The sequence below is a fragment of the Cryptomeria japonica genome, chromosome 2 (assembly GCF_030272615.1).
Source record: "Cryptomeria japonica chromosome 2, Sugi_1.0, whole genome shotgun sequence".
NCBI classification, from domain to species: Eukaryota; Viridiplantae; Streptophyta; class Pinopsida; order Cupressales; family Cupressaceae; genus Cryptomeria; species Cryptomeria japonica.
Window position 1 is genome coordinate 588,282,868 of NC_081406.1, and position 72,089 is coordinate 588,354,956.

Genomic DNA, 72,089 nt, shown 5'->3' on the forward strand with positions numbered 1-72,089 from the left:
ACATTGCCTCCCTATTATTAGTCCAGAAGGTAGTGATTTCCTCCCAGACCAGAGCCCGACTATATCTAGTATTAGGTGCATAAATGTTGAAGAAGTACCATGATAATTTGTTCATAGTGAACCTGGTAGTAAGAAAGTTTTGAGAAAGGTCAACAACGTGCCCATCCAACTTGCTCATATTCCAAAGAGTAGAAATTACCCCTAAAGCGCCTTTCACCTCACTATAATACAAGGCAACACCTGGCCATATACTATCCACAAGAGTAGCAAAATTTTGATAGGTCATTTTCACCTCCTGGATTAGAATAATATCAACCTTATTGGTCACTATGAATTGCTTAAGAGCATACTACTTCTGGGGGTTGTTTAAACCCCTTAAGTTCCATGAAAGGAACTTCATTTCTTGCCTTTCTGAGATGTCTCCAGAGTTAATTGTCATCCACTGGCAATTTATCTGGCCATTACCTTAGTTATGAGGGTCCTCTCAGAGGGTCTACCTTTTTAGAGTCATTTTCAACATCCGCCTTCTTATTTCCTCTAGTTTTTCTTTTAGGTTATTGCCATTCCTCTTTCTCTCTATCCACAGGCGATGATAGGCCAGAATGACTTCCATGAGAGAGAACAATGATCTCCTCAGTAGATCTAGTAGAAGGAGAAGAGGAGGTTGGATCCAGGATATTCCCTTTGGAAGGCACGGGCCCAACCCCCATGCACCATATGCTTCTCTCATTGTCTCCCATAGTGTTGGGATTCAGTTCCTTGAGCACAGACGGAGTGGTCTCATTTTTCCCTTTCTTCTCTCTGAAGCACTCTTATGCTTTTAGTCCTTCTTGTTCTACCTTCGTCTGGGATATCTCTCCCTCTTCTAAGTCTAGGCCCAAGCATCTCCTTGAAGAGGGAGGTATCGCCTTGGGGTCAGGGGTTTTCATCATATTAAGTATGCCTTCCAAGAAGGGGTAGCCCTCAATAGGATCTTGAGGACCCTCCCTTTCCTTCAAGTCCTTGATCTGATCCTCAATATTGTCAGTAACTAGGGGATTGGGGGGTGGGTAACATTTTGAGTTGCCTCCACATTGACAATGCCTGATGACGATAACTTCTCCTTCAATTTTTCCTCTGGAGGCGGAGGGACTGGGCAGTCAGCTATTACATGGCCATGTTTTCCACACCTTTGACAATAAAGGGAGGTGTTCTCCTAGACAATAGCATGTGTGCATTTACCCCATTTGGATTTAAGATCTATGAAGTTAGGGAGGGGGTTGTTAACATCCACATTCACACATAGGCGAGCATAAACTAGTCTAGACTTCTGCATCATCACATTGTTAGAAGCAACGAACTAACCAAAAGAGTTACCAATCCATCTGAAAATGGTGTCATCCCAAAACTCTAAAGGGAGGCTAGGGAGTCTGATCCAAACTGGTTCCAGTTTGAGGTCTGCACTAGGGTCAAACCCCGACTTCCATTTAGAGAGAGTTAAGCAGTGTTTGTTGTAAGTCCATGAACCAGACATGATGTAAATGAAGTATTCTTCAGTAGTGAATCAGAATAAAAAGAGCCCCTCAAGCATAGCAGAGATAAAGACACTACCTTTAAGTTTCCATCTGGAACTAGCCCATCTTCTGACCATATCTATTGTGGGTCTAAAGGCTAAGAATCTCCCCACCAAGTAGAGGTGTAGGGAGGAAGCGATATTATCCATAATACTGTTAGTGAGACAAATCTCGGGAACATCCTCACCAGCAGTAACCTTTGGTAGCAGAGTCTACGATCCTAACTTTGTATTTCCAACAAGGAAACGTTTCCAAGTACTTGCTTGACCTTCCCCTAGCAAAGGCCCCACAACATCAGTCCTGGGAACCTTATTAGGAGAATCCAAGCTGGAGGTCTAATGCAGAATCTTCACCTACGAGGGAGGCTTGTGCAACTCCGTATTACAACTGTCAACGACACCAACCAAGGGAGCCCTCCTCGCACTCTGGGAGCGCAACATAAGACCCAGATCTGGACACAGCTGCAGGTTAGCAAGGGGGGTCAGGTTCCATGGAGGATGGGCCCTCCTCTGCAAAAATGACAATCATTGTAGAAATTCAAAAATCAGGAGAGTAGGAAAGTTGCAGAGCCCAATTGTGTTTCAATTCATTGTTAATTAAATATTTATTATTTAATTAATTATGGTTATTAATCCTTCAATTTAAATAATCTTTATTATTTAAATAAATTCATTTTTCAAGTTATATATATCAATTAATCATTAGCCCTCTTCTAAATATTAATTATTTAATTAATTGTGATTTAATTCCTTTAATTTAAATAATCCTTATTATTTAATTGAATTCAATTTCTAAATAATTAAATAATTTCTTTAAATTATTTAATTAACTAATTTATTCTTCTAATTCAAATTCCAAATCCCCAAATTCTAATTTTATTTAATTTCATTTATTCTTCTAATTTCATTTAACTCTCCAAATTCTTCTATTTTTTTCTAGTTCAAATACATGTGCAGGATTTTTAAAAATCAAAATGAAATTCAAAGTCAAGTTCTAAATATATTGAAATAACAAATTGAATTTAAAATAAATTCAATATTTGAAGTAAATCTCATGCAAAGATTAAATTGAAAATCAAAGTCAAAGTGCAAGCACATACTAAATTAATTCATTCAATCAATTAATTAATTAAATTCATTATCGTTTCAATCTCTATTTCTATCTTCCAATTTGCTTTTTCCATAAAGCATTCAATCAGTCATCTCAGTTAACTATTCAATCTATTTTAATTGATTAATTACATCATTCTTTAATTCTCCTGCAATCATTTTTTTTCTATTTTCCAATCAACTTTTTTCTCAATTAGTTAACTCAATTAACTATTCAATCTATTTTGTTCCACCTCCAAATCAGTAATTCAACTATCGATCAACATGTGAGCTCACCTAAGTTCCACCTCTTGATCATTATGTTCCACCTCTCATTCAATCCTCTCCAATAATCTATAAATTGAGCATTCAATCTCCATTTTCAATAATCACGAACTTCGAATCTTTGTGTCACTTGTAGGTTACTAGCGTGATATTTGAGAGCCATCATACCACAGAGAATAGAAGAACAATGGAAGTCATATGCGATCATGGAATAGGGAGTTTTAATTGAATATTTATATTCCTATTACTTTGTTTTGCATTATTTTATTGGTTTATTTAGGATTCCTTGGGTAGATAGGGATTCATTATTTCCCTTTATTTATAATTGAATAATGATGAATTTTACATACAGCAGTTTTCCTATTCGTTACCAAGTGCGAATTGGGTTTTCTTTAAGGAATTTCATATGATAGAGATGGAGTAAGATAAATTCAAGGCATTCCATATGCACTAGAAAGGTTATGAAAGAGCGGTATGGTATTTCAAGCACAATTAACTAGGGCATTTGATCCCTTTTTTGGCCACTGCAAGCATTAAATGATGTGCTACACATGGATTTATTTATGAAATAGGCTTAACAAAGTGATAAAATTCATAGATCATACAATGATATCAGCTCAATAATTATTTTATTTTGCTAGGTTTTGCTCATTTTTGGTAGAGTCACGTTTTTCATATTTTTCTTTTGAGAGATTTTAAATAAAATTTTATATTAAGTGGATAGTTACCAAGTCCAAAGCTATGATGACTCATTTTTATCTCAACATGTTGGTACTTAGTTACAAATCCGCATAATTGCACTTGTAATATCTTTAAACCTTAGATCCATGTCCCACATGCACTTTCACTATTATTTCTATGAGGGTAATATCTTGGACCTCTATCGATACATGATCACTCTAGAGGGTCAACCATTTTTTTTATGTTTCTCAACTTCAAGATTCTTAGCATCACCACTACAAATAGAACACTAGTTCTCACACAACTAGGGGATCATGAATCAAAACCTGACTTCACTAGCACATAATAGGAAATAGGTTGTACATTTCTACAGTTACTCTCAAGTAATTAAGTAAATCGAGGAGGGGAAAAATGTTATAAAAATCACATTGACATTATCAAGGCTCTTACAAACATTATGAGAAATTTTTGGTTATTGAGGAGAATACTCAAGCCTAGTTTATTTCTCTACACTAATACCCTATATTAGTTCGTTGTTAGGTCTTGAATTCCTAGATTGCTGTTTATAAATAACTTCGCACCAAAGATGGTTTTTGGGAGGTTATTTTCTCTATGTTTGGTATGTAATTCTTTTGGTACTAAATATTCCTTTGTCAAATTTATAAATGTTTTTGGGACACTATAGATGGTGGCTCTCATAAGTTTTATCTTCACCCTTCCAAGTCTCTAGGATATTTAACTAAGAAGAGAAGCATTAAATTCAGATAGAAAAAGTTGGAGATTAATAAGATATCTACAATTGGAGGCATATTACCCATTGTCTCTTATAAAATTACAGGAAAAATACCAACTTTTAAACACCAACCTATGCTTCCATAGTTAACTTGTCTTGGAATAAATAGCTTCATCAAATCAAAATATTTTTTCAATAATATTGTTGTTCCTTGGTAATTATGGGATAGGCCCAACTTTCACAACTTTACATATTGAATAAGATTGATCTTGCCAAATCCTACAAGTTTGTGTTGGGTTGAACATTCCTCAAACTAAGTTGGCTCATTTTATATTGTGTATTCTCTATTAAGGTGTCCCTAACAGTTCCCTTTTGGCCCTATTTGGGGTTCCCAGTGCTTTGGTCCATTTTGTGGGGAGTTCGAGAATCTTAAGCACCTTTTCTAGCTCTTTTATAGAGCTCATGTTGATTAATATTGGATTCATGATTTTTTAGACCTTTTCAGTTTCCTACATTTTTTTGGAATATAGTTTTACTAGGATACTAGCATCGTCTCCTATTTAAGTGTAAAGATATCTGTAATTCTTTTGAGATTAAAATTCTCTTCAATAATTGGAATGATAGAAATGCAACTATTTTATAGTTTGTTGTACAATTTGATATTTTTATATGTACACTAAGGCTATGTAATGGTGAAATATTATGGTTTCTCCATAAAATATAATAAACCACTAATTTTACTCAATGACCATCACATTAGGGAAAGACATGATTTTGATAGATCCTAGCCTAATAGACCAAGATTCTAATCAAATTCTAGGCCCCCTAAATGGGGCTCTTCTTTCCCTTTGAATTGAATTGTAATTATTAAAATATTAGGGTACAAAAGTGAATTATTCAAGTAATTATGCATAAAAAGTGAGATACAGTCGTCGTATGAAGCCACAAACCTAGATCCAAGCAAAATAATGAACAACATTATCGATCATTGAAACTTGATATCTCTAAATGATCTCACCATGTCTAACATCTTGTGCCACGGTATGCATCTCAGGAATTTAGTAATGCGAAATTATCTGTTACTTTTTTGTGTGACAGGGATGTGATGCCTCTGTGATGATCCAATCTACTACAAATAATTCGGTGGAGAAAGACTTTCAGGACAACTTGTCCCTGGTTGGTGACGGATTTGATACTATAGTCAAAGCAAAGCAAGTTGTAGAGAATATGTGTCCCAAAACCATGTCTAGTGTTGATATACTAGCAATCGCTACAAGAGATGTTATACAATTGGTGGGTAATCCTCGAAAATTTATAAAATAGAATCCTAAAGAGTTTTGAGGGCTAGGGCCATAACTTGATTACTAATACAACCATGTTTATTTTGTGTTTATAGAGTTATGGAAATGGAACGTGACAATTGATGCATGGTTATTCACATAAGATGGATTTGAATGAACATCAATATACAAACCATCACTATATTATATAGTGTTTAACTGATCTTCCTAGCCAAAGACTACCTAGAAATGGTTTATGTGTCTGGATGAAAATTGGGATTGTTGTTTTTTTTTGTAGCTAGGTAGGATCCCTTCTGGGGGCCGACCTAGTACACAAATGTCAAAGTGGCCTGTCGGCCTTGATATTTAGAAATCTCAACTCGATATCCGATTAAGGGCAGGCCCTAAATAGAGCGAATTGGTTAATACATAACTTGTAATTATGAATAGGTCAAGACCTATTTATACATAACTTGTACAAATAAAAGATTTGATTTAATTGTAATTTGGCGCCAAAATCTAAGGTGGTCGACCAAGGTTTAGTATAGGATGAATGCTAGATAGTTTAGATAACTGGAAGACAACTGAGAAGGGGGGGGGGGTGTGAACTAGTTGTCACAGATTACAAGAACCATTAGCAATTTAAACTTTAATACCGAAACCCAAAACATTAATACCAGAATAACAGATAAACCAATTAAGCATAAACTGTAATCACAGAATAAAGGCCATCCACATAACACCAAGATTTGTACATGGAAAACCTGGTAAAGGGAAAAGCCATGGTGGGAAGCCTACCCACAGTCAGATAATACTTCTACAGTAAGTATGTGAATTACAATGAAGGGGCTTGCACTTGCAAAAAGGCCAACAACCTAGCACGCACTACTCATCACAAAAGGAGCCTCACTGACTACATACAAATCCATACTACAATCCGGAGAAGTGTTGAACTGCAAAAGATAGCATCTCCTATGCCTGAGTACAGATCTAGTTAAGCTCAATACCGGAGGATTAAATCCTCTTACATAAACCCAATTCGATCTCCAATGATTGACCAACTCCTCTACCTGAATGATTTTACATTATTCGCACATTACATTCCTTGACCATGACCTCTTACATTAACCATGATGATCTACAATGAGATCTTACATCAATTTATACAAACCCTCAACCATAGACAATCAGGTCGGCCACCAGATAATAAACCGATTACATAATTACAAACCATGTTGGCCTTAGACAAAACAAATAATATCAACACATAAAACATCCCAGAAATACATCCATAGGTCCTATCCACATGTTACATTAAAGCCGATCCATAACTTAGATCAACAAGGACCAAGTATAGGTCCATACACTTCAGAAATGATCTCCAACCAGCAAGTCTTGAACATGATCACCAACAACATCCTAAAAATCCATCAGAAGCTGTGCCAATACCACTTATGCAATTCACCAAAAGATCTCCATCAAAAGCTCTGTCGGTGAAACCCTCGTCGGAACCAGAAACCAATCTTCTAAGCAAGCACGGTAGCATCCAATCATGAGCCCAAAACCAACTAACCAAATATGAGTATAAGCATCATGAACAAGTCAATTTCATCACTAGACGATACCGGAGCCTACCGGATCATGTCGGATCCAAGTTAACTAGAAACCACTCAACCTACCGAGACAAGAAGGGTGCCAATAAAGCATCCAAACAATTAGTGTTGACATCAATGCAACACATAATCAATTCCACTAAATGGCCAACAATGAATTCATATATATGTAAGATGACTTGTGAATCACAAGTCATCAAAAATCAATCAATGAGCGAATCCTATCTCTGCTATGTGCGAACTTCTGCAATCATCATCCTCAAGTTGATCTATGACAGCGAATTAGTCAATGAATTATCTTCTAGTTGGGCGAACATATTCCTAGGCGTGTCGAACCTGCTCCTAGGTCTGGTGAGCCTGCTCCAAGGGTGTCGAACCTAATCCAAGGTTGTCGAATCTACTTCAGGCTGAGCGACATCCATTCTAGGGAAAGCGAACTTCAGTATATGATCTGTAATCTATATTCTGGGCAATTGTTCAAGTCTGATTTGAACTGTGAATCAGATAAGTTATTTGTATGCCCTAGAAGGGCAATGTTGTAGTTTATCCGATTTGAGATTTCTTGCTGGGTTTTTTCACCTCCAAGAGGGAGGTTTTCCCAGGGTATCTTTGTGTTTTGTGTTTGTGTTTTCTTTTTATCATTGTCAATTTGATTGCTAAAATTAACACCCTGGTTTTCATGTAACTACATATATCTGCTTAAGGCCTCACACACTTTGCCTTAATTTATCCCTTGCTTCACCCACATTACCTTCTGGATTTAAGCATCCTTTCTTGCCTAGGCACTTGACTTAAAATTGATGCTACCAAAAGCAATTGTTGTGGCATTATGCTTAACATTATGGATCAACGAACTTTTATTGTCTTCAATTGCTGCTACCATAGAAATTTTAAGAAAAACATGACTGAAGTTGTAAATGCATGTATACTTAAAGAATCAAACCTATTTCTCTTAAAACATTTAATTATCTGTTTTGGATTTTCAAGAATGCTTTCAATTGCTGATTACTTAAGGAGTTATATTTTTTTCCTTGTTATATCCAGGTTGGAGGTCCAAGGAATAGTGTGGAGTTAGGGAGAAGAAATGGACTCATATCTCAAGCATCCAGAGTCAATGGAAACCTGCCAAAGGGTTCATTCAATCTCGTTCAGTTGGTCTCTCTCTTCAGAAGCAAGGGATTATCTCCGACAGATATGATTGCTCTATCTACTAACAAATTATTCTACCTAATAATTGTAATCACCTAAATTAGTTAGTATACTTTATATCTTAAAACGTAATAAGTGGGTTTATGTTTTAGATATAGAATTCTATAAATACATTTTTTTAAAAATCTTTTACTATTCCGTGTTTTCTTCTATTTTCAGGGGTGCACACAGTGGGGTTTTCTCACTGCAGCCAATTTTCAAACAGAATTTACGGCAACCCAGTAGACCCCACTCTGAATCCTACATATGTCAGCCAACTACAGAGCATGTGTCCCAGAATTGTGGATCCCACCATTGCTATTAGATACTTATTAGAAGGTTAATGACAATGACCAAGTCTTAAAACATAATTATTACGAGAAGCCACATTTAAAGAAGATTGATTATCAACCAAAGTTGCCAGCGATCACTAAGGGTGTTATTGGTATAATGAACTAATGCGAATGAGGAAGATGTGACTTATCAAAGAGGTGTGACCTTTAAGAGATGATGAATAAATGAAGAATCAAATACCTTCAATGGGGGATAGGAGGTAGGATTGAAAAGAAAAGAAGGAAAAATATATATTATCTGCAGCACCGATCAGAGCAGATCAGAACTGTTATTAAGTACAAGCAGCAACATCCCTGTTGTGGGTGGTATGGTATGCATAAGGGATGTGTTATAATAAAGACAGCTTAATATATGTAGCCCGATAATGTTTGTATGCCAAATTTGATAATAATAATATTAACATAGACTACAGTATGTATAATAATACTAATATAAAGGAATTCCTACCTAATTTCACATACTATGGCAGACCAGAAAAAAAAGATAATATAGCTATTGGTTTTATAGGATCACACTCCCAAGAAAACACTTTTACAAATGGCATAATGACTACATTCCATATGTATAGAAATTTTATAAGATATTTTATATAAATGTTAGAAACTACTCAGAATGAACAGAATCAATCAAGCAGAATGTAGCTATAATACTATAATGGATGAGTTAAAACGTGAAGACCAAGAGACTAAAGCAAATGCCTTAACATATAAAAGTGATGGAGTGTCTATGTTAACTTCATCTTACAAAATATTGGAGGAGATGCAACAACACAAACAAGCATCTTACAGTGAGGGGCAGATTGAATACCAAGTTGGCTAGAGTCATAAGAGAAGTTTTGATCTACCTCATCACAAATCTGAATGTGATTCTGAAAATAACATTAAAGAAAAAGAAGCTAAAGAATATGATCAAGTGATGGAGGACAACTATAAATGCATAAAAAATGAGTGTTTAGGAATCCACACAGGAAAACAAAGTTAAGTCTTCCTGATTTCGGGAGAGATAGTCTGTTTCAATCATTTGCAACAGATTCAAGTATGGCCGATGAGTGAAGAAAGGAAATTATCTAAGCTCTTGAAGATTCTACAGAACATGATTTTTCTCACAGTGAAAGCACTGCTCAGAACCCTCTCTTGTGTGACTCCGAGATCAAACCTAGAGCCAATGCAGAAGTATTAGAAGCTAATAATCAACATACCATGAAAACAAGGAAAGGGGAACATGAAAAACAAAAATAAAAAATAAATGTTCCATCAAGCATAACCTCCACAAATCGGTGACTAGTTATAACTGTCCCACTAACAAATAGATTACTTAATCTCAGCAAATAAAGAAGTTATAACTGCTTCAGTTGTAACTAACCATAAGACTTATTTTAATATGATGCAGATATCTGATTATTCATTTATTTGATACACAGGCTTAGCTCAACTTTAGACATCAATAGGTTGATTACAAACAAGTGTATATATGCATATTCCAGATTTGCTTGTGGGAAGAGAAGTTCGAACCCAACACAGAGAACAAATACATAAAAATTCTTCAATCTCATTAATCTCATACAGATCTTATAAGTTAATAAATCTTTGCATTTATTTCAATTTTCTGCATTCCAATATTTAATTGTCTATCTTGAGGTTGATGAATAATATTTTGTGTCCTATCAGGAATCATTTGTAATTGTCTACTTAGATGATATCCTCTTTTTTAAATGCACCTGTGAGAGCGGTTGCATCATTTAAATTATCCAAGGCTTTGTAAAAAAATGAACACTTGTTAATTTGAAAGTTTTTTTTTCCAACAATTACTCATATATCTAGATTTTGTGGTAGGAGGTGCATCGAGAATTCCAACCAAGATAGAGGCCATATTGAAGTGGACAATGCTGGCCATTGTTATGGAAATAAGGCATTTTATATGTGTTGTTGTATCTATGAAATGGCAACATTTCTTTATGCCTTGCAACCAAGCATTAGGCCGTTTGTTTGGGGTTAAGCGTAAAAATGTTTTAGAAGAACTGATGAGGAAGATATGCAACGCACCACTGTTAGCAACACCTAATTTGCCGTTTACATTTCAGATTGAAACAAAGTTATCATGGTCATAGGAGCCATGTTGATGCAAGGAGGAAGATCCATACCTTACGGCTTTGGTCAAGAACAACACTGAGCTATTACCCCTATGATAAAATGAGGTATTTCCAGATTGTAGTGGAAACTGCATGCAAACATGGAGCAAGTTGCAATAGGTATGGACTATGAGTGGATAGTTTTCCTACTGTAGTTATATGTTGATTAAATACAAATAAAGGACAGACCAATGTTTTTTGTGTTGGAGCAAATCACCATTGATGAAGGGCAACAAACACTGCTGTGAAATTGGAGCCCTATAGGCATAGGAGGATATAAGAAACAAAATGCAAAAGGTCTAGAGATTAAGGAGGTGTATCCTACATTTGAATGGTTGGCAGATTATTTCCTTAAAGAGTGGTTATAGATGATGAAGATGCAATGCATACAATGCCACAAGGACATGGTGGGGGTTTGTCTCCTTATGGAGTCCCACAAAACAAAGAAAACCAAATACCCTACAGTAGTAGAACTCTTGCTAATATGGAGAGAAATATGTACTGGCTGAAGGTGCATTTATTATATCAAGAGGTGGAAATACAATGGCAGCAAAGGCATGGAATATAATAACATGAATGTGTTAACAAAAACTTTCAAAGAGCTGATATATATTTATGAAAAAACACTATAAAGTAAATAAAATAAAAATAACTATAAAGTAAATAAAATAAAATAAAATATAAAGAAAATAATCCCTAAATAATTCTACAATAGCTTAATATAACTATTAAGTAAATAAAATAATTTGAATATAACTTGTAATTTAAATAGAGGAAAATCGTTTCTCAAATTTGAAGTTGAATGCTTAATCAACGTCCTAACCCTGAAGAAGAGAAAGAAAGTCTATATTTTCTATGACCTTGCCTAGGTAATAATTCCTAGAATGAACATCTCGATTGTGGAGTGTGTCTCGCTGTAGTGTGCCTCCCTAATTTTGAAGAGAATGAAAAATTTAGGGTTTTGCCCAACTGTAATCGCAGCATTCATATACAGTGCATAAATATGTGGTTGCAATCCCACAGTAGTTGTCCTATTTGCAGAAAAAGGGTGTCATCGAGTCGATCGCCCACTGTAATGAGTTCAAACAGAGGGAGAGAAGCCACTTCCATGTCAGAGTGTGAATCCAATTGAAGGAAATGGACAAAGTAATAGAGTGGTAACGTTTTGTAAAAGACAACCATAACTGATGAAGAAGGCAGCGGAGCTCTCCTGTTGTGCGATGTGCAGTGGGTGCCTTTCTTTCTTCGCCCATCTGATGAGAAAGAAGAAAGTGAGGCCCATTGGACATCCCACAACACGCTATTCTCGCCTTTTACAAAACGTTACGCCCTTTTATTTTGTCCGCAAGCATTTTCTCTTAAATCTTTTCTACGCCTGATCCAATTTTTTTTTCAGATCACCAAAAAAAGCCCTAACAAGCTCACTAGAACAATCATCGTAATATAATAGTTGAAGTTTTAATAAGTGGTACAATAGTTGTTCAAGTTTTAATAAGTGGTACAATAGTTATTGTTATTGGTGCGCTTTAACAAGATATTCAACAATTTATTATGAAATAGATATTTATTAATCAACAATTTATTATGAAATAGATATTTATTAATCAATAATTTAAGGTTAAGGTTAAGGGTGTAACTTGAATCATGTACTTTTTCACAATACCATTTCTAGTGAGAAGTGTTCTTAGAATGTTAAGCTAAATTTTATATGGACCACTTAGGACCATCCATTTGTTAGTTGGTGGTAGTTGAAGTTTGAATGAGCATGATAGGACAACAAGCTAACTATATAGCGCACTTTAGCAATTGGCTCCATGATGCAATGCTTTCTAAATGAAGTAGATATTTATAATAAATCATGAAAGATTCTTGTTACGAAATATTTTTATTATTATAGAATATGAATTTTGAACATGAAATAATTATAATATTTTTTTATAATTTAATATGTTTAAAACTAGCAATTGCATCTTGGTGTGTAATGGGTACACCAAAGATGTATGGAAGGTCAAACAACAAAAAAATTGTGCAATCATCTTGCACGCCTTTCCATGAACAAGAGTCATCAATTTGGAAGTCATCTAATACATTTCGAATAAAGAAACAACTTTGGCATAAATATTATTTGTATAAAAAATATGTAGAAATAAAATAAGTTTTTATGAAGTTGAATAATTTGAATGACTTCTATAAGGGTTTAAATTTGATGAGTGTGGGGATGACCCCACAATGTAGCAGTTAGTTGCAAGCCTCCTACATGAGAGGTATTGGGTTCGAGTCTACTCAGCTGGTTTTTAGCTCCAAGGAAAAGATAAAAATATCGCTTCAACCGTGACTCATAAACAAAAAAAAAATGATGTGTGAGATTTTTACCCAAAGGCGTTCCCTTATTTGAAGTGGACAACCTATTGCTTATCATCGACAATGTGTACCAATATTTTCAGGATGATCTAATTTGTTTATTCTCCATCATCTAATTTTTGTAGTTTTCCTATTACCCTCTTTTAAGTGTCGACATTTTCTCTGGTAGCCTTTCTTCCCAGAGAGTAACGAGATATTTTTGCCTCGGTTTCTACATGTGGATATACCAACAATCCTCTCCCCATACCAAATTGCATAGATAGTAGTGCGATCCTCCACCTACACCAATTACATGTGAAGATTTATAATGTATGACTTGTTATTAAATAAAAATATATATTATACGACTTGTTTTTTGTCTAAATAAATTAATGTTACACTTTCGTTTCCACTTATTTTTTCATCATTTAGATCTAAATGTATTAGATTGAAGGGATTATCTTTGTTTTGGCATGATTTTCAATATAGGCATTGCTTTAAAAATCAATACAAAATGTCACATTGATAATGTTGTTTATATTAACCCATGCAAAAGGTATGTGTTTTTCAAATGTAATTTTGGATGGAGACAAATCTATTAGAAACAATGGATACTGAGGATCAAATAAATAATAAAAATTATTATAGACATTTTATTATATAAAATAAATATATAATTTTATAATGTTCTGATTAATATAAAATCAGGATAGGCCCATAACAATACAAATTTTTACATAAACACCAAAGGTGTCACCTAGGGTGCATAAGAGAGGCGCACCTAGCCAAAAAATGGACCTAACAAATCAAAACCAACAAAAAACCACTAACTAAACCAGAGATAGAGTCAGCAACATAGACCATAGAAAAAATAGCAAAAAATAGCCAACCACTAAAGGCACAAAGAGATGGCCTGCTATGCAGAGGCATTGCCTTCCTTCCAATCCTTACATAAACTAAGGATTTTGTCATACGAGAAAAATTTCTTATTTGAATCTTTAACAAAGTTAGGGTTACCAGAATTTGGGGTGTCTATTCCATTGTCGTAGAAGGAGATAGCACATGTCACTTGTGCTGGGCTCTCCTTCAATCAATGTCATCTTGTATGTCTTTGAGGGAGGCAGAGTTTTTCACCACCACTTCTTGACTTTTGTAATGCCCCACTAGGAAACCTCGAAGGGATAAAGCTAAAACACACACAATGGAGTGCAATATATATATTTTTATAAATAAGACACAACATGATGATACAATGAGTTATCAAAAGCTTAGATAACACAACGGAAGACTAAACAAAACCTAAGGAGTTTCCCAACGTGATTACGTAACTTAACATCTAACTCAACTCACGTCATTTGATCCAATTAAGCAGGTTAACTTAATTACATGTTATTACTTAAAACATGGATATAATTTGCTCAATAATTAAAATTTATAAATAATAGGATGCATTCATCCATTATGGTTGAAGATGAGTCTATCATGAGGATATTTACCCATTAAAGTTAAAACATAGATAACATATGAATTCATCCATTAAGGTTAAAATATGGATATATTGATGAGTTCATCCAATTTAGTTAAAACATAGCTAATAAAATAAAGTTCATTTATTAAGGTTAAAATGTAAATAACCAAATGAGTTCATCCATTATAGTTAAAATATAGCTAATAAGATGAAGCTCATTTATTAAGGTTATAATGTAAATAACCAAATGAGTTCATCCATTATAGTTAAAATATAGCTAATAAAATGAAGTTCATTTATTAAGGTTAAAATGTAAACAACCAAATGAGTTCATCCATTATAGTTACAATATAGCTAATAAGATGAAGTTCATTTATGAAGGTTAAAATGTAAATAACCAAATGTGTTCATCCATTATAGTTAAAATATAGCTAATAAGATGAAGTTCATTTATTAAGGTTAAAAATGTAAATAACCAAATGAGTTCATCCATTATAGTTAAATTATAGCTAATAAGATGAAGTTCATTTATTGGGGTTAAAAATACAGATAACAAAATGAAGTTCATCCATTAGAATTACAATTTAGGGAATATGACGAGTTCATCCAATAATTTTTAACCATTCATTATGTTCAAATTTTACATTAAACACATGCCATACATCTTGTTCCAAAATGCACTATAATTTCATCATAATTAATGAGGTATTTTCATGCATACTTATTTTCATTATCATTAACAGAATATATTCCTTCATGACCCAATTTTTTGCATTTAAGAGACGACTGCATACATGCATATACGATAAATCTCATCTAATCCACTTATAAATTCTATCAAAATGCCATCCATATATGCTAACACTAAACATGAAACATAAGAACAAAAGCATCACATAACACCGAAATGGTATCGGAGTTCACCCTTAGTGGGGTACATCTCTGGGTTTGCTCAACTGCAAGACCCCTCTGATCATTAAATAAGTTAAGAATACATAAGGTTCACATCATTTACAATCCTACCATTTAGGTGAACATAACCAATATACAAACGACCACTTCGGTCAATAAAAACATAAATGATCCCTACATAGAAACGGATCCAACTGAACATATAAAAAGCAAATACAATAGTCCACTGCCTGACGGTACTCTAACTAGAGACCTGACCCACTATGGTCAACCACAAATCAATACTCGACACCCACATAAAGAACAAGACTAGTTATAACACTATCACAAACAACAGTCAAACACGAGACCGAGGGAAAAAGCAAGTACCCCAATTCAATCAGATGACAGGGTCCAACCAAACATATCATGGCCTTGCCATTACTTTAAACAAAAGTCAATACAAAAATTAAAACTTGCAAATGCAATAACCAGAAAATACAATCTTTTTCCATATTGATTTAAACATTTAAAGGTTGATCAAGTTTTCTAAATGATCTAAGTTGTTTTTGGTTATCTACCTCATCCAAGTACTGGTCATTCTTGGTTTTCTAACTCACTACACTCATATGCATCAAGACATAACATAAATACATCATTACGAGTTTTTCAACCAAGTTCACATGAATGTAAAGCATTAATCGTCTAAATATGTTATTTAATCTTTAGATAAACATCATTGACATACTGGTTTGGAACAATAATCTAGTCCCCTCTCTAGCAACACAAATTTACCCTTTCCAAAAATGGAAATCTACATTAAAAGGAAATATCAAAATGGGTAAACATTTCCCAATGACATAAAATTCCCTTGCATGTATTTAAAACAAATACACCATCCGAAAATATTAAATAGCATATATATATATATATATATATATATATATATATATATATATATATATATATATATATATATATATATATATATATATATACCTAACTTAATAAAATTAACGACTGAACAATAATTGTTATTCATTGAAAATATACGCTATAAAGGGATCAACAATTAATATATAATTAATAATATATATTAATATAGAAATTATCTAAATTAATATATATTTAAAATATACATTAATCAATAATTAATAATTAATATATATTAATTAAAGTTTACTAATAATAAAATATATTAATTTAAAATTTAATATATTTTTTTTAAACTAAAAAAAAAATTAATTTAAAAAAAAACGAAGGGTGACAAACACAAGGGCGGCCGCGAGCCCACCTCCCATCCACGGGAGTGGGGCGGTTGTGCCCTTGTCTTCGAGCCTACGCCCACCACGGTGGATGCAGACCCTTGGCCTCCACACAGTAGAGTTGGGGTCTCTGCGGCCACCATGGTGGTCGCAGACTTTTCGGCCTCCACCTTGTGGAGCAGGGTCTCTGCGGCCACTTACGTGGACGCAGCCCCTCTGCCTCCACACAGCGGACGTAGGGGCTCTGCGGCCACCGCGGTGGGCACAAAGGCTTCCACTGCGGCTCTGCGGGAGGTGGAAAGGGGAGGGGCGAGGGTTGAGCTTCGACTCCCCCCCCCCCCCCCCCCCCCTTCAAAAACCCCAAAATTTTTGTTTTTTAATTAAATTTCGATTTAAATTTTATTTAATAAAATAAAATGAATTTCAAAGACGTAAACCCCCAATTTCTTTCATTCACAGTTTCTAAAATGTTATTTTTATTTTTTTTCCAGAATGACCAAGAATTCCAAAATTGATTTTAAGACTAAATCAACAAACCCATAAAATAAAAATAACTAAAAACCCCCAATCTGTAGTCTCAGACTCATAAATCTCTGAGAAATAAATCTCATTATCAAGCCCTCAGACATATGAATGCATTCCGATAATCTGAAACAAAACCCCCAAAAAATAGACTCAAAAATTTTCTAAGACAAATAGAGAATGGATTCAACCAATCTTAAACAAACATTTTCATTCCCAGGCAACCCATTCTGGCAAAATTTTGCCAGCATAACCCCCTCTCGGGGTAGAATTAGTGAATCTACTTAATCTACAAGCATGAAATCCAACTAATTTAACAATCTTTTCACAATACAAAAGAATGCAAACCAATTTTTTTCCAAAGCTAAAACTCAAATCTGAGAACATTCATGGATTTTTAAACCAGAATTTTATGAAGAACAACCAAACACAATTTTTTTGATTTAACAACGAAATAAAAAGGTAAACAAGATTCCTACCTCTTTTAGCATTCCTGGCAAGATTTTGAAGAAGAACCCAACCTGCAGCTGTAGAAATCCTTCCTTCCCAAAATCCCCAATTTTCTCCATCCAAAAATATTTTCCCCCCCAAAAAAATCAACAACCCTAAAAATATTTTCCAACCTAGGTTAAATGGAATGAAATTTGACCTAATCTCCTATTTTTGAATTTAAACACTTTTTAAATAAAAAAATGAAAAATCATTCTTTTCAACTATTCAAATAATCTAACTTGCTTTTTTAATTAAAATTAAAATGCTTCTCTCTCATTTAATTTTAATTTTCTCAATATTAACAAAGCTAACATTTATATTTCACAATATTAAAGGGTAAAATATTTTAATTAAATTAAATTCTCAAAATCAATCTTTCACACTATATCAAAAATATATATATTAAACTTGCTTTTTTAATAAAAAATGATTTTCTTAAATAATTAAAATTAACCTTTCTATTCCAAAAATCAAAAAGGGATTAAATTATTTCTATTTCGAATAACTTTAAATCTTTACTTTTCAAAATGCATAAACTAAATAAATTCACGATTTTAATTTAACCATTAAATTAAACTTGCTACAAACATAAATAGAGCGATCTTTTTAATTAATGATTAATCACATAAAAGAAACCTATTTATTTTAAATTCCTCAATTACTAATGCGTAAATGAACACATTAAATCAAATTAAACACTTAGGATAAAATACTCAGTTTTTACCACATGCAAGGCACGCAACCTAAGAAAGCCAACCAAATACACAACCCGCAAACCCAAACGAAAAGGGAAATTGAAAGACTAGAGGTGACACTCACTTGAGCATGACTAGGGTAAAATGAGGGTTTTACGACCACCTAACCCAAATTCTAAGGGCGGAAGAGGTATACTCAACCCTACGAATCCAGGTGAAGACGAACCTTGCACCACGACGGTATTGTACCTGCAATCTCCTGCAACCAAGAGTCACACAAGCACACACACACACACACACACACACACACACACACACACACACACACACACACACACACACACACACATATATATATATATTTAATGAAGGTGTTAGCTCAAGATCAATAACAAGAATTAGGGAAAATATTAAACTTACATAAGAATCGATGCGAAAGCACATTAACAGGTACGCACAATAATCATAATATCTGACAACAACATTACATCACCGTAAATCAACCATTCAAGAATGCCACATAAAAAGTCAACCAAGGTCAAACTGGTTTTACAAGCTGACTAGGGTAGGGGCACTACATCCTCCCCCATAGGCTTCGACTTACTCCTAGAAGTCGTAAGGCTAAGTGGAAATCATGCAACATGTATTAGCCCTGAAACTCAATTAACAATTATCAATTTGCACATATGAATCCTTCCATAAATAAATGAAACATTATTGCTAAAACCTTTACGAATGTCATTATCCATTGGCAAGCTACATCTAAAACCATACACTTCTTAAAATATTCTAGGAATTATCCACAATCATAGCAGAAAAACAAGAATTTTCTTCTTTTCATTACACCAAATTAAAGCATTAAAAGAGGTAAACAACAATTACCATACTCATCTACCAAACAAGACAAGAAAACATGCCATCATGATCAAATTATTTTACCAATTCATCTTTTTTTTCACAAAACTTTATTGCATAGAACTAGCTTCAAATATCAATTTCTACAACCAAGTTAACTTTCAATAAATAAGAGCAATGTAAATAACTCAATTGTTTACACTTTCCAGGCATATAACAACTTCTCCAATGAGGGAGGCAGAGTTTTTCACCACCATTTCTTGACTTTGTTTGTCCATTTCCTTAACCTTGCCCAATAGGAGCTCATGTTTCTCTTTCACCTCTTGAACTATCTTATTCTCTTTTTCTTGTGTCACCTTCTTAGACAACTTGTTCAATCTCCCCTCCATTTTCTCCCAATTCTCTAGCTTCCTGATCATATCACTTGCCACTTCCAATAGCTATTCATCTTTGAAGTCCATGACCCACTTGTCCTCCACTGCCTCTACCTTAGCTAGCACTTCCAATCTGTTTATTTTTTTGATTGCCACATCAAACTGAGAGAGGAGTCATCTAATAATCATTTCTTGTCTCTCTACATTCTCCTCCAATTTAATAATTGTAGACTCAACCTTAAATTAGGGTTTTTGAGGATCTGAGGTCTCTTGATTCTATGGAATTGGGGTTACTTCCTCAAAGGTAGTGGGAGACCATTCAGAATCTAAATCAAAAGAGGAATCAAATTCCTCCCCCTCCTCCTCTTCATTAGGCTCCATCAGCTCCACTTTCTTGGGGGGTGAGGTAGAAGGCCTTTGCTTCACCTCTTTGCTAGGGTTAAAATAGGTAGGGATGAATTTGGGCTTATAGGAGGACCAAATAGATGAGGATGTTTTAGCCATAGGGGTCCCATAGATTTCAATAAACAAATTTGGGTCTGGTAGGGGAACAAAGAGTAATAGAAGGGGACTCACTCGAAGGGGTTAAAGCAAGATTAAAATTATAAAGCTTTAGGATTAAACTTTGATGAAGGGGTAGGCATTTTTTGGCCTTAGCCCTAGCTATAAAATGGGATACAGACGAGCAAACCCAATAAGAAAAGTTCATGTAGGTACCATACCTCGGGTGGCTAAGCATGGGGAAGACCTATGTGTGATTTTTTTTGTAATGGTCATCAGGAGGAAAGGATTCCATTAAAAGAAGGGTCATGTCCTTCCATTTACTAGGGAGCTCTTCTCTATTGTAAGCGCTCTGCAATTTGGACACATCTTCACCATCCTTGAAGAGCTCCTTGAGTTATTTCTTGTATGAACCCTTTGGCTTCTTGGGAAAAGTAATGTCCTACAAGAGCCCAGTAATAGCCACAATCAACTCTAGTGATACTTTTAAGGTGACTTTGTCAATCTGCAACTCACCCTTTTGTTAGGCCTCCACGAAGCATTTTGAAAGCCTTGGGTTTGAAAGCATGTGTACACTCCACATAACTATCTAAATTCCCCTTGATCACATTCTGCCAAAGCCTTGGCTTGCATTTGAATTCCTCACAAATATCAAATTCAACTTGGATTAAGTCCCCCCCATGTTCACCACTGTGAGCTTCGTAATAGAAACTAGGTGGGTGAAATCAAAACCAGCAATTTGGGTATCACAACACGTACGAGAAGTGACCCTTCTTTTCAAAAAGGACGTCCATCGATCTAGCAAAAAGTGACTTGCCAAAAGAGTGGCTAGAATAAAAAAGGTGATTTTTAAATTATATCCCATCATTAAACTTTATTTCTGCATAGATCACCAGTCGAACCAAATCTAAGAGATCACAAGGATTCATCTAAATTTTTAAATTCTCAAACAATGGACCTAAGGACACCACCCTATCCATGGACCTTATTACCTTCTCTCCTTGTGTGGTTTAGGTCGACGTGGCTAAACCACGAAACAGGTATTTGTATTTTTCCACCAAACCTTCATATTTCCAATCTAGGGTTGCTTCATTTTTAAGAAAAAGGATTTTATTTTTGGAGTCACCCTCAACAAATATTTTGTAGTACTCTCTCTCTCATTAATGATAGATAGTCCATAGTAAATGGCGACCACCTTGGCAACTCTTAAGGTTTTCTTTGCCTAGTTGGCCATGTAAGCCAGCAAGACATTGCCTCTATGGTCATGAACAACAACACCCACACCCACCCGACTTGGGTTGCCTTTAGATGAGCCATCAAAATTTAGCTTCAACCAACCAAGTTCGTGAGGGGGGGTGGGGGGCATTTGATTGAATTTAATAATCCAATAGGAGGGACTGTGAATCTAGCCAAACATTCAATTAAGCCCTAAAATTTGGCAATTTGTTAATCTAGTTTAGAGGGGGAGGGGCGGGGGGGGGGGGGGGCAATGTGTGCTTTTACCAAAGCTAAACAGGTTTATCTTGACATTGGAGTTAATGGTAACTTGACAAGAACCTCCCAACAACACTTTCTATCCCTAAAAATTTGTTATACCTTTCTTTCCACAAGCACCATCTTGAGTGGAAAAGAGCCTTCCACCAAAGCTCTTTAATAAGGAGGTGATTTGAGTGGGCAAACCATCTTGAACGCAATACACGAGTTCTTCAAGAAAAATCCAATTAGTAAAAAAGAGATTGGAAATCCTTTCTCTAATAGTCCAAGAGAAATCACAGTGGAACATGATGTAATTAATTCTCTCTTCGTCCTTCTCACACAACACACAACTATTAACAAACTGGAAGCCACATTTTCTTAGATTATAAATAGTAAGGATTCTACCATGACATGTAGTCCACCAAAAGAAACACACTTTGGGGATCATACTGGATTTCCATAGGATCATCAGGTTAAATTAGGAAAGGGGGCAAGGAGAAACTATTTCAAAACTGATCGAACCTTGTACTTCCCATCCTTGGAAGGAGTCCAAACTAGTCTATCACCTTACTCCAATCTAGAAAACATAACATTATTGATAGTCTTGAGGAGTTATAAATTTGCATTTCTCAATAGAGGGTCGAAGTCAATCGAATCTAGGCTTCATTGGGGAAGGGAGGAGCTAGGAAACCAATAATCACACACTAGGACACCAAATCTAGTCATCAAAATATCCTCAATAGAATCGTAGATCTTATGAAATTCCAATAGGGAAGAGGAATCCCAAGTGTCTTTCCATGGTCTCACCCTTCTACCATTACCAATTTGCCACAAGACACCTTTCAAATGAATATCTTTAGATTTTAATAAATTGTTCCAAATATGTGATCCCTTTGAAAAATCCAGAGGGGATAGAAAGGAGTATTATCCCTTCTATGAAGGTACTTGGAATTCATGATAGAAGACCAGTCACCATCTTAAAAAATGAGCCTCCAACCAATTTTAGTCGTGAGTGCAGTGTTAAAGGAGGAGGAGTCACAAATATCAAGGCCACCAGATCTCTTATTATGACACACCTTTTCCCAATCAATCAGAGACATTCTATTCTTTTTCTCATCTCCTGACAAGAGGAATCTTCTTTGGATTTGGTCCAATTTCTTAGCCCAAGACACTGAAATGTGGAATAGAGATATAAATAATAGAGCTTTGAAGAGAAGCCTTTAGTAGCTAAAGCTTGCTTGCACTATTGAGAAGAACACCTTTCCATCCTGCCAATTTTCTTTCAATTCTTTCAAGAAGGCTAGTCTAGATGAGTTTTAATTTTGATAGTTATATGAAATCCAAAATTATCAGATATCAGATTGCCACAACAAATTCTAATAACTTATCACCCTCAAGTATGATTTTTTTTGTATTTCTTTGTTTTTTATCATTCATTTGTATTTTTTATTTGTTTTTCCATTTTTTAGTTATAAATTAGGTTTTTTTATTGGAAATACACTTTGTTGTTTAAATTTTGTTAATTATATAAATTTTCAACTTTAATCAGGTAATATGGTTGATAATAATGAAAACCTAGAACTGCCAAAACTACCAAACTCTACACTACCAAATCCCCCCTCAATTCATGATTTAACTGGTCAAAATTTTGATTAGTTGAGGAGCTTTTTTGAGGTGTATAGTATGATCCCTCATTTATCCTTGATGATATCTACATTACATTCAATAACGTCTAATATCATAACCCTTACCACTGAGCACAATGTAGTTCTTTTGTGGTGAGATTCCATGAGGGAACAATATCCATATGGGTTGTCCTATGACGAGGTGAAGAACCTCAAAATATGAAAAGACGAAATAGTCATCCTATTTGTTAATCTATGCACTGGATAGACCATTGATGTTAAGAAACCAAAGCTTTTCATAAAATGGTGTGTGAATGATGATATCCAAAATAACTTCTAGGATCATTGGTGGATGGTTTTTGATAGATCACCCAACAACAATCTTGATGTGCCCTTTTATTTAATTAAAAAATTATATCTTGAGTTTGTTTTAGGTAAGTATGTCAACTACTTCAACGTGAAACATTTCCAAGGCGTGGGTGGAGGTATGCTCCATGATAGACCTATGGCAGTTCGAGTAGTACAACCTCCAAATATTATTACAAAGGCAATGTCACATACTATATCAGCTATTCACTCTTTGAGTGGCCTTTGGTTTCTTAGACCGTGAGACTAGCTAAACCACATGAACTTGATGCTAGTAGAGGATTAGGTGGCACTAACACATCCTCCTCAGTTCCATATTTTTGTGTGCCACATACTTATACTATGTGCAAACACATATGCCTAGGTCCTCTTGGATAGATTGTTGATCATATCATTGACACATGTGATTATGAGGTCCATGATATGACCGATGTCCCACATGAGATGATAGAGACTAGAGCACACCCTAGAAATTCCTTGCATGGTAGAGACGAGGAGGTTCATGGATCATACACTGACAATATATTCGTAAGACTCAACTTGTAAGTTCATAGTGCATTTTATTTTAAATGAATATTTATTAGAGATAGTATTAAGTAGTCATGTTTACATACATGGTCTATTTAACTATTGATTGTTGGCATTTCAATAGAAAGAAAGATTGTTGATATTCAGTAAGGATATTGAGAAGGTTGTTGAAGATTATTGATATAACTGAAGAAGGGTGATAACTATCTTTATAACATTATTTTGTCATTGATTTCAAGAAATTGATTATCTGATTCAGTATGATGTTGCCATATCTTGAGAAGATTGATTTGAAGAGAATTAAGATGTCAGTAAAAGACACAGAAAGAATGTGATGAATAAGAGGAGGAATAAGTTATTCAATGGGAAACTATTACCAAGTTAGACAATGATGAGATCATGATGTTTATATTGTTTTGATATCCTACATATGTTGTTGATTGTAAGGTTAATACTATACTATGTCATCGAGCAAAGAACCTAGTCGGTAAACCCTAAGGTTATTGATATCGGTTAATGAAGGCGGAATATCTACTGAGTAAAGTTTAGTATTTACTGAGTTGAAACCGAGTTATGACAGATCGCATTGGATGGATAAAAGCATTATTTAATGAAGGACAATGATTAATTGGAGATATATAAATGATTGGTATGTCGCGCATGAAGTTTGTTAAGGATCTATGGCAAAGGAAAATCAGCAGGAAGATCTACAGCTCAGATTGAACTGCAATAACCTTGTGCAAGTTCCAAGAAAGGAATGCAAGTCCCTAGGTGAGGTAAAACATTTTCATATCGAAGGATACATTGAACCTAGTCAAGATTGAAGATCTGATGGCTAAGATTGATCATGGGAAATGTGATCAAGGAGATCAAGCGGTTAGCAATTATTTATAAATAAGGAATTGTTGATAAACAATGTATGCGGGCAAGTGTAAGCACAGGGATGCTACATAGTGATTACCGAGCACAGAAGCTTGAAGACCTATTTGAATAACAAAGTAGAGAGCCCAGTAGAGGGATAGGATAAGTCCTATGACTAGATTGTTTTGAGCAAATAAGAATCTGCTTTAGCATTTTAGATGTGAAGTTGCAGATATATTTTTATTACTGTTATTTTGTAAGTGACAGAAAATCTCTTAACCGAATGGACTTAACAGTCTTATTTGTAAACCCTCTAGCAAGGTAACATTCTAAATGAGTGTTTGAAATCCTTTGACAAGGTCACTTCTAACAAAGTGAAGACCCTAATAGATCTGAGGGAAATCCCTTAACTGGGTCACATCTAGCAATGTGTTTGTAATCTTTAATAGGATTTGCTTTTAATCAAGCATACTCTAGAAGAGTATATTTCTTAGTGGGTCCGAAATTTGGTGTTATATGTGTTATGATGATTATGTGTTCATGAGTTAGCATGTTTAGCAGTTTTGGTTATATTGCTGAAGTATAAGTTACTGAGGTTGAATTTGTTGATTTTATGGAATATTAAGTTTGTATGATTCACCCCCCCCTCTCATCTTGTTAGCTATTGGCATATGTAGTTTACTTTTAGTATCAAAACTTACAATTGGTATCAGAGCTTTGGACTCCAAAAGAAATGTTTAAAAGTACTTGAGGTAAAGATCCAAAGATGTATAAAAGGGATGCATCGAAGCAGAACAAGTCAAGTTTCTCCACATGGCAGAAATAGATGAAGTTGCATTTATCAGGAATTAGAGAATATGCAACATATTATCTGGAGAATGATTATATTGCACCGAGCACCAATCCAATGACCTTGGAAGAGATAAAATAAAAGAAAGAACATATTCAAGCTATGATTGAAAAAACATCACCATTGACCGACTCAGAGTTTAATGATCTAGAAGGCTGTAATGATGCAAAAGCAATGTGGACTAAGCTCATATCTGTGTATGGCGGTGATGAACATGTTCAAAGAGAAAAAGTAGATAGTCTAAGAGGACAACTTGAATCCATGAGAATGAATGAAGGTGAGAACATAACCCCATACAATACAAGGCTAAAGGAGATTGTCAATCAAATTAAAGAAGCAGGAGGAACTGTTGAAGAAAAGGATATAACAAGTAAGTTGTTGAGAACCCTTCTACCTGCTTATGCTATTCGAGTCTCTGCAATCAATGAATTGAGGTTTGTACCTAACATGTCAGTTTCTTTGGATGCTACTATTGGTAAGCTACATGCATTTGAGTTAAGTAATTTTGATAACAGTGGGTCTTCGGTAAATAAAGTAAAATCTGCATTCTGTTCTTTTCATATTGGTGAATCTGATGATTACAATGATAGAATGAGTAAGTACTCTGAAGGAAATCACAGTGGAGCAAGTGAAATATTTTGTAAGAACATAGAAGAAGTGGACAAACTTTATGAGGAAATCAAGAAGCAAGAAGAGTTTGAAGCATTATTAGCTAGAAGGTTACCAAGAGGAAAAGGTAAGTATAAAGGAAAGCTACCTTTAAAATGTTAAAATTGTGATAAGATAGGACATATGGCTTCTAACTGCCCTGAAAAAGAATCTAATGAAAAGAGAGAATACCAAGATAACAGGCAGAAAGACAACCAATACAGAGGACACTAAGACTTCAGAAGGAGAGATAGAAAGACATGTCTAGTAGCTGATGAGGAATCCAATGATGACAAATGTGATGAAACTGATACAAAGGAAGTTGTTTATGTGGCTATTAAAGATGGATCTGATGAAGAAAGGTATGAAGAAAAATCCCTAATATCTCACATAAATAATAATGATTCTTGGATCATAGATAGTGGATGCTCACATCATATGACAGGTGATAAACACAAATTTGTTAAATTAGAAGGCTATGATGGAGGCTATGTAAGATTTGGTAATGATGCACCATGTTCGGTGAAAGGTAAAGGATCTATAACACTTCCTGACAATGCTAAATGTGATGATGTATACTAGGTTGAAGGTTTGAAATACAATGTGTTGAGTGTAGCATAGCTAAACAATATAGGATATCGAATAGAATTTCAGAAAGGAATTGTCAAAGTTCATGACAAGCATGGAAAGTTAGTTGCTAACGGGACACAAACAAAAAGTAATACATTTCATCTTGACTCAACTCGGAACAAGTGTCTTTATGCAAAGATGGATGATACCTGGTTATGGCATAAAAGATTTTGTCATGTAAATTTTGATAATCTGACCAAAATAAGTAAGAAGCACCGAGTAAGAGGTCTACCGAGTCTGGAAAAGCCTGAGAATGCTATGTGTCGAGGATATCAAATGGGTAAGATGACAAGATCAAGCTTTACAAGTAAGTCCTACACTTCTAAAGGAATTTTAGATCTAGTACACACTGATCTTTGTGGTCCCATGAAAGTTCAAAGTTATTATGGTGATAAATGTTTCATATTATTTGTGGATGATTACTCAAGAATGATGTCAATTATGTTTTTAAAAGAAAAATTAGAAGCTTTTCAAATGTTTAAATGGTACAAGGCAAGAGTTGAAAATGAAACAGGAAGACAGCTGAAATGTCTTAGTTCTGATAGAGGAGGAGAATTCACTTCTACTGAATTTAACTTATTCTGCAATGATCATGTTATAAAAGGCAAGTGTCTACATCGAGAACACCTCAGTAAAATGTGATAGCTGAGAGAAGAAACAAATCAATTGTAGATTGTGCCCGAACCCTGATGATAGAACAAAGGGTACCTCAAATATTTTGGAGAGAAGCAATCAACATTGCAGTTTACACCCTGAACCGAGTTCAACTGAAGAAAGGAACTATGAAGACACCATATGAGATCTGGTATGACAAGAAACCTAATGTAAGTTATTTTAAAATCTGTGGAAGTAGATGCTATGTTCACAAAGATGACAGAAATGGAAAGTTTGATTAGAAAAGTGAAGAAGGAACATTTCTTGGTTATTCTTCTAGAAGTAAAGCATTTAAATGTCTGATCAAATCATCTAATAAAATAGTGGAAAGTGCAAATGTGAAAATTGATGAATTTGCAGAAAGAAATGATGAAGGAAATTCCAAAGAACCAAAAGATTATGAAGAATTTGTTTATGTTCAACCGAGAAGTCCTACCGAGAAAGTTGCTGAAAAAAATGAAGATAATGTCCAGTTATCGAGTGATGAAGAAGATCATATAGAACCTACTGAGCCTATATTAGCCAAATATGTCAGAAGACATCATGCATCAAGTCAGATTATAGGAGATAAGGATGATCCAGTGATGACAAGGAACAAACTGAGACAAAACACATGTCTAATATCTGAATTTGAACCGAGAATAGTGAAAGAGGCATTTAACAGTGAAGATATGGTAAATGTTATGATAGAAGAGATTGATCAAATCAAGAAGAATGACACATGGACACTGATCCCAAGACCGAAGGACAAAAAAGTAATCGGTACAAAGTGGATTTTCATAAACAAGTTAAATGAAAAAGGTGAGGTCATTCACAACAAAGCAAGACTAGTTTGCAAAGGTTATGCTCAAGAAGAAGGAATAGATTATGGTGAGACCTTTGCACCCATGACTAGACTTGAGGGAGTAAGAACATTGTTGGCATATGCTGCTTTCAAAAATTTCAAGGTATATCAAATGGATGTTAAATCTGCATTTTTGAATGGTATACTAGAAGAAGAAGTTTATATAGAACAACCTGAAGGATTTGTTGAAGACAGGAGTAAAGATCAGGTATGTAAACTAAACAAAGCTTTATATGGTCTGAAACAAGCACCTAGAGCATTGTATGAGAGACAACACTCTTACTTAATCAAGATTGGTTTTATAAGAACAAGTGAAAACAACAATATGTACATGAAGAATGATGAGAACAATGGAATACTGATCTCAGCCATATTTGTTGATGATATTATTTTTTGTGGAAATGACTCTCTATGCAAGAACTTTGGTAATGAAATGTGCAAAGAATTTGAGATGTCACTAATCGGTGAGATAAAGTATTTTATAGGTTTACAGATACTGCAAATGAAAGATGAGATTTTCATTACTCAATTCAAGTACATAAAGGAAATCTTGAAGAAATTTGGAATGGAGGATTCTAAACCAATAAGTACTCCTATGACTACTAACTATAATCTATCAAAGAATGATGAATTTGCATCTGTTGATGAGACACTTTAATGATCTATGATTGGAAAGTTGCAATATGTTGTGCATAGTAGACCGGATATAGCACATGTAGTAGGTATTGTTGCAAGATTCTCTACAGATCCCAAAGAAACACATATGACAACAATCAAGAGAATTTTCAGATACCCGAGAGGCACTGAAGATTATGGCTTAGTATATGAAAAGAGAAATGATTTTTATTTAAAAGTTTATACTGATGCTGATTGGGCAGACAACATTGATGACAGGAAAAGCACAAGTGGTGGAGCTTTCTTTTTAGGAGAAAGACTAGTAAGTTGGCTTAGCAAGAAATAAGGATGTATCTCACAGTCAACAGCACAAGCTAAATATGTTGTTGCAGCATTGAATTGTACCAATATAGCATGGATCAAACAACTGTTAGAAGGTATAAATGAGAAAGGTACTGAGCTAGTAACTATATTCTGTGATAATACTAGTGCCATTAACATTTCAAAGAATCCAGTAATGCACTCTAAGACAAAGCATATATCTATAAAGTATCATTATCTCAAAGATGAAGTTCAAGAGAAGAAAGTTGTGCAGGAATATATCAGTTCAAAGGAGCAATTAGCAGACATCTTCACAAAGCCATTGCCAAGGAACACTTTTGAGTATCTCAGAAGAAAGTTAGGGGTCCTACCCCTATCTTCTACTCACTGGCAGAGTTCGGTGAAAGCATCAAATCGATAAATCTACAGAATATTATGTGTGGATTGATGTTGATTTACGCACTTTAGAAGGTTTTCTAAAGTTGTACAAGAAATAGTGAATAAAGACAAGTTGCTCTGACCAAGACTGAGATGATACATAGCAAGGCAAATCACTTCACAGAGGAAGAAATCATGATTTAGTTCTTTTACTTTTTTTGGTATTGTTGTCAAAGGGGGAGAAGACTAAATGGTAAAATCCCAAATGATGAAGATAACAGAAGACTAATGATAGGGGGAGGAGATTGCAAAAATGGAGAAGACTAAATGCAAGACAACAGCTCAGAAGCCTAATGAAAAAGGGAGAAGACTCCAGAAGATTTTAACAACAAAAGGATAACAGGAGAAGTCTAACAACAATCTGAATCTGAATCAATTTGAATATCTTGTTGGTATTACCATTTAAAAGTTCATTTTTCCATCAATGCCAAAGGGAGAGATTGTTGACATTTCAATAGAAAGAAAGATTATTGATATTCAGTAAGGATATTGAGAAGGTTGTTGAAGATTATTGATATAACTGAAGAAGGATGATAACTATCTTTATAACATTATTTTGTCATTGACGTCAAGAAATTGATTATCTGATTCAGTATGATGTTGCCATATCTTGAGAAGATTGATTTGAAGAGAATTAAGATGTCAGTAAAAGACACAGAAAGAATGTGATGAATAAGAGGAGGAATAAGTTATTCAAAGAACCTAGTCGGTAAACCCTAAGGTTATCGATATCGGTTAATGAAGGCAGAATGTCTACCGAGTAAAGTTTAGTATTTACCGAGTTGCAACTGAGTTATGACAGATCATAGTGGATGGATAAAAGAATTAATTAATGAAGGACAATGATTAGCTGGAGATATATAAATGATTGGTATGCCACGCATGAAGTTTGTTAAGGATCTATGGCAAAGGAAAATCGGCAGGAAGATCTACAACTCAGATTGAACCGCAATAACCTTGTGCAAGTTCCAAGAAAGGAATGCAAGTCCCTAGGCGAGGTAAAACATTTTCAGATCAAAGGATACATTGAACCTAGTCAAGATTGAAGATCAGATGGCTAAGATTGATCATGGGAAATGTGATCAAGGAGATTAAGTGGTTAGCAATTGTTTATAAATAAGGAATTATTGATAAACAATGTATGCGGGCAAGTGTAAGCACAAGGATGCTACATAGTGATTACCGAGCACAGAAGCTTGAAGACCTATTTGAATAACAAAGTAGAGAGCCCAGTAGAGGGACAAAATAAGTCCTATGACTAGATTGTTTTGAGCAAATAAGAATCTGCTTTAGCATTTTAGATGTGAAGTTGCAGATATATTTTTATTACTGTTATTTTGTAAGTGACAGAAAATCTCTTAACCGAGTGGACTTAGCAGTCTTATTTATAAACCCTCTAGCAAGGTAACATTCTAAATGAGTGATTGAAATCCTTTGACAAGGTCACTTCTAACAAAGTGAAGATCCTAACAGATCTGAGGGAAATCCCTTAACCAGGTCACATCTACTAATATGTTTGTAATGTTTAATAGGATTTGCTTTTAACCAAGCATACTCTAGAAGAGTATATTTCTTAGTGGGTCTGAAATCCCATACTGGTGTTTCCCTATTTGGGTTTCCACGTTAAATCTGGTGTTATATGTGTTATGATGATTATGTGTTCATGAGTTAGTATGTTTAGCAGTTTTGGTTATATTGCTGAAGTATAAGTTACCGAGGTTGAATTTGTTGATTTTATGGAAGATTAAGTTTGTATGATTCACCCCCCCCCCCTCTCATCTTGTTAGATATTGGCATCTGTACTTTACTTTTAGTATCAAAACTTACTTTGATGTTTGAGGAGGACATGACAGGTCCAAGAGACCACCCTCTCGGCCATTTCAATTGGCCTTCACAACTACATGGTATATATTTTTTTCACTTATTTGTTTATATTTTTATTGTATACATGTTTGTCATTTAAATTTTCATTAATTAAATTATATATTAACTTACATGTTTAGCTTATTTTACTCTTGTAGGATACACCTAGTGCAAGGGAAGTGTGGTGCTATCTACACTCTAGAAGCGCAATGATAGACAAGGAAAAGGTAATTTAATGCAAATTTGATTGAATTAAGAGTTTATAGAACTTATAATGATTATGCACGTGTACATAGATTGATAGTTTAACATAGTTGTCATTTTTTTCTGTATAGAAAATTATTGGTTTCACATCCTTATTGGTTTATGATAGTTCTGATACTTAAAGATAAGTATAGATGCCAAGCTAATAAGATGAGAGGGGGGGTGAATCATACAAACTTAATCTTCCATAAAAACATCAGATTCAACCTCGGTAACATATACTTTAGTAATATAACCAAAACTGCTAAACATGCAAACTCAAAAGCATATAAACATCGTAACACTCATAACACTAGATTTAACGTGGAAACCCAAATAGGGAAAAACCACTGCGGGATTTCGGACCCACTAAGAAATATACTCTTCTAGAGTATGCTCAGTTAAAAGCAAATCCTGTTAAAGATTACAAACACATTACTAGATGTGACCCGGTTAAGGGATTTCCCACATATATGTTAGGATCTTCACCTTGTTAGAAATGACCTTGTCAAAGGATTTCAAACACTCCATCAGAATGTCACCTTGCTAGAGGGTTTTACAAATAAGACTGTTAAGTCCACTCAATTAAGAGATTTTCTGTCACTTCACAAAATAACAGTAATAAAAATCTATTTGCAACTTCACATCTAAAATGCTAAAGCAGATTCTTATTTGCTCAATACAATATAGACATAGAACTAATCTTGTCCATCTGCTGGGCTCTATACTCTGTTATTCAAAATAGGTCTTCAAGCTTTTGTGCTCGGTAATCACTATGTAGCATCCTTGTGCATACACTTGCCCGCATGCATTGTTTATCAACAGTTCCCTATTTATAAACAATTTGTCAATCGCTTAATCTCCTTGATCACATTTCCCATGATCAATCATAGCCATCAGATCTTCAAACTTTGTCCAAGTTCAATGTATCCTTTGATCTGAAAATGTTTTACCTTGCCTTGGAACTTGCATACATTTCTTGGAACTTGTGCTAGGGTATTGTGGTTCAATCTAAGTTGTAGATCTTCCTGTTGATTTTCCGTTACCATAGATTCTTTAACAAAATTCATTCACGACATACCAATCATTTAATCATAGCCAGCTCATCAACTTCCTTCATTAAATAATGCATGTAATCATTTAATGTATTCTAGTTGCAACTCGATAAATATGAAACTTCACTCGACAGACATTCTGCCTTCGTTAACTGATAGCGATAACCTTAGGGTTTACCGACTAGGTTCCTTAGGGTTTATCGACTAGGTTCTTTTCTCAATAACATAGTATAGTATTAACCTTTCAATCAATAACATATGTAGGATATCAAAACAATCTAATCATCATGATCTCATCATTGTCTAACTTGGTAATAGTTGGCCATTGAATAACTTATTTCTCCCCTTATCCATCATATTTTATCTATGTATTTTACCGACATCTTTATACTCATCAAATCATACTTCTCAAGATATGGTAACATCATACTGAATTAGAAAATCAATTTCTTGACATCAATGACAAAATAATAATATTAAGACAGTAAGCATCCTTAATCAATTTTACCCATAATCATCAACAACCTTCTCAATATCCTTATTGAAATGCCAACAATCTCCCCTTATCTGTTATAATGCCAAATGCCGACAATCTCCCCCTTTGGCATTGATGGCAAAACCAATTGATTTGACCTACTTGATTCGGATTGCTATGAGATTCTGAAATGCTGAAATGCTCTCCCCATGTCATCAGAATTCTCCCCCATACATTAGTCTTCTCCTCTTCTTCAGTCTTCTCCCCCTTTGACAACAATGCCAAAAAGTAAAGAACTAAAACATAATTTCTTCCTGTATGAAGTGATTTCCTGCTGTTATGTGTCAACTTAGTCTCGGTCAGAGCATTTATGTCTTCAATTCCTGTTCCCTATATTATTTCCTGTATTGTTTCCTGCAAACCTTTAGAAAACATCCTAAAGTGTGTAAATCAGCATCAACTCCTAAAAAGATATTCTGTAGAGTCATCGAATTGATGCTTTCACTCAACTCGATCAGTGAGTAGAAGTTAGGGGTAAGACCCCTAACTTACTTCTGAGATACTCAAAAGTGTCCCTTGGCAGTGGCTTGGTGAAGATATCTTCTATTTGTTCCTTTGTACTAACATACTCCAACACCACTTTCTTCTCTTGAGCTTCTTCTCTAAGATAATGATATTTGATAGAGATGTGCTTTGTCTTAGAGTGCATAATAGGATTCTTTGAAATGTTAATGGCACTAGTATTGGCACAAAATATAGTTACTGGCTCGATAACTTTCTCATTTATACCTTCCAATAGTTGTTTGATCCATGCTATGTTGGTACAGTTCAATGCTGCAACAACGTATTCAGCTTCAGCTATTGACTATGAAACACATCCTTGTTTCTTGTTAAGCGAACTCACTAGTCTTTCTCCTAAAAAGAAAGCTCCTCCACTTGTGCTTTTTCTGTCACCAATGTTGCCTGCCCAATCAGCATCAATATAAACTTTTAAATCAAAGTCATTTCTTTTCTGATATACTAAGCCATAATCTTCAGTGCCTTTCAAGTATCTAAAAATTCTCTTGATTGTTGTCATGTGTGTTTCCTTAGGATCTACAGAGAATCTTGCAACTATACCTACCACATGTGCTATGTCTGGCCTATTGTGAACAACATATTGCAACTTTCCAATCATGGATTGGTAAAGTGTCTCATCAACAGATGCAAATTCATCATTTTTTGATAATTTATAGTTGGTGGTCATAGGAGTACTTACTGGTTTTGAATCCTCCATTCCAAATTTCTTCAATATTTCCTTTATGTACTTGGATTGAGTAATCAAAATCTCATCTTTCATTTGCAGTATTTGTAAACCTATAAAATACTTTATCTCACCGATTAATGACATCTCAAATTCTTTGCTCATTTCATTTCCAAAGTTCTTATATAGAGAGTCATTTCCACAAAATATAATATCATCAACAAATATAGCTGAGATCAGTATTCCATTTTCATCATTCTTCATGTAAATATTGTTGTTTTCACTTGTTCTTATAAAACCAATCTTGATTAAATAAGAGTGCAATCTTTCATACCATGCTCTAGGTGCTTGTTTCAGACCATATAAAGCTTTGTTCAATTTACATACCTGATCTTTATTATTGTCTTCAACAAATCCTTCAGGTTGTTCAATAAAAACTTCTTCTTCTCATACTCCATTTAGAAATGCAGATTTGACATCCATTTGATATACCTTGAAATTCTTGTAAGCAGCATATGCCAACAATGTTCTTACTCCTTCAAGTCTTTCTATAGGTGTAGAAGTCTCACCATAATCAATTCCTTCTTATTGGGCATATCCTTTGCAAACTAGTCTTGCTTTATTTCGAATGACCTCTCCTTTTTCATTCAGCTTGTTTCTAAAAATCCATTTTGTACCAATTACATTTTTGTCCTTCAGTCTTGGGACCAGTGTCCATGTGTCATTCTTCTTGATTTGATTAATCTCTTCCATCATAACATTTATCCAATCTTCACTATTAAATGCCTCTTTCACTATTCTTGATTCAAATTCAGATATCAGACATGTGTTCTGTCTCATTTTGTTCCTTGTCATCACTGGATCATCCTTATCTCCTATAATCTGACTTGGTGCATGATGTCTTCTGACATATTTGGCTAATACAGGCTCGGTAGGCTCTGTATGTTCTTCTTCATCACTCGGTAACTGGATATTCTCTTCATTTCCTTCTGCAGTTTTCTCGGTAGGACTTGTCTGTTGAACATAGACAAATTCATCATAATCTTCTGGTTCCTTGGAATTTTCTTCATCATTTCTTTCTGTAAATTCATCAATTTTCACATTTACACTTTCTAGTATTTTGTTAGATGATTTCATCAGACATTTAAATGCTTTACTTCTATAAGAATAACCAAGAAATGTTCCTTCTTCACTTTTCTGATCAAACTTGCCATTTCTATCATCCTTGTGTACATAGCATCTACTTCCAAAGATTTTAAAATAACTTACATTAGTTTTCTTATCATACTAGATTTCATATGGTGTCTTCAAAGTACCTTTCTTCAGTTGTACTCTGTTCAAGGTGTAAACTGCAGTGCTTATTGCTTCTCTCCAAAATGTTTGTGGCACTTTCTTTTCAATCATTAGGGTTCTGGCACAATCCACAATAGATCTGTTTCTTCTCTCAGCAATTCCATTTTGTTGTGGAGTTCTCGGTGCAGAGACTAGTCTTTTTATACCATGATCATTGCAGAATAAGTTGAACTCATCAGATGTGAACTCTCCTCCTCTATCTGATCTAAGACACTTCAGTTGTCTTCCTGTTTCATTTTCAACTCTTGCCTTATACCATTTAAACATTTGAAAAGTTTCTGATTTTTCTTTTAAAAACATTACTGACATCATCCTTGAGTAATCATCCACAAATAATATGAAATATTTATCACCATAATAACTTTGAACTTTCATAGGACCACAAAGATCAGTGTGCACAAGATCTAAAATTCTCTTGGAGGTGTAGGACTTACTTGTAAATCTTGATCTTGTCATTTTACCCATCTGGCATCCTCGGCACATAGCATTCTTAGGTTTTTCAAGACTCGGTAGATCTCTTACTCGATGCTTCTTTCTTAAATTGATCAGATTATCAAAATTTACATGACAAAACCTTTTATGCCATAACCAGGTATCATCTATCTTTGCATACAAACATTTATTCTGAGTTGAGTCAAGGTGAAATGTGTTACCTTTTGTTTGTGTCTCAGTAGCAGCTAACTTTCCATGCTTGTCATGAACTTTGACAATTCCTTTCTGAAATTCTATTTGGTATCCTGTATTGTTTAGTTGTGCTACACTCAACAAATTGTATTTCAAACCTTCAACCCAATAAACATCATTGCATCTTGCATTGTCAAGAAGTGTTATGGATCCTTTACCTCTTACCGGACATGGTGCATCATTACTAAATCTTACATAGCCTCTATCATAGTCTTCTAACATAACAAACTTGTGTTTATCACCTATCATGTGATGTGAGCATCCACTATCTATGATCCAAGAGTCATTAGTATTTATGTGAGATATAAGGGCTTTTTCTTCATACCTTTCTTGATCCGATCCATCTTTGATGGCCACATAAACTACTTCCTCTGTATCAGTTTCATCTGATTTATCATCATTGGATTCCTCATCGGCTATTAAGCATGACTTTCTATGTCTTCTTCTAAAGTCTCGGTATCCTCTGTAATGATTATCTTTTTGTCTATCATCTCAGTAATCTCTCTTTTTAGTAGAATCTTTGTGAGGACAATTAGAGGCCATATGTCCTATCTTATCACAATTGAAAAATTTCAAAAGTAGTTTTCCTTTATACTTACCTTTGCCTCTCAGTAACCTTTTGGCTAATAGTGCTTCAAACTCTTCTTGCTTTTTGATTTCCTCATACAATTTGTGTACTTCCTCCATGTTCTTACGAAATCTTTCACTTGCTCCACTGTGATCCCCTTTAGTGTACTTACTCATTCTATCATTGTAATCATCAGATTCACCAATATGAAAATAACTAAATGCAGATTCAACTTTATTTACCGATGACCCACTGTTATCAAAGTTACTTAACTCAAATGCATGTAGCTTACCAATAGTAGCATCTAAAGAAACTGGCATATTAGGTACATACCTCAATTCATTGATTGCAAAGACTCGGATTGCATAGGCCGGTAGAAGGATTCTTAATAACTTACTTGTTATATCCTTTTCTTCAATAGTTCCACTTGCTCCTTTGATTTGATTGACAATCTCCTTTAGTCTTGTATTGTACTGGGTTATGTTCTCACCTTCATTCATCCTCATAGATTCAAGTTTTCCTCTTAGAATATCTACTCTTTCTCTTTGAACATGTTCATATCCTCCATACACAGATATGAGCTTGTCCCACATTGCCTTTGCATCATTGTAGCCTTCTAGATCATTAAACTCTGAATCGGTCAATGCAGATGTTATTTCAATCATTGCTTGGATATGTTCTTTCTTTGCCTTTATCTCTTCCATTGTCAATGGATAGGTACTCGGTGTGATGAAATCATTCTCCAGATAATATACAGCATATTCTCCAACTCCTGATAGGTGCAGCTTCATCCTTTTCTGCCATGTAGAGAAACTTGACTTATTCAGCTTCGGTGCATCCCTCTTATACATCTTTGGATCTTTTCCTAAAGTACCTTTAAACTTTTCCTTCCGGATTCCAAAGCTCTAATACCAATTGATAGTTCTGATACTTAAAGATAAGTACAAATGCCAAGCTAATAAGATGAGAGGGGGGGGTGAATCATACAAACTTAATCTTCCATAAAAATATCAGATTCAACCTCGGTAACATATACTTCAGTAATATAACCAAAACTACTAAACATGCAAACTCAAAAGCATATAAACATCATAACACTCATAACACCGGATTTAACATGAAACCCAAATAGGGAAAAAACCACTGTGGGATTTTGAACCCACTAAGAAATATACTCTTCTAGATTATGCTCGGTTAAAAGCAAATCCTGTTAAAGAATACAAACACATTGCTAGATGTGACCGGGTTAAGGGATTTCCCACATATCTGTTAGGATCTTCACCTTGTTAGAAGTGACCTTGTTAAAGGATTTCAAACACTCAATCAGAATGTCACCTTGCTAGAGGGTTTTACAAATAAGATTTTTAAGTCCACTCGGTTAAGAGATTTTCTATCACTTCAGAAAATAACAGTAATAAAAATCTATCTGCAACTTCACATCTAAAATGTTAAAGCAGATTCTTATTTGCTCAATACAATATTGACATATAACTAATCTTGTCCATCTACAGGGCTCTATACTCTGTTATTCAAAACAGGTCTTCAAGCTTCTATGCTTGGTAATCACTATGTAGCATCCCTGTGCATACACTTGCCCGCATGCATTGTTTATCAACAGTTCCCTATTTATAAACAATTTTCCAACCACTTAATCTCTTTGATCACATTTCCCATGATCAATCATAGTCATTAGATCTTCAAACTTTGTCTAGGTTCAATGTATCCTTTGATCTCAAAACGTTTTACCCTGCCTTGGAACTTGCATACATTTCTTGGAACTTGTGCTAGGGTATTGTAGTTCAATCTAAGCTGTAGATCTTCCTATCGATTTTCCTTTGCCATAGATTCTTTAATAAACTTCATTCACGACATACCAATCATTTAATCATAGCCATCTCATCAGCTTCCTTCATTAAATAATGCATGTAATCATTTAATGTATTTTGGTTGCAACTCGATAAATACTAAACTTCACTCGGTAGACATTCTACCTTCATTAACCGATAGCGATAACCTTAGGGTTTACCGACTAGGTTCCTTAGAGTTTACTGACTAAGTTCTTTGCTTGGTAACATAGTATATTATTAACCTTTCAATCAATAACATATGTAGGATATCAAAACAATCTAATCATCATGATCTCATTATTGCCTAACTCAGTAATAGTTGTCCATTGAATAACTTATTTCTCCCCTTATCCATCATATTTTATCTGTGTCTTTTACTGACATCTTTATACTCATCAAATCATACTTCTCAAGATATGGCAATATCATACTAAATTAGAAAAACAATTTCTTGACATCAATGACAAAATAATAATATTAAGATAGTAAACATCCTTAATCAGTTTTATGTATAATCATCAACAACCTTCTAAATATCCTTATTGAAATGCCAACAATCTCCCCTTGTCTATTATAATGCCAAATGCCAACAGTTTAGTCCATTTTTGTATATCGACATACACAATTATTCGACAATTTGATATATAGAAGTTGAGATTCGATATAATATTTTGCTCATGTGCATGTCTTCATTCTTTGAAACTTTAATCTTGAAAGTAATAATGAATAATAGCTTGTTATACTGTATAATCTTGAGGTTCGATATAATTTGTTCTATCTAAATCTTAAGTGATAAATTTGGTTGCCTTGGGCAACTTCACCAAATTTAATGACCATATTGGTATTGTTATTAATCATAACATGGATGATTAGTAATGAAAAATCACAAATAAACAAAATTGGATTTGATTTAATGTTCTACCTCCTATACACTTTGACATATTCGATCCAAAAAAAATTATTGTTTAGGTGGATGTAATAAGTATGGTTAATCATGCTTAGTAATGACGGAGGACAAGTCATTGCGAAATTTGGTGACACAGTTTTACCCTAAGGATACTCTTGTTTTGCCTCCCAACTCACCTGCATGCTCAATGCCATATCCTAGCAGCATTGTCTGTTAAGTACAAAAATATGTCAAACTTTGAAAGGCTATTTCTTAGAATCTATGGTACTTGTGAATTATTTGTATAAACCTACAGGGTCACGTAAGGCCTCTCTACAATAACCTATCTCAAATTTTAGATATTCAGAGTCGTTTTCCTAGGGCAGTAGTTTTTTTGTTGACACAAAAATCATCAGAGGCATTCAATTAAAAGTCAGAACAAGCCCTATTTATCATTTTGTTCATTGTGGGCATGAATTCTCAGTGCTAACACATCTAATTACATAATTTTACCCTATTCATGGCCTTGTTTTTCCCCCAAACTCACTCTAATTCTTAGCACTATACCCTAACGACGATATCCCTTACATGACCTAAGTGCAAAAAACTATCAAACTTTGACAGGTTGTTTCTAAAAATATGAGGTACACCCCTCTCTGCATGCATTATACTTAGCCAATAAAACATACAAGCACTCTTAAATTGACCTGTGCAGTTTGTTGGTTCCCAAATCAATAGATCCTAGATCCTATAGAAATAGCCACTGACTCATAGACAAACTTAGGATCCTAGAGAAATAGCCACTGACTCATAGACATTCCAACTTTACATGGACAGACATTAAAGTGTTTAGCAGATGCTTTCAATGAAAATATACCAAGGAAAAGTAAGATATACTATGTGATGCGTTGCGAAATGGGGCAAAGTTAGACTAAAGCCTGTGGTGGAATAACATACAAAAACACAAGAAACTGCTAGTGTTAATCAACCAAAAACTATTCTAAGCAGGCATATCAAAAGAGACACCAAAAACAAAGTAAATCATTTAACTACGAATGTAAATGCAAGAAGACATCTCCAGATGCCTTCTACCATGCTCTTAGCTCCTTCTCCTTTGTTCCTCTCCTCTCCAAGTTCCAAACTAGTGTAGCTCTCAGCAGCTTTTTGCACTATGGATGCTTATGGAGGTTCAAGATTGAAATGTTTACTCTAAAATGCTATGTAAATGTGAATAAAAGCTAATATTAGATGCTATGATGCTAAAATGATTTATTTTAGGCCAAAATAACAACATATTAGTGGTTTATTCTAAATGCTCTCAAAAAATTTCTATAATTTAGATGCATACAAGTTTTCAGGATTATGACTATGAATGCTAAATGCTTGAGGATTTTAAAAATAAGAAATGTGAGCTCTATTTATAGGTAAAATGGAGCAATGGATGGTTGAGATTGAGTAATCTCGACAAGGGTTGGGATTGAATGATATTCAATCCATGTGAGAGCTTTCAACCCAATCCCAGGATGACAAGTGTCAATGTGAGATAGGTTGAGAGGAGAGGGAATAAGCATTAAATGCTTGATATGACCTGAGAGTTAACTTGGGAGTCAAGGTCAAGGCTAGGTTGAGGGAATAAATTATTTATTCAAAGAATAAAGCTTTTATCCAATGGATAAACTCTTTTGCAAAGGCAAAAGGGATAACCATGGTCAAAGCAATAAATACTTGAGGAGACACATGAGTACAAGTTGAATTAACCATAAATGGTTATGTAAGAGCCATTAATGGTCATGTAAGAGCCATTAGTGGTTTTGGAAGACTTTAGAGGTTAGATTGTTGAACACACAAAACATTAAATGCTTTTCAAAGACTTTGAAGTCTTTGAGAAGTGACTTCAAGTTGCTTAGGAATGTGACAATAATTAGGGGATGGATTAAGTTAATTGATTAGGATTAGATAGGTTCTAGAAGAATTTAGGAAGGGCAAGTGGGAGATGGTGGGTGAGAGAAAAATAGTATTTTATTTAAAATAAAATTAATTTATTTCAATAAATGTGTGCAAGTTGTATTTGTAGGAAAATGAAAGTGGGGGTATAAATGATTTAAATAAATGTTTTATTTAATTTATTTAAAAGAGGAAAAGGGGGATTTAATTAAATAAATAAAATTTATTCATTTAAATTGATTGTGAATTTGGTATAATGAATGAATTAAAATAAATTGAATAATTTATTTAATTAATAGGAGAATGTTTGAAGATGAATTAATTAAATATTAATTTAATTAACTAATGGCTAGTAGATTTTTAATCAAATAAATAGCAAATATTTATTTAATTAAAGTCGACAGATTTATGTGACTACATTTGCCCCTCTTTGAGACGATGTGGTTTATCCCATTGTTTCAAAGAAAGAAAAATAAGTGTGAAGAAATGCCCCATAAAATGTTGGTTTAATGGGTGGTATACCCCCTTGAGAGATGGGCCGAAAAATTTCAAAAAATCGGGCAATCTCTCGAAAAAGAATGAAAATTGGCAGAGTGATAGAAGAGAAGAAGTTAGCAATGCTAGTGAAAAATAGAAGAAATCAGAGATAAAATGAAGAAATGGAAGGCTCGGGAAGTTCACGGGGACCACGGCGGTGAGCGGGGGAAAATTACGGTTATGATAAAAGGTTTATATGGGGAGAAAGGGGTAGAACCAGGCTCATTCGCATTCGCGTCCATAGTGAAACTTTAGCTCTGATAGTGATTTTTTGGAAGAGCAAGGAGCAGTCAGGATGCCGGTACCAGTAGCAGAGCATCGACTTGAGCGAGTCTGACGATTCCAGTGGCCAGATGACAACGGACGAGCTGTATGTGAATTTGAGTTTTTGAATTTTTCACTTTTTTTGATGCATTTTTAGCTAGGTCCAAGTTGAGTCGAGACAATAGCGTTGAAACTGTGTTTTGGCGCTTTTGTCGATTTAACTAGCGCTTTTATGCCGCAATGGCGCTATTGTGCAGTCATTTGGGTGCTTTTGCAAATATTAGTGCTATTGTATAGATGTTTGAGCGCTATTGGTTGTTCAGCACTATTGAGTAGTTGATTGAATGCTAGTGATGTAAAGCAATGCTATTGCATAGCTAATGTAGCGCTTTTGTAGTTTGAGCACTTTTGAATAGTTCTTTAAGCGCTTTTGTTAGGGAAGTGGGGCTATTGTTAGCAGATAGCGCTTTTGTGTGCAAAGTAGCACTTTTGTGCGAAAAAATAGATGCCACAGTGTTTGAACAAATAATCTCTAGATGCCAATGATGGATGGATGGAGATGTGAAGTGAGAGTTGTTTTGAACCATAGCAGCCCTGATGAGACTTAGGTCATTAGGATAAATGTTTGTTGAAGTCTAGGTGTGCCATGATTTCTTACCTGTTGAGACCTGAAGATACTTGATCAAAGTATCTGTTGATAGTCTAGGTTTAAACTTAAGAAAGTTTGAAACAAAACAATTGATGATAATGGTTGATGCACTTGTGTAAGAGGATCTACGCATCTTACAGTTGCACGAAAGACATCCCGCCACATAGGGGCTGCGTGATCAGCTGACAGAGGCCGAAGTGGATTGCATTGCAGTGACTGACCTGTATGATGTGATGCATATGCCTGTGATTCGGATGAATCACGGTCTGATGATAGCATTGGCAGAGCGTTGGCATAGTGAGACATGTACGTTTCAATTGGCGCAGAGGGAGATGACTGTGACACTAGAGGATGTATGGCGCATCCTGCATATACCTATTCGAGGTGAGCTGATGACATACGATAGAGCATGGGGTACCCTAGCGGTGCAGAGATTCTTTGATGAGGACGTGTATATTGATGATGGCTCTATAGCCTAGGAGGATATTGCTGCATTGTACGAGCCATTACCAACAGTGCTATCAGGGATCGTTGGGGGGCTATTGTGTCTGGATAAGCAATCACATGGTCTGGCCATTGGTTGGGGGCAGGTTATTGAGAAAATGATTACAAAGGGGACCCGGTTTGCATGGGGACTGTGCGTGATAACGCACCTATATCAGGAGCTTCATGAGGTAGTATACCGTAGGAGGGGCTCATTGGCAGTGGGAGTGACATTGCTACATATTTTGGCGTGGGAGCACCTACCAGTTACTCGACCAGTGAGTCTAAGATTTCGGGTAGTCGACCAACCGTATATGTATATATATAGTGGTATGATGAGTCAGGCCCACTTGGGGAAGTTAGAGTGGTGGCAACGGGCACTGGATGATTTGGATGTAGTGATCTGGAGACCCTATATTGAGTGTGAGCCTTGGGAGGATGATGCGGAGGCATTGCCATATGTATTCATGACCTGATTCCTCATTGGGAGGACAACCTACCATGTGGAGAGACAGTTGCCGAGCAGAGCTATGAGACAGTTTGGACAGCAGCAGGGATTGCCTAGGAGATCAGGAGAGTATGCCAGAGTGGTTCATGAGAGGTACACATGGGGTCTAGTACTACCTTATGATCAGGCATTGGCAGAGTTTTAGATGCTACAGGCGAGACCATGGGATATACGGCCGAGGGTGGTAGATGTAGGGGTGTTGGAAGAGTATACGCAGTATATGGCAGCTCATCCGATACTTCAGATATCATATCCAATAGAGCCAATTCTTTATTTTGAGGAGGAGACGGGATAGAGACAAAGGAGGAGAGGAGGTTGAGGACCTATAGTAGATGGAGGAGCAAGAGGGGATGGTGGTGATGGAGGAGGAGGAGGGGGGATGGTGGAGGTGGTGGGCGAGTGTAGCGGAGAGGGAGAGGCAGTTTTCCATTGCGGATATCATAGGGACCTTTGATGTCGGGAGGAGCTAGATTGGGTGGGAAAGGTATGGGGGACAGAGAGGTACTAATGGATAGAGGGGAGGGAGCCACTAGAGAGGGAGCTACAGGTGAGGTACCTATGGATATAGGGGAGGGAGCCATAGGGGGTGGTGATCTTCGGGATCATATGATATTATATTTGTAGACTCGACTTACATCAGCCAAGACATAGGTGGAGGATCTGGAGGTGGAGGTTACAGCTTGAGATGTGCAGTTATTTGCACGAGAGTCAGAGCTGACTGTAGTGTTGTGGGAGAGGGATGGTGCAGTGGAGAGAGTGACTCAGTTGCAGGAGAGAGTGCGGGCCTTGGAGGGAGTATCGGGACAAGGGTCGGCTATGGAGGCTTTAGTGAGGGAGGTCCGGTGAGCACAGGCTAAGATAGAGTATTGGCGAGGTTTATATGAGCAAGTGGTGCCAGCTAGTCAGCGAGCACTGAGCTATTCACAAATGTGGCAGGCCAGATCAAAGTGGTCTTAGAGGATGCAGAGAAGTGGGGGTGTGATGGGTCCTCTACGGAGAGATAGGTCAGGTGGCGCAGGAGCTAGTGGGGGTTTGATGGGGCCTCCATGGAGAGATAGATCAAATGGTGCAGGGACTAGTGGGGGAGTAGGTGGTCATGGTGGTGCAGCATCTGGTCAGAGTGGCATTTGAGAGAGAATTTTTGCATGCATGTATTTATATTGTTAACTTGGACTATGTCTTGGATGGCTCTTAGTAGCCGATTTTGTAGACTTCATTGTACTCTGATACATGAGATGATATATATGAGGAGATCCCATAGTTTTGTGATGATATGCATTTTGATTATGTATGCAGTTTATGCTTAGATGGATACTTGTACTTTGCTATATGTATGCGTTTATGAGATGATTCCTATATGCATGTTTTATGATGATTTATTTTTACATGATGTCTATATGCATGTTGTATGATGTTGGATGCTAACATGTGGATGTAGGTTGATATATGTGTGCATTTTGATTTTTTTGGGACAGAATGTCGGATGTATGCAATGTCATGATGGTCATGTATGCAGAATAAAATGATGATTTATGATGGTATAGATAGTATTTTGTACTTTATATTAACACAATGATGGGATAATGATATGCAATGATGTTAATGCAAATGATTTTGAATGAATGATTTATTTATGTATATGCATCTAGATGGTTAAAAATAAATGTAACATGGATAAACAAATGTAAAGTACAAATGTTTAAATGATGATTTCTAAATGAATGCATATGCTATAATGTATGAACCAATGTTTGAGACAAATGGTTTTATGATTCTAAATGCCCAAATATGATGAAGTAAAATGATAATGTACTGATAATGCAACTCATGCTTAATAACCGCACCTTCATGCAATTAAAAGGGATAATGAATGCAATCTAATGAATCCTAAGTGAGATAAAATGGATGAATGAATGTACTTTAACTAATGAATAGATAAATGAATGTATGCAATTATGGAAACCTAAACAAATCTATGATACATAAGTGTGGAAATGATGATAAATGATGATCACTAACGGATGTTTAAATGAATGTATAGTAATGAGTAATCATGGTAGGAAATGCAATTAAGGATAATTATCTATGTAAGTGAATCTAAATGTTATGAGTAATCATGGTAGGAAATGCAAATAAGGATAATTATCTATGTAAGTGAATCTAAATGTTATGAGGGTAATAATGAAAGGATACAATGATACTAATGCAAGAAAATGAGAATGAACTATATGTGGTAAGTGCAACTAAATGATAATAAATACATGCTAATGAATGGCTAAAGAATAATGCAAATGCGACTGAAATGTAATGAAATGATGATGGGATGAATGCAAGGTTGTTTAGACTCTGCATGATGCACGTGATAATGTATCAGAGTGCTCTGTCGTGATTGGTATCCAAAACCAACTCAATTTTCGAATAACTGCTCATATTAACTTTGTTCACATTTTGCATTCAAAAATCATGTAAATAAATGAGTAAATGGGTGGACGGTATGCAACAGAATGCAATATAAACAGATGAGATGAAATGACGATCCATAGTGCTTTATTTTTCATCATCAAGCTTTAAAATGTTGTAAGAAAATTAAAGCATCTTGACATAATGATTCAAGATGACCTGAGTATTCCTTACATGGATTTTGATATAGCAAGTTAATACAAACAACTTGATATAATGGGTCAAGTTGACTTGAGTATTGCTTGCAGAAGAGACAAGGATCATCTCCTTTCATGCATGACTTGGAACGTACTCCTTGATCTTTTGCCGATCATATCCTGAGACAAGTTCATACCGTAATAAGAGATAAAAATCTTTATCCAATTTGGATGAGGTAGGAGGAACCAAAGAAAGAGCATTGGACTGGTAAGTAAACAACATACATAAAGAATAAAGAATATGGATCCTTGGTAATGGTTCATGCTCATATGGTCGAGGTATACGCTGTAGTCAGCAAGTCGTAGTGATCTATGACTGCATTTTGCATAAGATCACATAGCTTAGTGAACTTCCCATGTAAACACCATTAGGACATGCCCCAGTACTTCATCGGAATAATGCGCCAAAGATACACAAACAATGTTGTAGAAACCTGATATGAATAAATACCCCATAGATCAACCAAGTATTTGATAGCTTAAACTTAATTTTCTTTGTCAAAGAAAATGTCATCTTGTCTTTGTTTTGGTAAGGGAGGATGCATCCTTTTTGAAGATAGTTTGAGTGTTGATGTTGATTGTTTGGTCGATTGGATAAGTGGTCATCATTTGGAGTATTTCACAATGCTTGTTTGGTATCTGCTCGGATGAGTATGTACAATGTGTTGCCATGTTTTTGTGTGATTTTTGATGTTTTCGGATGTTTTTGGATTTTGTGATTTTTTGTGAATGTTTTTGGTATTTTGTGAGATAGTTTTGAATGTTTTTGGAATTTGAGAGATAGTTTTGAATGTTTTTGGTATTTTGTGAGATAGTTTTGAATGTTTTTGGTATTTTGTGATATAGTTTTGCAATGAAGAACTTAGTGAATCACAAAAAAATGTAGAATCCCCTTCCATCAATAGGTTAAGGGCATTGCCCCTAGTTTAGACTTGACTATGAAAAAGCGGGATGCAAGATGCATGAAGTACTATATTGGATTGGAGATCAATAAGAAGCCACAGTTTGGAATGATGGATGTGTGTATAAAATAAATATGATCGCAACAAGTCTGAAAGACAATAGAGTCATAGCCTTTATGAGTGGCGCCTGTTTGCCAGGTTTTCACCATCGTACTTACCCAAGGTGCCACCGGAGTGGTTGTTCACCATTTAGATGTTTGATTTTTCTTTACTATTTTGGTGTTTTTGTATTTTCTTCAGGTCATTTATCTGAATGTTTTTGGTTGATTTTTGTTGGTATGTATGGGAGCCTGATGTTCTATGCAGCTTATGTATAAAACCATTTGAGGTACATGTTGTTGATCGGATCTGCTAGTGGTTCTCCTTCTAAAGTAGCCAACTGATATGCCCCAGACCCAAATAAAGCAATAATAACATATGGCCCCAGCTAATTTGATTCAAACTTTCCCTAATGTTCTCTATTTGGTTGGTTACGAGGATTTTCTCGAAGAACAAGATCATCGACCTCGAATGTATGAGGTCTAACTCGATGATTATAGCTCCTTCTCATGTGCTACTGATAGGCTTTGAGGTGATTGTATGCAACTTGTCATTTCTCATCAAGTAGCTCTAAATCTTGGAGACGTGATAGTCTGTATGCTTCACAATTGATGAGATTGTGCAAGGAAACCCATAGAGATGGTATCTAAACCTTGACAGGTAAGATAGCTTCTGCGCCAGAGCCAGTGAGTAGGGAGTTGCACCTGTAGGGGTTCGAATGCTAGTGCGGTATGCCCATAGTGCTAGATTTAATTGAACATGCCAATCATGACCGACATCATTGACTGTCTTGTTTAGGATTCTTAATATGTTTTTGTTTGATGATTCAGTCTGACCATTGCCTTGTGGGTAATAGGGAGTGGAAAAGCGGTGTTGGATGTGAAATTTCTCACAGAGCTCACAAACATCCTGATTTTTGAATGGAAGTCCATTATCTGTTATGATGGACATGGGTACACCATATCGACAGATGATGTAATTGAGGATGAATGAGGCAATTTGCTTGCCGGTGACTTGGGTAAGTGGAACAACTTTGATCCACTTTGTGAAGTACTTGGTGGCGGTAATAATGAATTTGTGGCTGTTAGATGAAGATGGATGGATTTTACCCACAAGGTCAAGGCCCCATTGACAAAAATGCCATGGTGTTGTGATTGGTTGCAATTCCTGTGCCGGTGCATGTATCAGGTCTCCATGAACTTGGCATTTTTTGCATTTTCAGACAAAGTAGTAGGAGTCTTTTTCCATAGATGGCCAATAGTATCCCGTGCAAAGGAGTTTCTTGGCGAGTGACAGACCACTTGCATGAGTTCCACAAATTCCTTCATGTACCTCTTCCAAGGCCTTTGTTATCTCATCCTATTCCAGACATCGAAGGAGAGTACCATCAAGACTGCGTCGATATAGGGTTTCAGCAATAATGGTATATCGAGCGGTTTGGCAAATGAAGGTTTTACGTTGGTTATTCAATTGGTTAGGAGGAAGGATGTGATCGTGCAGGTAGGTGTAGAATTCACCATACCATGGGGATTCGAAACCGATAAGGCGACATATCATCTCAGATTCAGGGATATCATAAGCGAGGATCAAAGTTTGTTTTACCAAGAACTCATAGCGTGTTGAATTTTATGGAAGATCTAGGAGAGATGCAATGGTATCCATAGCGTCAGTAGCTCGATTCTGATCTCTTGGTATTTTCTCAAAGGTGATAGTAGTAAATGATGCATTTAATTTGTCCACCATTTGTTTGTATGGCATGAGTTTGTCATCTTTAGTCTGATATTCATCAGTTGCTTATCAAATGACCAGTTGGGAGTCACCATATACTTGTAGTTCTTGTAACTTCCATTGTATGCCTAGCCTGAGTCCTGTGATCAAGGATTCATATTCAACTACATTGTTTGTGCATGGAAATGTGAGCTTGTAAGACTTCGGGATGCTATCACCTTGAGGTGTGATAAACAAAATGCTTGCCCCCGAGCCATGCCTAGTGTATGAACCATCAAAGTATAATTTCCATGGTTGTGATGTTGTGATCATGAATATCTCTTCATCTAGAAAATTGGAAATGAGAGGATGATCGCCTATGAGTGGTGCATCAGCCAATTGATATGCAATAACTTGTCCTTTGATAGCTTTATGGTCCACATACTCGATGTCAAATTCACTTAGAATCATCACCCATTTGGCCAAGCGGCTAGTCAATGCTACTTTGTTGAGTAAGTACTTCAGTGGGTCGATCTTCGCAATGAGCTGTACTTTGTGTGTTAACAGATAGTGCCTCAGTTTAGTGGTTGCCAAGATTACTGCTAGGCAAGCTCACTCAATAGGTGTGTAATTGAGTTCATAGCCAACCAGTGTGCGAGAGATATAGTAAATAGCACACTCTTTCCCTTCTGTATTGTGTTGTGCCAATAGTACACCCAATGTTGTATGTGTTGTTGATATATAGAGTAGTAAAGGCCTACTTGGATCTGGTGGGATCAACAATGGTGTATTCATGAGATAGTCTTTAAGCATCTGGAATGCTTGCTAGCATCTGGTATCCCATTGAAAGTGGATGTTTTGTGTAATAGGTGTGTAAATGGGTGACAATTATGTGCCAGTTGTGCAATGAATCTTCAGATGGATTGAAGCCGCCCTTGTAATGTCCTTAGCTGATTGATGTTATTTGGAGGTGGCATGTCCATGATTGCTTTGACCTTTGCTGGATCGACCTCAATACCTTTGCTTGAGATGATGTATCCTAGAAGCTTCCCTGACGTTACTCCAAAGACACATTTCTTTGGGTTGAATCGAACATGATATTGTTCCAATCTATCAAAGATTTTATCTAATAATTCCAGATAAACTTCTCTTATGAGTGATTTTGCAAGTAAGTCATCAACATAATCTTCCATTATAGTATGCATCATGTCATGGAAGATGGTGGTCATTTCTCATTGATAGGTCGCTCCTACATTCTTGAGACCAAAAGGCATTACATTCTAGTAGTATGTTCCCCATAGACATGTGAAGGTCATCTTATGTTGATCCTTTGGTGTGATCTTTATCTAATTGTACCCTGAAAAGCCATCCATGAGTGAAAGCATGGCATGGCCTACTATTAGGTCTACTATTATGTCGATGTTTGGTAGGGGAAGTCATCTTTAGGACATGCTTTGTTCAGATCTCTGAAGTCAGTACAGATATGGATGCCCCCATTTGGCTTTCCGACAGGCACAATATTGGATATCCAATCTGCATAATCAATTGGTCTAATGAAACCAACATATAGGAGATTCTTAAGTTCTGCTTTGACTAGTACTTCAATTTGAGGATGCATTTTATGAAGTGTCTACTTGACAGGTTTGGCTCCTTCTACTATGGTGAGGTGATGCATGATTAAATCAGGATCAAGCCTAGGCATGTCTGCATATGACCATGCGAAGTTGATCTAATGCTTCTAGAAGAACTCTACAAACTTAGCCTATTCCTCTGGAGTTAAAAGAGATGCCAGATGTATGTGGTGAGGCATTTCAAGAGTCCCCACATTGTATTCTTTTATTTCTTCGATGAGAATTGTTGATCATTCCTATTGTGTACTAGCAAGGAGAATGTCAAACCTTTCATCCTCTGGTGCCTCAGAGAGGTTTTCACTATTGGATACACTTTTTCTTTTTACTTTTGTGGGATCAAAAAGTACCACAATGTGGTTTTCACTAGAAGATCCATGTTTTATTGTTATATTTTTGCAGCTGAAAGGTTTGGCATCCGCCCCAAAGTATGATGCGCTATTAAGTTCAATGGCAAATCCAACTTTGTGATCCCCGCTCGGTATGTTATCCCATAGTTCCAAAAAGTCAATGATTGCCTCATCATTTTGGAAAAGGTCCAGACATGGGGGATTAAGCTGGTTCCATTTGATGAGTTTAGGATGGATAATGGGCATTACCTCATCGATTAGATTAAGTTCATTAGATGTGTTAGTGAGGGTTAAGATGTTGTGGTGAAGGTCGTTGATGGTACTCTCCCTATCAAAATCAGGCATAGGATGGGACGTAGGGTCTATGGAAGATGTTTTTAGCTCAGGAACCCAAGAGGTCTTTATCTGTGCTTCTCCATAAATAGGGATGTCTTTGCAAGGTGGAGGTAGTGATGTGTCTTCCTCATCTAAAGTATTAAGCTAGATGGAATCAAATTCCCATTCATGTGAGTCAGTCTCTGAGTCACTTTCCAGTATCCGATTACTATACCATACTAGGATGTCTTTTGAGTTAAATACTGCTGGTGTGATTGGTTGATGTACCATTGTAGATGAAATGATCAGTACTGCAGGAAGGATTATGGGGATCAATGAATTTGATACGGGGAGTATCGGTAGTGTTGACTCTATTGCTTCTGCTGGAACTTTTGGTGTCGTAGATACTGTCATGGGTTCTGATACAATTGCTGCTGCTAATGGTGCTATTGATGTTATTGCTATTGCGGGTGGGATCGCTGGTCTGCTTGGTGGGATGATGGGTATTGTAGGTGGTTGTGCTGAGATTTTTAGCCTTGATGGGGTACTTGCCATGGTGTTTGATGCTGCTTTTATAATCAAAGGGGACCTCTTTGTAGTAGGCTGATATAGTGGTTGGTTAGTTTTTCCTTTGAATCTGAGCTTAGGAAGGATCTCCTTTTGAAAGCCTAGTCCTGTATTATCCTTGGGCTTTAATTCCGGCTGCAGCAGTTCATGTCTTCCTTGTTTGCAAGGTCCCAAAGCACTCTAACCATCATAACCCATTCTTTGCATAATGAGAAGGCCTTTGTCATACTGATCCGTGGGAAGCTTAGCTTGCGGAGAATTGGTGGTGATGGGATCTTTATAGATCCATTCTGCTAAGTCCTCATCTCTAGTTTCTTCTTCTTGACTCTTTCCAAGGATGAAAGTCTTGTACATGCTAGCTTGATCAGTGGTTGTTGAAGTAATTGTTGAGGTTTACCATGTGTCCTAAGAGAAGTGGGCATTTGTCCAACACAAAAGAGTTGGCTTAAATTGTATTCCCCAGGACCTTCCCCTACTATTTTCATCTTAAGCTTTTCTTTCTTGGGTATAGTGGTGTTTGAACTAGAAAGAGAGGCTGGACTTATGTATGATGTGGAGGAGATGGCTTCTCTATTGTTAGGAATGGTAATCTTTGGTTGATGATTTATATTATGACAATATGCAAAGGGTTTTGCATTGCCTAGGATTGCGATCTCTACATCATTATGCGGGAACTTGATACTCTAATGGTAAGTGGATGGAACGGCTTGCATGGCATGTATCCAAGGTCTTCCCAATAGAAAATTGTATGGAAAAGGAAGGTCCAGGACTTGATAGATGATGTGTTTTACCATAGGGCCCACTCAGATTGGTAGCACCACAACTCCTTTGGATGAACACTTGACATCATCATAGGCTTTGATTGTGATCTTCTTGCGAGGATCCACTGATTCAATTGCATATCCCAATACAGTGACTAATTGTAGAGTACAGATATTCAGGCCTACTCCATTGTTGGTCAAGACTCGCTTGATCCTATGCTGGTTGATAAACCCTTCAATATGGAGTGATGCATTATGAGGTTGCTGGAAGGAGCAGTTGTCACTTTCCAAGAAAGTGAGACAAGGTGAGGATATTAGATTTCTGACCATGGCTTGGAATTGATCTGTATTTAGGTTTGTAGGGACTGACGCCTCTTGGAGAGCTTGATCCAAGATAATTTTATGAGATGGAGATAAGCGTAATAGCTCTAAGATAGATATCAATGCAGGCATTTTGTCTAACTGTTCCACAAGGTTATACTGCTTTGGGGTAGGTGGGGTGCCTTGTGGAGCTGCTTTTATGGTAATCTTATTGCGACGTGTAACAACATTGCAAGTGGAGCTGGGATTTTTGATGGTTATAGTTGTAATCTGTTCACTGGCATCATATAGGTGATTCATAGTATAATTATATGCGGCTTGCGTATAATTGGTGGTATCTGTGTTTCTCCCTGAATTGGAAGGACCCCTTTGATCTTGCGATGGAAGTGGATTTTTAAACATGAGATGATCATTGTTTGTTGTTTTAGGGTCATGTCCTTCAATTTTAATTTCACCTCAATCAATAAGATCTTTCAATCTGTGACAATTGCTTGTCTTATGTCCTTTCCCTTAATGGAAATCACAATGCTCAGTATCCCTCCACCAGGAAGGTTTGACTTGAGGTTCATAATTTGATGTTTTGGGTAAGGTTACCAAATTTTGAGAAACCAGTTGATGTAGTACGGTTTCGATGGGTTCCCCTAAGGGAGTGTATGTTCGCTTTGGTTTTTGTTGACGCGGTCTGGTTTCATCTTGAGATGTGATGCGGCCTTGATTTGGAGGAGCAACTGTGTTAGTCTGAGGTGGGGAATTATGTCTTACAAATCAAACTACAGGTTGTACACTTTTGATAGTTCTTGCATCCACAACCTCGTCGTTGACGACATTTTTGTTTTTGTTCTAGAAATTTGGTTTGTCACTATTGAAGCATGGACGAGGGCCATCCCTTGGTTCATTGTATATTTTGATAAGTCCTTTCTTGATGAGAGCCTACTCACATTTTAAGCCTTTGGTGATCATGTCATTGAAAGAGTCTATGTCTTTTACGTCGAGGTGAAATTCCATTTCATCATTTAAGTTGGAAATAAATATTTCCACTAGCTCTTGTTCAAGTAACTGAAGAGAATGTCTGCTAGACATTTGATGCCATCGTTGTAGAAAGATTGAAAATAGCTCACCGGTTTTTGTTTAGTGTTACATAGATCAGCCATGGTGATATCACGTTCAATGTTGTGTCAGTAATGTGCCAAGAATTTCTGGACTAACTCTTCAAATATCCTAATGCCACCTAGTAATCGAGAAAACCATGATGTGGTTGTTCCTCCCAAGCTTTGGGGAAAATGTTTCATTAGGTATGTATCCTCATATGCCACTTTGAGGCAAGCTGAATGGAATTCTCTAACATAATCACGAGGATCTTCTTTTCCTCTATACTTTTCAAACTTGGGTGTTTCAAACCCTCGTAGAAAAGGTGGCATATGAAGATTCCTATCAAAGCGATAGGGACAAATGTCATTGAGTGAGAATTGATTTGTTTTTACACCACTATGAAGTTGTTGGGCAAGATTTTTGACTTGTTGCCGCAACATGTCTATTTCACTTGGAGGAGGAGGATGATTACCTTGATGAAAGTTGTATCTAATGTTCTCTCGACCTCTTTCATCCTCATTACAACTTTGATGTTCTGATGCTTGTCTCAGTTGTGCAAGGTCAAAGTCAGAGGGGAGTTTGGCTCCTTCTTGAGCAAGTTTTAAAAAGTGAGCATCAACATTACTCTTGAGTATTTCATCAAAAAGTCTATTGAAGAGAGGGTTATGTTGTGCCCTTTCTATTGCCGCAGGAGTAGGAGTACCTGGATTTTCATCATTTACATTTCCTCCAAGGGCTTCTTGGAACTCATTGATATTTTCTTCCTCTTCCTCTTCAATTTCTTGTTGTCTAGATCATGATCTGGTATGAGCCATTTTGTTTATAAGTTTTTGTTGAAGTTGGGTGAAAATGATGATGAGTTGTTGATGAAATGAGAGATTTATGGTTGGTGTGGTGTGTTTCATATGGATCTCTAGCACTTAAAGGTAGATGTGACCAAATTTTTCTTCTTGAATCGCTTGTTGTTTTGGATTGACAAATTTTGATGTGATAAGGTTTAGAGAAATATGAGATGTGTTACAGACTTAACTACCTAGTAATGAGAGGATTCACTCATAGACTAGTTTTAACCTGTGTAGAAATGTCTCTTAGGATGAGTTTATCCTAGATTTAGAGACACTCCAAAAAGTGATGTGTTTGTGTTTAATTCAAGAAATATCGAAAATAGAACTTAGGACAAAAACCTCTTTAATGTTTTGAGAGTTGGAATGGATTTGATGAGATGTGAATGTGGTAATGGATGAAATCTTTAACTTCAATAAAAGCTTTTTGTCACATATGGGAAAAATTCTTCCTCTTCTCTTTCAGGAGTTGGTGGTTCTTCCTGAGCTACGTTATATGTGATGCAAATGTCTGGAAAGAAGTCAATTTTGATCTTGCCTCCTTTGTTTTTTTGTGATAACTTACAGCTCAATATTGTGTGAAAGCTCTCTGATTTAATGACTCTTGATCAAATTCATTTGATTTCCCTTGAAGATAAAGATGCATGTGATGTAAGAAGGCTCTATGAGAGACAAAGATTTGTTTATTAAGATAGAAGAATTTCCTCCTTTTGATAAGAGCCTTTGAGCTCAATGGTCTTTTCTTCAAGTTGATGTGTTGATGAAGATTCTTCTTTCTCAAGATGTGAAGAATGGTCATATAGTTTGATACTCTCGCTCTTTGTTTTTCATCTTTTTTTGGTGTTTGGAAATGTTTATGTTGGATGAATACTTGTTCTTTGGAATTTGTTTTTTTGATTCTTTCTTTGACAAGAAAACAAAGCAAGAACACAAACACAAAAATGTTGCCTCAAAAGGCACAAATAAGTATGGGTCTAGATCAACCCAATCCTTGGACTTTTTAAGACCCTTTCTTTTAAGTTTATTTTTAGATGTTTTCCAAAGCCTGAATTCGACTCAATTTGCACTAGTCTTGACTCAAAAATGAAAACACTTCAAACACTCTTTATCCCTAAGGTCAAATGGCCAGTTGCAATAATTTCAACCCACATCTTGATATTTCTTCAACTTTGGTACTACATACCTTATTAATCCTGCCGTGGCAAGTAAGGATGTGATATACTAAGTCTTGCATGAGCATAACAAATAGATGATCCCTATGATGGGGGAATCATCACTTTCATCAAGCCACAAGTGACTTTTCAAAAAGATATGTTTCTACTCAAGGAAATATGTATGGTGAGTATCTTGGGAGCAAAACCATCTATGCTCTTGCATTGAATTATATCACAAATATCCTCAATCAATAGAATGAGTGGGCTACTACTTAAAGGTATTTAGTAATGTTCGATGTCTTTGGACATAAGTTCATTCTGTAGTGACTCACTTAAGAGCCTTGTAACTTGTGGTGGGGCCCATTTGTCCTTTCGGCAAGTTACACTGTAGGAACAACTATACCCAAGGCTACAGCTTTCGTTCTCACCTAATTTCTATAGTGGCTCGAAGGATTTATCGCACGAGGTCATTCCCAAGAGTGATGTGTCTCTTGGAAAGCCTCTCTTAAAAAGATAAAACTTGAGTGTTACTAACACTTTTCTCTTGCACCTAGGACCACGAAAGCCAAGGGAGAGGATAGTGTGTGTTAGAAGTAGGACCACTCGACCAACTCTTTTGCACAAGTGTGCCAAACAAGAAATGCACTTGTACTTTTTATCCCATCATCGCAATGTGATTTAAATATTTGGAGATGTTGGTCCAACCATCATGGTGTTATTTTTAACTTCAAAGGCAAAATGTTTGAGTAAACTAGAATTTGAAATCTTGATCAAGATAATTTGAAACATGTATGCATGAAGTAAATCATTTGCAAAATAAGACAAATTGATTGTTCCTTTTATTTGCACCAAAATGGAAGTGTGGATTGTGAATTTTTAAGTTTTGATGCAAGAAATAAATTTTGCTTTGTTCAATTTTTAGAACACCAAAACAAGATTGATCCTAACTTGCAAGAAATGAAGTTTGTGTTGTTCAATTTTAGAGCACCAAAATAAGATTGATCCTAACTTGCAAGAAATGAAGTTTGTGTTGTTCAATTTTAGAGCACCAAAATAAGATTGATCCTAACTTGCAAGAAATGAAGTTGTTTGTTTTGTTCAATTTTAGAGCACCAAATGGAAATTTTAACTTTAAACAACAAAAAGGAGTCAGTTTAAAACCTGCACAAGAAACAAATGGTTAGGAAAATCCGAACCCATGGAAGGCTTCCACAAGCCTACGAAAAATTGTATTTTTGGTTATATGGTCTTTTTTACAATGTTCTGTTACAAATAGCACTACTCTGTGTGCAAACAGAAGTGCTATTTAACACAAACGCGCTAATACGAAGACAAAAACGCGAAAAGTAAAACATTGACAGCAAATACAAAAGCGCTAAAACAAACACAAATGTGTATTTAAGCCAAAAAAGTGCTAAATAATGGTCAATAGCGCCAAATTTGAGACAATACCGCTATTGTAAATACAATAGCGCTAGAATGTCAAATTACAATAGCGCTACAACGTGATCTAAAGCGCGACCTCTATGTCAAGCTCAACATTCAAACAAGTTAGTTGTGTTAAAAAAAATGTTTTTGGGTGTTTGGATTCACGTCAGGTTCACCAAATGATGCACTGCGAAATAGGGCAAAGTTATACTAAAGCCTGTGGTGGAATAACACACAAAAACACAAGAAACCGTTAGTGTTAATCAACCAAAAACAAAGCAAAGCATTTAACTACGAATGTAAATGCAAGAAGACATCTCCAAATGCCTTCTACCATGCTCTTAGCTCCTTCTCCTTTGTTCCTCTCCTCTCCAAGTTCCAAACTAGTGTAGCTCTCAGCAGCTTTTTGCACTATGGATGCTTATGGAGGTTCAAGATTGAAATGTTTACTCTAAAATGCTATGCAAATGTGAATAAAATCTAATATTAGATGCTATGATGCTTAAATGATTTATTTTAGGCCAAAATAACAAGATATTAGTGGTTTATGCTAAATGCCCTCTAAAGTTTTCTATAATTTAGATGCATACAAGTTTTTAGGATTATGACTATGAATGCTAAATGCTTGAGGATTTTGAAAATGAGGAACGTGAGCTCTATTTATAGGTAAAATGGAGCGATGGATGGTTGAGATTGAGTAATCTCAACAAGGGTCAGGATTGAATGATATTCAATCCATGTGAGGGCTTTCAACGCAATCCCAGGATGACAAGTGTCAATGTGAGATAGGTTGAGAGGAAAGGGAATAAGCATTAAATGCTTGACATGACCTGAGAGTTAACTTGGGAGTCAAGGTCAAGGCTAAGTTGAGGGAATAAATTATTTATTCAACGAATAAATCTTTTATCCAATGGATAAACTCTTGTGCAAAGGCAAAAGGGATAACCATGGTCAAAGCAATAAATGCTTGAGGAGACACATGAGTGCAAGTTGAATTAACTATAAATGGTTATGTAAGAGCCATTAATGGTCATGTAAGAGCCATTAGTGGTTTTGGAAGACTTTAGAGGTTAGATTGGTTAACACACAAAGCATTAAATGCTTTTCAAAGACTTTGAAGTCTTTGAGAAGTGACTTCAAGTTGCTTAGGAATGTGGCAATAATTAGGGGATGGATTAGGTTAATTGATTAGGATTAGATAGGTTCTAGAAGAATTTAGGAAGGGCAAATGGGAGATGGTGGGTGAGAGAAAAATAGTATTTTATTTAAAATAAAATTAATTTATTTCAATAAATGTGTGCAAGTTGCATTTGTAGGAAAATGCAAGTGGGGGTATAAATGATTTAAATAAATGTTTTATTTAATTTATTTAAAAGAGGAAAAGGGGGATTTAATAAAATAAATAGAATTTATTCATTTAATTGATTGTGAATTTGGTATAATGAATTAATTAAAATAAATTAAATAATTTATTTAATTAATAGGAGAATGTTTGAAGATGAATTAATTAAATATTAATTTAATTAACTAATGGCTACTGGATTTTTAATCAAATAAATAGCAAATATTTATTTAATCGACAGATTTATGTGACTACACTATGAATTATGGCTTGAACCTTAGTTTGTACTACTTTGCTTCTATTGAAAATTGATTCTAATCTATTCTACTCCTAACGCAGAAAAACTAGAAAATGAAATATAAAAGGTGAAATAAGAATGTCGAAATGATCCTAAAACCCAGAAAAGTTTGACTAGTGCCTATTCAAGGGAGATATAGAGTCAAATAACATGTCTAAAGATAGACAATATCACAGTATCAGCATTAGAATCCAATACTAAACATTCAAGACTTGCTTAAAATGCTCAGACTGAGAATATATTCATAACTTCCTCACAAAACCTCGCACACAAATGTTGCAGTATTCAAGACAGAATTTAATTCATTTACTTGAAATGAAACCTATCAAGACATACACATTCTCCATTAGAGAAGACAAATTGATTATGTCATTAACATAACAATTCATACAACACCATACAACAAATTTAAGCAAGAAAATGAATGTCCTCTATTGACTTTTAGTATAAGAATGATACATTCATGATAAATTGTTGTGCTAAATAAATCTGTAAAAGACTATCTATCAATATATTACTTCAAAGCTATCCTAGTACATACTAAGAAAAATTTTCAAAATTGTTCTTCTTGGCTCTGAATTCCCTTTTATAACACAAGGGAGCAAAACAAGCTTCAGGCCAAGAAGACACATGTCAAAAGTACAATGCTTTACAATTCACCATAAAGCCCATTCTTGTCCTTGTCAATATGTGTCCAATCTTCCTAGTTTCATTAAATGCAGGCGGTTGGGAAGTCACCATCCTGGAAGTCTTGGACTGCAGGTTTGCAAGATCTGCCTCTTCATTGGTACCTCGACACATGCCTTTGTTAGGATCTGAAGTACACCTTGGCACCTGGTAGTAGGTAACCTGGAGAACGGTCCTTGATGATTGAATGCTTCTATTAGTTCTCCCCAAAATTAGCAACCTACATAAAATCTACAATCAACAAAAAGGAAAGACTATGACTAGTCTTCTTCCTCAAGCTACTCTTCCTCTTAGGAGTAGTACCTTTTATGCAATGCTTCTATTTCATTAGTTGGCCAAGAAAAATCCCTCAATCCTTTCAATTTTCTCATTGCCTCCTTTGTTTTATGGGTGGGTACAACTGTAGCTCCCAAGAAAAATCTATGGTACATCTAATCCACCTCCATAATCTTATCAATAATATTAAATAAGGTATCCCCTTGGTTTGGATCAGTAGCCAAAGATGTCAAAACTCCATTGATTGCATCTTGGAAACCTTTCCCCCAATCTTATAGGCCTTTGATATGTCCATCATCTGTCGAAATTATGGGGACGTGCCACTTCTTAAGCCCTTGGAAATAATTAATCATTCCCAACAATGATTTCTTTTCTTCTTCTATGTTGGACAACTCCTTAGTCAATAAATTATAATTTTTCCAAGTGACCCCTACAATTTGAGGTGGTTGGGCCATATTTTTTACTGCTAGCATGACCTCTTTCAATTGTTGACCCTTTGGTAGCCAAGTGACTCTTATTAGTTGAAAGAATGAAATAATTTCATCCAACTGACTTAGGAGCTAAGATGCCAAAGAATATGAATTATGAACTTCATCCAATTTATCAATAATTTTATTTGAAATCCTTAAAATCAAATCTCTCCTGATTTCAAAATAATTATTTTCAGCTTCATCCTTAACTCTATTTATGTATTCCTTCCAATTCTTCAGGCCTAATTCCTCTTGAGGAATCTGTAGTCACCTTCTTTATTTTCTCCTTCAATGCGCAATTTTCAATGAATGACTTGTTGTAATTTGAATTGAGAGCCACATGCATGTCCTTTTATCTCAAATGCTTTTGCTTAAGTTCATCCACTGCTAATTGAGAAAATTTGACCGCATGTGAAGTGATTGCTATGGCCTCTGATGCAGTAGTGTCCTCTAGGGTCCTAATTATTGCATCCCATGTCTTTTGTTGTCCACCTTGTGAAACCATAGGATTTTGGACATTTGGGGCCTTTGACCATAGAGAAAAATCCTTTAGGCCTATACTCACCATGACCCATTATCATCGATCTCTTTTACAAAATTGGGGTCCTTCTACCACATAATCTTATCTAACAAAAAAGATTTTCTGAAAGTCCCAGCCTAGGACAAGAAGCATGCAATTGTTTCTAATCATCTCCCTACATTCTTCAAGGGTGCATCTATAGCTATTCTTGTCAAAAAAATTGTTCTCCTCATTAGATAAATCCTTCAATTTTTCCCTAAGCCAAAAATATTTAAACTCAAGAAAGTTCACACAATTGTCATCTGCTACAAAATTTTTTGATGCAATAATCCTTTCATCATTTTCTTCCTCAATAGGGATTGTACTCAGGATAATGACTCTATCTGAGTCATTTAGGACCTCAGCAACCTCATCTTCATGGAATGTTTCTCGAGGGGGAGAAGGAGGTGGCACATTTGTATCAAAATCCACCAGGATATCTACAAAATCAGATTTTTTTTCCTTTCCATTTTCAACTCTCCTAACCTATTTAGTTGCCTACCTAGAAGTGTTAGGAGATGTTCTTTCAACTATCATTGTATGCCCTTTCATCTCGAATACTCTAGGGGCAGCCCATCAATAGGCCTTGTCTCAAATTTAACCCCTTTGTGCTTGGCATCCCTTCTCTCCATTTCCATTTTTATTATATCATTTTCCTTTCTTATCATGGAAGAAATCGTGGCAAAATCAGTCTGGAATTCCCTGTAAAAACTTTCAAAATTGGGATACTCTTACTTTCCTTCTTGCTCAAGATTCTTCATGAGCTCCCATTTTTTCCTATGATATTTCACTTCAATAGAGTGAGCATTTCTTATTAAATCCTCTCACTCATCAAAAGAATAAAAATAGCCCTCATCCTTTAGTTTGTATACTCTAAGGTCATTTATACATCCCTCAGGGTCAAAGTGTAGAGCTTGGGCAACCTTCAACCTATAATTTTTTAAGAGGAAATCATGCATCTTTTCTAGGGTATCACATCCTATAGTGAATTCTTCAAAATTGATCACCCTGGGGAGGAGTCTCCCTTTCTTATCTGTTGGAATTTTTGTCCTCTCCATCCACATTAATTGCCAAATTAATTCAATGAATGCTAGCCTAGGAGAGACAAAAAGCGACAAAACATGGGGTGCTTGCTCACACCCGTATACCTTGATGATAGTACAGTTGCCATACAAAAATAAGTACCCAAAATTATGGATGAAATCCTCCTCTAGGTATACCATTCCTTCACCCCTACAACTCCTTATCCTCAAAATTTTAACAATAATCTTTGGTAGCCTAGGCATCTTGACTCCAAGTCTTATCAAAACTTTCATGACAAAATGATCAAAGAAGATAGAGTAACTACCAAACCTGGATCCCTTGTCCCACACTTGGGTCCATCTTTGTACTAGCAATGGAAGACCTGTGTGTGGATCATTTGTCCTTATTGTCAGTTCTAGACCCCAATAAGCCATGTTCTAATAAAGAATCATATGACACAATAAAGAATAGTGTCTGTATTTCAACTTCTCTTTTTTATTTCTTGCTGCCATTAACCCTTCATGGAGCTTATCATGGATAATAGCTATAAAATCATACATCTCATTTATTAAGGGGTGTTGGATATTGATGGAAATCATCATAAAATCTATGGGCATTTGAGTAAGCCCACAGTCTACCCCAAGAACCTTCCCTAATACATAGTAGGTCTTAACAAAATAGGGCTCAAAGAACTCTAATTTGAAAGGCCTCTTTTAGATGGTAGGACATAATTCTATGAATATTTGAAAAGCTTCTTCATAAAATGAGGGACAAATTCTTTTCTATACCTATCCTTTTTATACTATTAATTCCTTTCCAGATTACTTATGTTGATTTCTTTGATGGCATACATGTCCAAACCAAAACATTCTTCAATAGCCCTATGTGAAATGTCCAATAGGACATAGCCATCTTCAGATCTTACAGTCCTTCTTGGGGGGTCATAAGAAACAACTAGATCTCTTATTAACATTGGTTCTATAAAGATATTCGACACCACTAGCTTCCCCAAGTTCAGTGTCCAAGGATTCAACACTGGAACAGGTTTGTCCCTATTGCCATAAAAAGAATAAAATACATCCCACCATGTCTCATTTGTGATTTCATCTCTACATCCTACCTCTTTATTACTAAAGGCAATTTTGATGTTGTCATTCATAGAGGACCCCTCAAACAACTCCAACAAGTATTGATGAAGGCTTCTTGATTGTCTAGTTGGTCTCTTTTTAGCCTCCTCTAACTTCTTTTCAACTTCGTTCTGTAATTCTTCTACTGTCATCTCAGGAGCAAGAGGTGTAGTTGGCATTGTTTCTGGTTGCTCTGCCTGAGCCAATGACTCCACTTTAGATGTCTTTCTAGGTCTCTTGGGAGCTTTGGGAGTTGGCCTTTTGCAAGAACAGTTTCCCTCATTTTTCTTTTGTAGGAGCAGTTTCCCTCTCTTGCCCTTTTGTGGGAGAAGTTTCCCTCATTTGCCCTTTTGCAGGAGCAATTTTTCTCACTCACTCAATAGGGTTGTCTCTCTATGGGGTTTTATCTTGAGGAATTGGGGTTTCCTCAGTGGGTTGGATTTCAATAGAAGGGGCACTTTCTGCAGGAGGATGGGCTTCAGTGGTAGGTGTTTCAATGGAAGCCTTTTGGGAAACCATTCTCCTCTTTTGAATTGGTTTCCTAGCTTTAGGTAGGGGGGCAGGCTCATCTAAATAATTGCTATAAAAAACAATAGTGACAGCCTTTTGAACTATCCTTTTCTTTCTCTTCACGGATTTTTCTTTAGGAGGGGTTCTTGCTTTCGCTTCTTTAGATATTTGCAGGACAAATTGAGGTCTTGGTTCAGTAGTGGGAATGTTTGCAATTATCGACACAGGCATAATTATATCAAGGGGAATGACACGGGTAATCTCTGGCATTGGAGAGTTAGTGTCAGCTTCAGGGGTATTCTCGATAGTGGCAGTAGCAGAGTCCCTGATAGGGGAGGCCATTTTTATTTTAAAATGAAGAAGAACCTGGGAAAATAAACATAGATGAAAACCCTACAAACTCTAGGGCACACACAAAAGCTCTGCATATCACAACTACAATAGCCTAGCAAATGTACAAGGATGATGGAATAATTAACTTACTCCAATCTTTTTGCTGGGCTGAATTTGCTAGAGGGAATGTTGATTTGCTGAAATTTTCTTTTTTTCTTGCTTAGGGATGCTCTGAATTCTTCTTCGGATGCAAGCTATGAGATAAAATTGATGCATTTCTCTTTTATAGTGACATTATTAATTCATTCGTGCTGGACAAAGCAAATTGCGGGCTTGAAATTTGAATTTCATCCATAGATCAAGATTTGAACAGTCGAGATTGCCATTGACAACCTTCAAATGATGGCATGGCATTTATTAAACTATCCTTGGCCAACTCAGATTTTCAAAAGTCATGTCGTTTGAACCTTTTTTATGATTTTATGTCATTTTCCATCTCCATGGGATAAGCCTTCCTTAGACTTCTCTTTATTGCCTTATCCCACACCACCTTTTGCTATCTTGACAATCCTCGCAGGATAAGGTTCCTATGTATTTATCTTTGTTTTTTATCCCACAGTACAATTGTCAACATTGTCTCTTCTCGTGGGATAAGGCCTTTGCATGTCTTCTGAGTATCCTCTTATCTCAAGTTTCTCATAACTCCCTGTTATTTTCTGCTTGAAGGCACCTTTCTTTGATAATTTTGCTTCACACAAGATAAGCCTCTTAATCTTTTCCTCTCTTATCCCGTGATCCATCTCTGATCCCTATGGGAACGTGCGAGATAAGAGATCCTATCATTCTTTCCTTGTAATCCCTATCACATGATCATCAGTGAGTAGAAGAAATCCCTTGTGGGATAATGTTCTTTGTATTTACCTTGTTACCTCTTATCCCGTGCCATCTTTGCATCGGCCTATTAGCATTGCAAGATAACTCTACCTTATAACTCTGAGTTGTTTCTTATCCCGTAGGCCCATCAAGGCACCTTAAAACTATCGCGGGATAAGACTTTCCTGTGCTTATTTACCTTTTCTTATTCCGCATGGTCACACTACACAATGAAAAATACTACCATATCTGTGAACATTCCTTATCCCGAGCGAGCCTTTTGATTTTATAAAATGACTGCGGGATAAGGATCCATTTTTGATCTATCTCCTTCTTATCTCGTGAGACTTTATCATGGCTTCATCAGTGTTGCAAGGTAAGTCTTGTTCTTTGAGCATTGCGAATCCCTTATCTCACATGGTCGAGACCTCTCGCTAAAAAGCCTATTGGATAACATTTCTCTATGTTTCTTTTATCACACTTATCCCACACAACTATGAAAATAAAGTGGGCACTTATGTGGATCATTTTTAGCACGTGGAGACTAGTCGAGGGTAAAGTGACCATGCATGGGGGCCTTCCTAGGGAATTTTTAAAAGGCAAAACCACGTGGATACCTAACACTTAGGCATATAATATATAATAAAAAATTAAAGCGAAAACCTCAAGAGGTAATTCCTAGTGGGTTGGGTCGGTGAACGAATGACAAAGGACCCCTCTGATCACAACTTAAAACCGGGTCACTAGAAGATACAAGTCAACAATAAAACATAACACTACAGAACAAAGGAAAACCTTAACTACTCTACAACCCTTAAACCCTAAGTTCGAACACACAGGCAAGGGACAAATAAAGCCAATTTTAAAACCCTCCAAAAGTGGCTCTAGCTATGGGACGTTTGACCACTCGGGTCAAAGGCAGAATCCAGATCTCTAGGATAGCAAACCAATAAAAAAACACAGAGATATTTACAAAACCCTAATCTAACCTATATAAAAAACCTAAAACTATTGTGCATAGAAAATATCAAGAAAAGAAATGCTTAAAGAACTATCCATGCATTGGAAATTCCTACATTTCACCATTCATATAAGTGAGGAAGTATGAATCCTCACCATTCTTCTCTGCAAAAACAAATGGCCCTAGCCATAGGGCTTCAAATTTTCCACGCTTGCCTTTATCTTGGGCTCTAGCATTCCAAAGCAGTACCAAATCATTAATTTTAAATTTCCTTTCTGATGCCTTTTTGTCAAATATGTACTTAATTTTTTGTTGCCGCTTCAGGTTCTTCCTATGAGGTGCATCTTCTCTAGTTTCATCCAATTTTGCAAGCGTCTCCATTCTTTCTTCCAATGGATCTGGCATTTCTAGGTTATTTTCATGTATGAACTTGTACACAGGAAATAAATTATTTATTGGCATCCTTGCTTTAGATCCATATACTCAAAAGGAGATGTTCCCATACTCTTCTTAATAGTGATCCTATCTGCCCATACTACCATTTTTAACTTAGAATCCCAAGCTCTCTTCTTTTTCCGAAGTGTTCTTTTGATGATCTTCATGATATTCTTGTTGTTGGACTCAACTTTCCCATTTCCTTGTGGGTGGTATGGAAAAGCATATGAGATGCTTATCCCATATTATTTACAAAATTTTGTGAACTCCTTAGATCTAAAACACGTGACATTGTCCATGATGAGTCTCACTAGTACTCCAAATCTGGTCACAATGTTGTTTAGCATGAAATCAATAACTATTTTACTCATTTCTTGTCTTGTGAGGATAGCTTCCACCCACTTAGTAAAATATTCTATAGTGACCAATATCCACCTATGTCCACCACTGGACTTCTCAATGATCTCTCCAATAAAATCAATACCCCATTGATGAAAAGGGGCCTCTACTTGCATAGGCCTAAGAGGTAGTGCTCTAGTATATTTTAGCTTACCTGGGAACCTTTGGCAAGGCTCACACTTTCTTACAAAGGTGTGTGCATCCTTAATAAAGATGGTCATAAATAGCCCACCCTTAATACCTTATGAGCTATGGTATTTGTTGTAAAATGTCCTCCACACACCCCATCATGCATCTCGCTTAACACAAGTCGAGCCTATTGTTCATCGAGACAAAATAATAGAAAACCATCTTTGTCTTTGTAATATAAAGCTTGAGCAGCAAACACATACCTTTGTGATCTTAGTTTTAAGGTTCTTTTTTGGCTTTCTGTGAAACCTTCTAGATAAATGGAATTTGTAAGGAAAGGAATAATATCAGCATACCACAGGGTTCTTTGCAGGTTGCAAATTATACCTTTTGAATTAGATAGAACATTTATCTTGGCAGCTTCTAAGTTCTCCTCGGCCATAAGCTTTGCCAAGCCCATTCCTCAGACCAACTTAGTGATTTGAATGTCAATATTAAATTCTTGGATCTTGTTGATCCACCTGCACCTTCTGCCTATGGTCTCTGATTGGACAAAGATGTCATTTACTGCAGCATTAGGCACATAAGCTATGACTTGGGCACCTACCAGGTAAGGCCTAAAATTTTGTACAACCTTGACTAAAGAATATGCTTGCTTTTCCATAATGTCATATTTGAGTTCGGATGGCTGAAAGGATTTGCTGTAGAAAGCAATAGGTTGATCATACCTTTCATTGTTCTTTTGTAGCATAACAACAACCACAGTGTGAAATGAAGCAAAGGAAATAACTTGGAAAGGTTTGCTAAAATCTGGTGCCTTTAAAATAGGAGCCTTCTTAATGGCTCTCTTGATGGCTACAAATGCTTCCAAAGATTCATTTGCCCAGTTTATTACAAATCCTTCTTTAGCATCCTAGAAATAGGTTTCACTATCTCAGCAAAATTAGATATAAACCTACAAACAAATTTTATCTGGCCAAAGAAAGATTGAATAGATTTCATAGTTTTGTGAATAGGTATTCTATCAATAGCAACCACTCTCTCAGGATCTATCCTTACCCCATCTTTGGACATAATATGTCCTAATAGTTTACCTTCAATTACAACAAAGTGGCATTTTTTAGGATTAAGAGAAATCCTATATTTCAGTGCCCTGACAAATACCTTTTCTAAGTGGAAACAATGCTCCTCTGCCCTTTTGGAGAATGCTTTGAAATCATCCTGATAGACAACCATAATGGTGTCTATAATGTTTGAAAAAGATACGTCCATAGCTCTCTGAAATGTTTCTCTAGCATTAGTCAGTCCAAAAGACATTCTAACATAGACATAGGTTCCCCATGGGCTAGTGAAGGAAATCTTGTAATGTTCTGATTCTTTGACCTTCACTTGGCTGTAACTAGAGAATCCATCCATCATGGATAGCAACTCACAACCTATGGTGTTTTGTAGAATTGCCTCCATGTTAGGCAAAAGATAATTATCCTTTACTGATGACACATTTAAATTCCTGAAATCCACACACAGTCTAATGTTACCATTTTTCTTCCTGATAAGAATAAGATTAGAAACCCATGATGAATGCCTAACTGGTTTGATATTACCACCATCTCTGAGTTTCATCATCTCCTCTTGCATTTTAGGTCTAAGCATTAGGTTGATTGGCCTTTTATTTTGTCTAAAAGGCCTAGCAAATGGGTCCAAAGGGATTTCATGTTGGAACAAGTCCTCTCTTTAGGCTTTTAGGGCATCATATGACCATGCAAAAACATGCTTATATTTTCTGAGCAAAGTGATCAACATGATCCTAATTTTTGAACTAATCCTTTTACTAATGTAGACCTTTCTAGGAGATGAATCATTTCCTAATTTAATTTCTTCAAGGTCTTCTTTGTTCACAGGGGACTGCTTCATTGTTTGAAAGTGACTATCTTGACTATCAAACACTCTTTCCAAATCTACCAATCCTTTTCGGATTTTATTTGTCTTCAACTACCCTATCTCATTCCCAAAAATAGTGTCTTTCCCATCTATAATTTCCACAAAAGAATTAAAGTCAATTTCTTGACTCTCATACTCATCTATGCAATGCAACAACTTCATCGGGTCATCATCATCGTTGAAAACTTGCCAGTTGCAAATATTATCAAGAATGGCAGGCCTGGTTTTTAACTCCACCTTTGAAATTCTAGCCAAGGTGACATCATCACTCTTCAAAGCAATATTTGCTAAAACATCTTCCATAATGTTCTTTGATCTTTCTATCCATTTGATATTAAAGGCATCGAAAAATTCCAATGAATCCAAACAATTGATCTTTACTGCTTCAATCTATCATTCTTGGAAGAATAAACTGATCTAACCTAAGATACAAGCAATTCAAAATCTCCCCATACTGCTAGTTTCTTTATCCCATGCTTAGTGGCAATATTTAAACCTTGTAATAATGTCTCATACTCTGCCACATTGTTAGTGTACTCAAAAATAAGTTGGAAAGAATACTTAAAATTATTCCCATTAGGTGCAATAAAAACTAGTCCAGCACCAGACCCTTCCTTGTTGTGAGCCTCATCAAAGTGCATGTGCCATAGATCCTCCTTGCTATTCTGAATTTCAGCTATGATAGGGTCTGCAACCTCTACGGATGACTGAAAAAGGTTCAACTTTGAAGTTCCCCATATCGAAGTCACACAATATCAACATATTATTTAGGTCAATTTACTCAATAGTAGTATCAGACCTCGGTTCTCTTTCTAACCTGACAACTTTCCCATTAATAGGGATAGTAGCATAGGATAAATCTAGTTGAACATTTCCCCCCACCACTATCGTCCATTGTCTTGATAAAAGCATACCATAATTTGGGGGGACATCTACAACTGTCACATCCACTTTGTAAGCAGCTTTTGGGAAATTTGCTATCTTGACTTCTAAATTTTTAAGGATGCCTATCATAGGAACAAATCTATTATCCATGGCATAACATTTTCCATAGTTACAATCAACATTCAACCCAAGTTCCCTCATGACGCCCATAGGCATGATATTAATGGCAACCTCATAATCAATCATACAATTTTTTACATGCCTACCATTTACTATCAAAGTCATATAAAAGGGATTGACTTGTGAAGGAAATTTAGTGATAGTACTTCCTAGATAGACCTCAGGAGCTTGCATTGTTCCAGAGTGTTCCCCTTGTGTACAATTAATTTCATCTTCTAAAATAACATTGTTGTACAAAACATCTTGGGGCATACTAGGAACTCCATTTATCAAAGCTAAAGCATTATTTCTATGCTCAGGGATCTTCATCATTTCTAGCAAAGGAACAAAAATCTTTATTTGAGACAATGTTTGCATCATATTAAAAGAAGGTGTTGTAAAAGTACTTGGATTGACCTCCTTTTGAACAATCACTTTTGGTTGCTTTTCCTTTATGAACATTCCACTAGGTTTTCCTTGGTTGGACAAAGCACCCCTTGGTCTTAGATTGTACCCACTCTTAATTTGAGTGATGACAACCACAATAATTCTTTTGATTTCTTCCTCATAGGGTCTCCTCAAACTAATGTTTTTAGATTCATCATTAGAAGCATTGATCATATGTTCTTCCTTGTTCTCTTCATTAGAAAACACTTCCCGATGATAGTTGCTTTCCCACAATCTCTGAATGTCTACATCTATTTCTGCTTCATTTTCTTTAGAGGATGAGCACTCAGACTCATTATTAGCTTGAAAAGAAAACATATTCACCATGTGATCAGTGACTCTATCTTCCTTGTAGCTAGCATAGACATCATCATCTTCTTCCATGGCCTTTGCTACTACGCATTGGGATTGTGTATGTGGCAGATTACATGCCATACACCATGGGTTGTCTTCAACAAGATGAGCATGTGTCCTTTTCAATGGATCAAATGTTTCTTTATTTGCAGGCCTTTGTTTGTCAACCACAGGCTGCCCATCCTTCTAGTTTGTGTTGTAGGGCATATCATGCAGCTTAGGTCTATCATGCCTTTGAAAATTAGGCCTATCATGTGATGCGCCTTTCTCATTTCTAGCCACTTTGTAACTCAAATC

General features: G+C 35.9%; 1 protein-coding gene across 1 annotated transcript; it reads left to right on the top strand.

Moving 5' to 3' along the window:
• Positions 1–5,435: 5,435 nt before the first annotated feature.
• LOC131867106 (peroxidase 51-like) lies at positions 5,436–53,029 on the top strand (the record flags this gene model as incomplete). Its single annotated transcript, XM_059215484.1, has 4 exons — positions 5,436–5,633; positions 8,278–8,437; positions 8,596–8,760; positions 52,827–53,029. Coding segments are annotated over 4 exons (726 nt in total), but the record flags the coding sequence as incomplete, so codon positions are not given.
• Between the last annotated feature and the right edge of the window lie 19,060 nt (positions 53,030–72,089).